This window comes from Phoenix dactylifera, unplaced genomic scaffold (genome assembly GCF_009389715.1).
Source record: "Phoenix dactylifera cultivar Barhee BC4 unplaced genomic scaffold, palm_55x_up_171113_PBpolish2nd_filt_p 001166F, whole genome shotgun sequence".
In the NCBI taxonomy this organism is placed as follows: Eukaryota; Viridiplantae; Streptophyta; class Magnoliopsida; order Arecales; family Arecaceae; genus Phoenix; species Phoenix dactylifera.
Genome location: NW_024068505.1, coordinates 22,988 through 94,848, shown reverse-complemented (window position 1 = coordinate 94,848; position 71,861 = coordinate 22,988). Strand labels below are relative to the sequence as shown.

Sequence of the window (71,861 nt, the reverse complement as noted above, 5' to 3'; positions counted from 1 at the left end):
CGATTTTCCTCTTCCATTGTTGGCTGTTTTGCCACCTTCGCTGGCTGCCACCACGGTCGTTGCCGCCACCTCCATCACTGGCTCCACCGTGCTGGATCCCCAGCACCCACCCCTAGCCTTCTTTTCCCTCTCTTCCTTTTTTTTCCTTCTCCTACCTTCTTCAACGGGATGAAGAATATCCATTGTGAGTTGTGTTGGGACGTGATCATTCATTTGGGCCTTGCCCATTGTGGACCTAGTTTGGGCCCTGGCCATCCTATTGGGTCGTATTCATTATGGGCCGAGTTCGGGCTCTATTTATCCTATTGGGCCATATCCATTATGGCCGAGTTCGGGCCTGTTCATCCTATTGGGCCGTTCGAGCCTTGTTCACTCTATTGGGCTATTACTTCCGGCCCAGTTAGATTTGAGCCTGGAGAATTTAATTTTATATCATGTTAGGTTATTCCTTATGTGATCTTCTGTTCAATTATCTTGCAATTGAAGGGATGGAAAGAATTTGCCACAATGATTCCTTGAGGGCAAGGAATAAGCCATCAGAATTCAGCATCCTGGAATGGAACCATAAATAACTAAATATTACTATTGTTACCAACGTTGTAACAAGTATTACATATCAGTTGCCATGCAACATGGTGGTTCAAGTACATGCTTTCATACTCTCACAGCAACCTTCCTTGCACTGGTTTGTGGCCACAGAATACATGAGAAACAATCCAATTGCTCTCATACAGAGCACATCAGAGAGGCGCCATGGCTGCGCCGGAAACAAAACCCGTCTCGGACTGCCCAGGGGCACAAGCTACCGCTGCCGACCCTGATGCAGGCCCTGCCGCTGCTGCACTGGAGCTCTTGATCTCTTCCATGCCTCGGCGAGCATTCGATGATGCCTGACATAACTTTGGAAGGAACACACCTGCAAAACAGCATCAACGAAGATAATATCTCAATTCGATATCAAAGATCACTTGCATGTGCGTAGCCAAGATAGAGTTCTTACCTTCACCAGCTGCGAGGTTGAAGTATAGATCAACAATGTTGGGGCACTCCTGGTAGCATGGAGGTGAGCACAGCTTCTGAGCAAAACGAGGATCTAACAGAGAGTCCGATGAGATCCCCACGGTGCTCCGGGTGAGTCCACAGGCTTTGATGCACTCGTCGGTCTCCACCCAGTCCTTGAGGTTCTCAGCCTCGATGTCTGATGTGCTGCAGGAGAACTCCTCCTGCCCTCCCCTCCGCACCCGGTTCTCGAGCACGCAACGCATGCCGGACGACGACACGGCAAAGGCACAGGTGTTTCTTGCCAGGCTCTCGCATGTGATGCCTCCTGCAATGGCCATCAAACCATGTCCATTTAGAAAGTTCAAAAAGATGGATGGGATTTAATATACGTTGTGCTTTCACTGAACATACCGAGGGTGCACTGAACACCGAAGAGAAGAACAAGAGTCAGGCACACCAGGGTGCTTGAGCTATAAAAGGAAGCCATTGGTGCAAAATGTTCGATAGATGGAGCAGCGAGGGCTTCAGGTTGCTGTTGTGATGTGTGGTGTGGGAAGGGGAAGGTGAGAGCTATTAATAGGCCCCAATGAGAGGAGATTCAACGGAAAGGAGTTTGCTAAGAAGGAGACTCCCTTGAACTTTTGTGACGCCTTTGGGAATGGGATTTGAGGCGGATCCGACGAGGCCAGTTCTTCGTTACCTCCGTTACGAAGGTTGCAGCCTTTTTAAATTTATATTTAGATCGGTCCCTGAGCAGTTCCATTTACTGCTGGCGTGCCGTTGGGGCATACAGCTCCATAGTGGAAACGACAAGGTCGGCTTTTATTTTATTAGTGAAAAAGCAAGCTACACCTTTCTGGGTGTGATCAAGCTAGAGGTGGCAATCGGATCGGGTCAGACATAAACAAGTTGGGTCAGATACAGATCGGATCAGAAAATCATAAATCTGAACCTGACCTGTTTATTAAACATGTCAGAAATTACAACCTGAACCCGACCCGTTTAACCTGTTTAATAAACAGGTAACCTGTTTGCCCAATCCGATCCGACCTGTTTAACCTGTTTGCCTAATCTGACCCATTTAACCTGCCCAACCCAACCTATTTAACCTGCCCAACCCAACATATTTAACCTGCCCAACCCGACCCATTTAACCTGTTTGGACCTATTTAACCTGCCCAACCAAACCTGTTTAATAAATAGGTAACCACTAACCACTTAGGCTCTTAGCCTTATACCTTAGTCCAACCCAATCCGACCCAACCTGTTTTATACATTAAGCAACACAAGAAAAAAAAGAAGGTAAATTTAGAAAACATTATAAAAATCTTGTCCCAACATCATTGACATTAAAAAAGCATTCAATCTTTACAAAAAGCTGAACATAAGGAATACAAGTTATTTATTCATTCATCTAATACCAGCAATATTCAAAAAATATTTAATCTTTACAAAGACAAGGAATACAAGTCAAATCATCCAAATTTATATATGGAATAGCCCGAAAAGAAAATCTGCTTCACATAGAACTAATGTCAATATACATGATCGCCTCTGATGCTAGGAAAGCATGGTACTTCTTAGCAAGCTTTTTGACCAGCTTCTTGTTTTTGTTCATTTTTTTAGTGCTTCAACATCCATATAGTCAAGCTCTATTTTCTCTGTCTGCAGAAGACATAATCAAGCATTAGTATAATATTTTGTCGCTGCCAATTGTAATTAATGAAAAATGAGCTACTAGATGTTTTCATCTTTCTTCATACATTGTTGATCAACAGATATAATGCAGATGTAGTTTAATGATCTTGTCCCCAAGTTTTTTAAATCAATAATATGTATTTCTAAGCTTACAAGCGATGAGCTTACCAGTATAGGGCCTATAGGCGAGTGATGAGTCGCAATTCCTCCGGTTCCAAGAATGCTTGTTGAATTTGAGCTCTCGCACACCTTTTTGTATTAAGAAAGGTCCAAGTTCCTCTGCCTCTCCATAGCCAATAGAAGAACAACCAGGCCCTGAATTTAAATGCATTGGGCAAGTTATTTGTATGATGTTTGCCATTAAAAATTATATTAGGTAAACATAAGATCTACTGAAATGCTTATCTTTTTGGGGGTCATAGTTTTTCAGACCAATTTGTAGCTCAATGGTTTCAGTAAAATTGCGCTTCTTCTTCCGAGAATCATTTGCAATCTGAGAGATTGCTTCCCTCAAAACATCACTCTGTAACTTACTGTAGAAATGGTGAAGAGAACAGATAGTCAGTTTTCAATCACAAGAATATAAACACTGACAAAAATTGCAGAAAAGAGCCTGTATCGCAAAAAAGTTGATTAATACAACTTGATTAATACAAATCAAAGAGCCCGCATCGCAGAAAAGTTGCGATAATAGATGGCAGAAAATTAATGAAAAGATAAGGAGAGAAAAGAGTTTGGTATCTCAATATAAGGGGACAAAAGTTACGTGATCGAATAGATCAAGTACCATTTGCCTGCACCAACTTCAAATCACAATTTAAGTTCATATCTGGCACGAGAGAGCAATAGCAAAGAGCTGAACATCATTGCATGCAACCAAGAATATCAAGTACCAGTTGCTTGCACCAACTCCATGCGTCCCTAACAAACGAAGCCAGGCCAATAGAACTACAACCAAGAATCACAGACCCAGATCATCAGACCAACTGAACACCTAATATCTTCACCTCTTGTCCCTCCGGTGATGGCTATTAGACTATTATTGAATAAAAATAAAAACAGCATTGCATACATCAAGATGATTTTTCTTTTGCTTGGCAATCTCCAGATGAATTTTCTTGCTTTGTCCCAAAGTTACAAACTTACACTAGCAACCTGTGCAAAAAAAGAATCTAGCAAAAGAAACTATCAAATAGCTATATTGAATAACATAAGATTATAAGAATGAACCTGTCTCATTATAACATAAGAATGATTTCAAGAAAACAGCAAGATTCATAGTTTCTATAAAGCATTCATATATTGAATAAGAAACTACCAAATAGCTATAAATAGCAACTTAATATTGAATAACGACCATCATAAGGTCCATAACTCCATAAGTCAAATGACACCATCCATAGTCAAAGCAAAACTAAAAAAAGAGACAAACAATAACAACATCCATATTTAAACCAAAACCAAAAAGGAGTATCCATGATCATGATTCATCTCACTATGAATTAGATTCAATATTGGCCGAGCATTGAGTTAATTGAGTTTCATTGTAGGAACTTGAGTTTATGACATCTTCTACAGTCTCATCTAACTCGGCCTCCTCAACATCTGCATTGAAATATTGCAAAATTAATAATAAATTCATTCAAAAAATAATAGAAATATAATTCATAAAACATATACCTTTCTTTTCAAACACCCAATCTCGAGTACAAATCAAGGCCTCGGCAATATCCGGTTTAAGAGCACTACGATACTTATCAAGTACTCGCCCACCGATACTAAAAGCAGATTCAGAGGCAACCGTAGATATTGGAATAGCTAGTGAGGATGATAGTGTTATTTTGATGATTAACAAGCAATAATCAAGAGTATGTTACAAGTTAATTCGATACTTCATTTATAAGTCTGTTACTCTCAGTATATTTGTATAAATGCATTTCATTGTTTATTTGGATGAATCTAACCTTGAGTTGCAGCAAAGTGTGGATTGAGTCGACCCCAAGGTTGATTGGGTCGACCTCGGCACATCAAGAAAGCATTTGGCACACTTCTGCAAAAATGGCACAGATGAACAGTAAGTTGGGTCGACCCAAGGAAAGCATGAGTCGACCCAAACCTCAAGCCTCTCAAAGACTCAGAAAAATGGTTCTCTGGAAATACTGAGAGGGTCGACCCAAGATGAAGTTGAGTCGACCCAAGCTTGAGTCGACCCAAACACTGAGAGGGTCGACCCAAAGACAATGACAGAATACATGACAGAAAAGGTTCTTTGGAAACCCTGAGAGGGTCGACTCAAGAAGAAGTTGAGTCGACCCAACTGAACCTTGAGTCGACCCAAAGAAATGTTGAGTCAACCCAAGTGAAGGAAGGCTGAATTGCAAGTTTCTGTGGTTCTGAGAGGGTCGACCCAAGAAAAGGTTGAGTCGACCCAAGTGAAAGTTGGGTCGACCCAAGGACAGGTTGAGCCGACCCAAACACGGGCAGAAGCATAACGGCTAGTTCTGCAGAAGTACTTTTTGTCCTTCCAACAGTGAGTAACGGCTAGTTTTTGAATTCTAACCATTGGGGCTTGTCCAATGGATGAAGAAAACTATTTAAAGTGGCACTATTCATTAGAGAGAACATCCTTTCACAAAATATCAAAGAGTAAACAAGAAAGAAAAAGTGCCCTAATCTTCTTCATCCAAGTGCTTCATTCAAGAGTCAAAAGAAAGTGGTTGAGCAGATTCCAAGAGTCATTAAAAGCTCCATCCACCCTTGAAGAGTGAAGCATCCTTGACAAAGAAGAGAGAAGTCACATCAAGCGATAACTATTCTCTAAACTCTTCTTTGTAGATTATATTGTTATATTTGCTCATCTAGGAGCTTAAATCTTCTTACTTTGTTTATTAAACTCATTGTAAAGGTTAGTTGGTTAGTCCGCAAAACCAACGGTATAGGTTGATTGGTGAACCCGTAAAACCAATTGTAAAGGTTCGTTGGTGAGCTCGAAAAACCAACATAGGTTCGTTGGTGAGCCCGTAAAACCAACATAGGTTTTTGGTGAACCCGAAAAACCAAAGTATAAAGATTTTTGGATTGTGAGCCCAGAAAACAATCCAACTGTAATCCGCGGGATTATAGTGAATTCCCAAGGGGTCGCTTGGGGAGTGGACGTAGGTGCTAAGGAGAGCACCGAACCACTATACTTCTTGTTGTTTGTATTGTGATTTGTTTAATTCCACTAACTCATCATTTAACATAAGCAAGATAGTTAAAATTAAGAGAAACCAATTCACCCCCCCCCCCCTCTTGGCTTTGTCACCTTGGGCAACAGTTAGTATATCACGTGCCATAAGAGAAAGTTGAGGATAATTAGACTGCTTGGTTTTCCAAAAATCAAGGATATCCAAATTGGACATCCTATCAACTCTAGGCTCATCCAAATATAATTCCAATTGAGACTTCTGTGCAGTAGTAACAAAATCAAAGCTTTCAAATGTATCAAAATCCTACATTATTGAAAAAATGGAATAAGTTATTTATAAGAAACAATACCATATACAAGCACAATATATTTATTTTAGATAAAAAAAAGTTTTATATTACCTTAAAAGCATCTGCTTTTCTAAATGCCTTAGAAGTTTCAGAAGAAGTACCGGTCTCTATATCTCTATGAGTTGATGTGATAGCAGTTGGAGTTTTAAGATAAAGCAAGCATATACTGATTAAAGAGAGAAAACATACAATCACGGATGTGCATGCTCTCAGTAGAACCATACCCATTCAAATTCTTATAACAATACTCCACAAACTGAAATTTGTACCGAGGATCCAAAATAACTGCCATGGATAAGATTAAGCTATGATCCGACCAATACTTTTCAAATTTATGATACATCTGCCGTGTCATTCTTTGTATGAAAGCATCTGCACTCTGCATCTCTTGCCTTAAAGTAAGCTCAATCAAGAAAACTTGAGGAAAATATAGGTTTGATGTAGGATATTTAGCTCCGGAGAATACTAAAGTAGCATCATAGAATCCACTCAACAACATGCTAATCTTCTCAACTTTACCCCACTCCTCTTCAGATGGACATTGCTTGTAATTAGAGTCACTTAATTTCAAATGAAGAAAGGCACGACGGTAAAAGAGAGCACTATCTAGCATCAAAAAAGTTGAATTCCATCTTGTAGGAACATCTTGCCTTAAGCCTTTTTTACTTTCTAAAGAAACTTATCTAACACATTCCAAAAATTTTTGTTTCCGAACTTGTGAACCTCTCACATATTTAATACTTTCATGAATTTTAGAGATGGGTTCATCTATCTCCTTTAATCCCTCTTGTACAATTAAGTTAAGAATATGAGCACAACATCGGACATGAAAGAACTCACCATCTGAGTAAAGTGCATTGTTCAAATTAAGTTGGATCTTTAGCATGTCAACAAAAACATCATTTACCGATACATTATCTAAAGTCATGCAATACAATTTATTTTCAATCCCCCAATCAATCAACAAATTGTAAATTATTTCACATAAAGATATGCCATTATGTGGAGGAGGCATGAAGCGAAAGTTAAGAACTTTCTTTTGTAACACCCATTCATCATCAATAAAATGGGCAGTTAAACATAAATAGCCATCGGTAGTAACAGAGGTCCACAAATCCGAAGTTAAACTTATCCTATAAGGAATTAAATGTAGCCACAATACTAATTTTCCTTCTTTTTTTTATATAATTTCAACAAATCAGCCTTTACAGTATTCCTTGATACTAACTTGGCCTCCTCACGAACATAAGCAAATAAAGATCTAATGCCTTCATACTCAACAAATTGAAATGATAGATCATGCTTAATAATTGCAAGTGTTAGCAATTCATGAAATTTGTCAGGATTAAACTTAGTAGAACACATTGATATGGACCCTTGAGCTTGTGATAAGATCATCTATCCTATGTCACGGTTCTTTCTGCAATTCTCTAAATGATGTTTCAAATTTTCGGTCTCAACCTTACCACCAAATGAATATTCTGCACCACACTTTATGCACTTGCATTTTTCAGTTGCTTCATTTATATGATAATATTGATAAATAGGGGAAGTCAATTTTCTTTTACGTTTTCCATGTGTGGAGTCGCATGCAACTGCATTAGAACCTAAGGGCGTCGATTCATTTGCCCTATCACCATCACTCTCTAACTCTATATTCACGAATTGTTTATCCATCTATATCATATAATTTAAAATTATATCAAAAATCAGAATGCCAATTTAGAAAGAAAATAATATGAAAAGAGAGCAGAAACATAAAGCATTGAGGTTGAAACCATTAGGTTATAAAGCATTTACTTTTGTTGAGTCAGATTTATCAAAATAATCTCTAATACTTAGATGTTCAACTGCTTCTACTTTCCAACAACTGTAAATGCACTGCAAAAAAACAAAATAATAATGTTAAAAACAGTTAGAAAGTCACTGTAAATGCACTGCAAAAAAAAAGTGATAAAAGAACATGAATCTTCGGAAACTCTTATCAAAGTTAAGCAATAACAGTTACTAAGAGGATCAAAGCTTTAAGCATAAATCTTACTATTATTTCCCCAAAAAGAGTGAATAACAGTTACTAACAGTTAAGCAATAACAGTTAAGCATAAATCTTACTATTATTTTCCCAAGAAAAGTGAATAACAGTTACTAACAGTTAAGCAATAACAGTTACTAAGAGGATCAAAGCTCATAAATCTTCAGAAACTCTTACCTAAGGGGTTTTACCAGCATTCAAAAAGAAAGAGAAGAAGAGAGGAAAGACTGAAACATCAAAGGAAGAAAGAAGAAAAGATAGATCTTTCTTACCTCGGTAGAGCAGAGGATCCGATCTCTTTATGAGCTCTTCCGTTCAACCTTGGTTCCCAGGACCCGTCGAGCCACCACGGTCGCCGTCGACGGGGAGGCTGAAGTTGTCGGCACAGGGGAGGAGAGGGCAGAGGCGGAGGTCTGGAGGAGAGGGCTCGAGAGGCGAAGAATCCGAAGGAGAGGAGAGGGGAGAGACTCGAGAGAGACTGAGGGAGGGAATAGAGCTCGAGCGGCACACAAACCCTAACCCTAAGTCCCTAACTAAGGAGAAGTCGCGGATGGTGGAGTGTGGTCCTCAAGCCGCCACGGTCGCCGTCGACGGGGAGGCCAAAGTTGTCGGCACGGAGGAGGAGAGGGCGGAGGCGGAGGTCCGGAGGAGAGGGGAGAGACTCGAGAGAGGCTGAGGCCTGACCTGAGGGAGGGAATAGCCGAATGGAGCTCGGGCGGCGCAGTACAAACCCTAAATCCTAACCCTAAGGAGAAGAGTAGATGACGGGAACTCGGGCAGTCGGCAAGTCGGGGACTGTGACTTGGAGACTGTGCGGAAGCAATAAATTGGGCCGACGCGGTGTGTTGGGCCGAGGCAACAAAAACGGGCTGAGGCAGGAAGTTGGGCCGGCCCTAGGCTTTGTGGGTTGTGGCCCTTGTCTATCAGCCCAAAAATTAAACGGGTTAAACGGGTTACACAGGTCAGATATATAAAACCCGTATCCGAACCAATTAATAAACAGGTTAAACGGGTCAACCTGTTTACGACCCGAACCCGTTTAGGCCAAACCCAAACCTATTTATGGCGGGTCGAACACGGGTCGGGTTGGCGGGTCGGGTCACATTTTGCCACCCCTAGATCAAGCCCTTTTTTCTTGGGTACCTCCACCCCCTCGTTATCTCAAAGTGAACTTCGATGGTGGTATGTTGACGGATAGTGCCTTAGAAGGAATGAGGTTTGTGATCAAGGACCATTTTGGCAGGTTGATTGCAGCCAGAGGTCGGCGTACCCCAGGCCTGACTGTTATTGGAGCAGAGCTACGGACAGCCTGGGAGAGCATCTACTATGCGAGGTGTGTGCTAGGTGTTGACAGAGTGTGCTGGGGATTCTTCTACGGTGATTGACTAGATTCGGGAAGAGGATAGGTTTGGGGGTGACCACCCTTTGATTTGTGAGATTCGCGGACTGGTTTGGGAGTTTACCTCTGTCTAGGCAGCGTATGTTTCGGGAGGCGAATAGAATAGCTGACTGAGTCACCTCATTTGTAGCCCGATCTCCGGAGATTTCATTTGGACGTCGATAGTTTTATCCCCTCCCCTGTATCTTTTACTTTCTTTTGACTTGGCTGGATGTACTCACGTTAGAGATATATGAAATGCAGTTTTTAACCAAAAAAAATAAAGGAGTTTGCCCTCGGAAAGCCAAAAGCGGAGATATATGGCTTCCAGACCTTGGAATAGCATCATTGGTTGCAGCAGAATCCCAAACCATAGTCGAAGTGCAAGTTGGATGACTCTAGGTTGGTATGAACCTGAACTATTTGGCCAGGGTTTGAAAAAACTAGTTTCCTCTCTGGGTGACCTGCAACAAGTCCTCTTGTCGAAGGATTTTCAACGGAAGATCCTGCGATGCCTAAGTTAGAATAGTGAGGCAATAGTATAAAAAAAAAATTTATAGTGTATCCTAGTAGATTGCCCACGTCGTATCCTGAGTTGACACATGGTAAAATCTGCTCGAGTAGTTGAACCGTTGCTTTGATCAGGGCTATCAATGCTTCTATATAAGGGTAACCCCTTCCTCATTTTGCACTCTTGCTTTTCATTTGTAAATCTTCCCAAGTGCTCAAGTGCTCAAGCTCCCAGGTGGTGCTTCGATGAAGCTCCTTCTCTTTGGCTCTGGCATCCTCCGCATTTCTTTCATTTTTTGGTAGGATCTTGCCCTTGACTGATCGAATTCCTTTCCTTGTTTTCTTCTTCACCTCTTTTCTTGATTTTTCTACCCCCATGAGTGATGTCGAGGTCAACGCCTCAACAGAGACTTGGTCGTTCGACCATTCTCCTCAAGTTTGGCAGTCTTCACTTCTAGGTTGGGTTGAGCCTGAGGTCCGTTCTGGCCTGGACTATAAAGTGTCCATCCTCACTTAAGAGGAGATGAAACTCATCCGAGCTCGAGACATCATTACTTCCGAGTTCACTTTTGAGCTCGCCGGTCTCGATGACCTTATAACAAACCCTCCTCCAACTTTGCCCGGCCTGTACAAGGACACTCTCAGGGCCGAGTTGAGATTACCTCTTCATCCTTTCTTTGTTCAGTCGTGGTGGGTTTACAGCCTCATCTCGACTCAGCTGGTTCTTTTGAACATTCGGGCATCAGTTTTTCTTTTTTGGAAATGCTTCGATCTAAAAAGGCATCCTTGGAAAAGCAACTGGTGGTACTTTTCTCCTCGGAAAGGTTGCCAGTTGATCTGAGATACTTTCTCTTCCATTCATGGATGGAAAGGGAGATTCTTTTTCATTTCCACTGAGCAACCATGGTGGTTTGAAACCTTATGGAGGAGACCTCATAGATCTTTGAACCAGCCTCCAAGGCTATCTAGCAATGATCAAAGATCCATGGACACTCTTCTTAAATCCAAGATTCCTGCTTTACAAGAGTTGTTGTCCGAGAAGACATTGATTAATGTCATTCTGAGCCCAGCCGATCCTCAGGGTAAACTTCTTTAAATTTTTTTATATTTTCTCCTCGTCATCATGTTCTTTTTTAACCTAGTGTTTGGCTTTGCAACTGTTGCAACTATGAAGACCAACTTGGTGCTAATCTGAATGACGATGTGCAAGAGGTCAGCCGCGGTGTCCAAAGGTGAACCTCCCAGAAGAAGAAATCGAGGGGAGAGTCCTTCTCAGCCCCCCTATGGCCGAAGCTGCCGCCGAGGCCTCGATTTCTAGAGTCTCCCCCGAGGTGCCAGTACCTCGGGCAGAGGATGTGGAGCTCGACCTTGAGTTCGAGATTGTATCACCAATTAGGTCAGCCCCTCTGGAGGGGGTCGTCCTCGCTCAGCTGCCCGCCGGTACCGCGTCTTCATATCCATCATCACCCAAGGCTCGTACCTCGACTTGGACTGGTCCGAGGAGAGGGTAAAGATGGTCGAGGACAAAGTCGAGTCCGCGGAAGCTCAAGCCTCCACCGCACGGACTCAGGCAGAAAATTTTGCCTTCACTTGGTATCGATATAGCTAGGACCTTTTTTGTAGCGCTAATCTGTTGTCGTAGAATTGTGAACCGAAGTCGGAGCATAGGTCAGATGATTCTGAGGTCGGTGTGAACCGAACTGAACTAGTTGGCCAAGATGTGGAAGAACTAGTTTTCTCCAGGGTCGACTTGCAACAAGTCCTCTTTCCAGAAGGTTTCCGACAGGAGACCTCCCAATGCCTAAGTTAAAACAGTGAGACAATAATATGGAAGGGAGAAATCTTTGTAGTGTGGAGTTCTCTGAATTAATGAGCTTACCTAAAGACCCCCGGACTACCCCTTATATAGGGTAGTCAATTGTATGGTTACCTGATTTGATGTAACGTGTGTTAATAGCCAAGTAATAGCAATTGTATTTTTACGATATGAAAAACATTTGTATGAGCAGCATATGACAGTGAGTATACTAAACGTGCACTGACAACAGTGTTGTCATAACTGCTGCAGCTTACTGGCACATGTAGATTAGCTCCTCAGATTTTGCCGACGTTGTTCACCTCGGTTTATACCGAGAACAAGAAGGTCAGTCTAATCCGAAATCGAGATATCCAATATTTTCCTAATCAGCATCCATCCCCTAAATGTTGCAAACTGGCATGTCTTTGTTCATAGGTTTCTGAGCCAACTACCAGTAAATGCAATTCTATATTATTCTTTTGGCAACTATATTTCACTCCATTAATTTTTATTAAATGGATAGACGAGAGTATATAAACTATTATTTATTTAAATCTATTATACATGTTTCCGATCAGTTGTGTGCGTGTGAGAGAGAGAGAGAGAGAGAGAGAGAGAGAGAGATAGAGGGAGAGAGAGAGGGATGAAATTTGGGCCTACCCTGGCCTAAGTGGTCTGGCCTGGAGCCACCGGGCCACCCAAAGATTAAGCCAGGTGGGTTGGGTCTAAACTACCCAGAACTTTTCCTTCCTCGTTTTGACCATCGTCTATTTATTATAGACAAAAGTTTCTCAAGGTCAATTGTGGAAAAATTTGTTTCCTGGACTTGTTTTGATGGCCATTACCTTTGAATTCTTGGCCTATGTTCTGAACAAATAGTAAGCGTGTATTACATAGTTGTCAATGTATCTAAAACAAGTCACCAGTGTGTATCATCATATTCCAACGAGTAAAACGTAAACAAAATAGACTGTAGTCAAATCAAGGCTGGACAGTAATTAGCCTTAGCCATTAGGTTTTAGTTTCACCTTGCTTGCAGAGTATCTTTAGAGTACACATACTTCAAGAAGCCACACAAATGAAAACATTACCATGATCTGTTCTTAAAAACTTGCCTGTAAGATGCCCTTGGACAGGGAAGGTCAAGATGGATCATCTCTTGTCGTAACGAAAATGAGAATAGCTATGATTTCATACAACACCAAACGCTCTTGATGGGTATTGATAGACTTCTAAGGTTGGACCATAAGAGATGCTAGGCCTTCAAGATGTCTATATTAACTTTCAAAAGACATTGAAACCCTTTGTCCGGCTTAAGCATTTTATTAAAGAGGTAAAGAAACGAAGATCTAAAGCTTTTTCCGCTGCTTATTTTGTTGTCAAGAATGAGATTGAGGTCCAGCATACACGCACAAGATTCTAGGAGGAAATCAACTTTGTGCAAAGAGCTTGATCAAAGTTGGGAAGATTTTACCGAATGTACTAAACACATCTTAACTTGCTCAAAGTTTATTGCTTAAACTTGCACAATGCAGACATTATCATTGAGAAATATGATTTGGACTCGGCTTGTTTGACTCTGAAATCACTAGTTAAGACAGGCTTGACCAAGTTTTTAAATGGTGTTTATTTTTCAATAGAAAGTTTAAAATTATTAACATGACTGACCAAGTTGTGCCATGAGCTGCACAGATGTTGCTAGAATAAAAAGTTCCTAAGGGGCACGGTATAGAAAATCTCGAGCACTACTAGAATAAAGAAGATTTATAATGGAAGGCAAATAATTTTATCTTTGCCGCATAGAATAAGGGTTTGGGTTGTATCTATCATATAAAACAATGATTGATGTTCTTTCGCAACAATGACCATTGGATCATACCTTGCACAGATCTTGAAGCACTCCGAACTTTTCATTCATTAGCATGCACATATCTTAAAGCGATTGTTCGATTATCCAATGGTGGACTCATGCAACGGAAGCTAAATTCTTCTTTCGCATGAAAAATACTTACCCTGTCCATAGAATAAGCAAAGAATCATATTACTTTAGGTCATCGTTCTCTTGAATATAAGAATTTTGATTCCCTTCTCGTGTGAGGGGATTCTTGAATGGGAGGAATTTTCATTCCCCTAGAGCGATGAGAATGTATGAAGTTTTATAGTGTAAACTAAGTTGCAATACTTATAATATAAAATAATAATTGATCTAAGTCAACTATTTTTATGACATAAATAAAATTAAATAATTTACATAATATTTAATTAAAATATTAATTTTCTTAAAAAATAAAATATAAAGTAGCAAATATTCATAATAGTTTTGCTCAAAAATTTGTTATATACAGTAATAAACAAGCATCATCAGTGCACACTCAAGAAAAACTTGATAAAAATGAACAAGTATTATTAAATTATACAAAAATAAAAATTAAATTTTATAAATATTAAAATAGGAATTAATGTATACAAAAACAAAATATAAAATAAATGTAGAATAAAAATTTATAAATTATGTAAAATAAAATAAAAAGTAAATAATAAAAAATAAAATAAATAAAATTAAGAATATAGTAAATAACACATCATAATATCAAAATAATAGAAAATAAAATATAAAAAAGAAATATATTATTATTTACAATAAAATAACAAGAATATGGAAATGCTATGAAAATGTTAAATGACCTATCTATTTTAACATTATGGTGGCCAAGTCCGTAATATCTAAAGAATTACAATGATCATTTTTACAAGATTTATTTCTAATTATTAGTCCATGATAATATTCAAAAATTAGTATAAAATTTATTTCACTCAAATATATAACAAGTTAAATTAACTTTTAGAATGTCCCTTTTTGAAATGAATGATGATTCCAATTTCTTATCTTCCATTTTGATTCCATTCCATTTCTCATTCCGATTCTTTTACGTTTCTATGAGTCAAACATAATGTAAAAGTTTAAAATAAGTAGAATATGTACTGAGAGTCCTAAGATTTCTACTAACAATAGTCCTGAGTGAATAATCGCAGTGCTACAAGCTTATTTTACCTATCCATCCAATCAATATAGTATTTTGGCAGATTTTGGCATCAACTCTAGAATTTTACTTTATTAATGAAGGTCATGGTCTTGCAAAATGTAGATGATTAGGATAAATTAAAGAAGTAATACAACGATTTTTGCAACTTGTTATTCCAATCTTTGGAGGAGCAAATTAAGGCACCTAATGCTAGGTAGAAACTTAATTTCATCACATGGATAGACTTGTGATGCTGTATACCTCATGAAATCAGCCTTATATGAGCCCGATCCATTGTTCAGCTCATTGTTCTTACATTCAATTAACTATCACACAAAGTTTTAAGCCGATAGGTTCACAAATAAGAAAAGAAATTAATGATTAACTCCAACTAAGTTATACTAGTATGCCACATCTAAAAAGAGTAAACGATATGTAAGTAAAATGCGTAATTTGCAATAGATTCAAAATAATTTTAAATAGATAAAGGAGTTTGAATATAATATTCAAATTCTCACTATATCTATGAACAAAAAATTCATTGACTTCCAGATTTGAACATAAATAAAATGATGGGTTTTAGGCAAAATAAATTAGTTAACCATCAATCAGGTGCCATGAATTGCTCCATGACAAACATCAATAAGTTGTCATGATTTGCTCTATGAAATTGGCTTAGAATTCCAACCCATCAAATCTCATTGTCAAATTCTTATAGAAGTTTTAGTTTCAATTCCTTTTATATACAATAACTCTTATGCTATGTGACACACATTTGTTAATATATCCGTTACATGAATTCCGCAAATTCACAAATTATATTACACGGGATTCATACAAGATTAGTTTTGTAAAAAAATCTTGTTTCAAAATTTTAAGAATAGTAGACTATGAGGAGAGAACTCATCTCACATGTGATAGCACACAATAAAAAAACTAGATATTCCAGCATTTCAAAACATATCTAAGCAAAAAAATGGAAAATATATATTATTCTTTTATTAAGTATTGGTTAGAATACATTATTCTCACTTATGCATATTGGAGCACATAATTACAACTCTCTCCATAGACAAGGCTTTCAACATAGTACTATCGTCTTATAGGTACTAACTCACAAGAACTTGATGACTAATTAGGCTTTAACTAAAACTAGTGATACCAAAATGGATATGTATGTCTCAAATTATAACTCCAGAACTGCAGTTGATCGAAAGTTCTGAAAATAGGCAAAAATCCTAATTACTCCTTATTTTCATCAAAATTGCTCCAAAACATGTTACAATACAAAAGAATCTGAACAATAAAACTCATTTCTTGGTATAGTTAGCTGTCTAACAAAACTCAAAAGAAAAAAAAAAAAAAGAGGATCCTATACCCTAAAATGCTCGATAGCACAAACTTGGTGAGTACAAGAAAAACTTACGTTAAATGGTTTTATTTCCTACTTTTGATAGTAGATATCATCTAAGAGTGGCTTGTCTCTGCCTATTCTAAAATATGAATTCCTAATTCTTTATTTTGGTGTGAGCAAAGAACATAGGAGGAAAGAGAGGAGATAGAGGTTAGATGCACAAGAGAAGAAAGAAAAACTAACAGGTGAGAAGGTGTGCAAGAGAGAGGAAACATGGGAGAAAGGAGACTATCTAGCTTGGTTTGGAGAGCACTTGTTGGGTTAAAGATTTTTTTTTTGCTAAATGTTACGGCCTAAATGCTGAACTATTGACCCTACTTGTTCCGATGGGTGTTCACCCCAAAGTGTTCTCGGATTGCATGCATACATCTGATAAAGAGGCAAGTTTTTGCCATTCTACTGGCCCATCAAAAGACTCTATCGAGCTTTCTGAAGAAATTTCAGGTGAGATAGAATAGATTGCAATAGTAGAAGATGGGCAATGGACCTTAAACTTTGATGGATCATCCACAGCCAAGGAACACTACAGGAAAAAGGACCTTACCCGACGCTTTTTGTGGAGCTTTGCCGACGCTAATTAGCGTCGGCTTAAAACACCCCCGACGCAAGCCAAGCGTTGGCAAAGCGTCGGATATACCAGAGTGGCAAAAGTTTTGCCGACGCTTGAGTAAAGTGTCGGCAAAACATGGCTTTACCGACGCCTACATAGCGTCGACGATAAACCGACAGAGCGGTTTCCCCGACGCTTTTTTGCGTCGGCAATTCCTGATTTACCGACGCTTGTATAGCATCGTCGGCATTAACCTTTCCACGACGCTTTTAAGCGTCGGAAATTGCTCAATTGCTGGTGGTGCCACGACCTTTTTTACCGACGCTTTTTTGCGTCGGCAATTCCTGATTTTCCCCGAGCATTTCCCCGACGCTTTTTTGCGTCGGCACAAGCATCAGGGACCTCTTTACTCATGGACCTCTTTATTCCGTGTACAGAGAGCAAGATGATATGATCCATAGGAGATATCCATCAGAATTCATCCCCAAAACACTGTTTTTCTTTGTTTGTTTCTTTTGGTGAGCAACGTTCTTAAAACACATTCATTATACTGCCAAATTAGAAAACTAACAGAGTATAGAGAAGTAATAATTAACCACATTTTCTGGACATGACAATCCTTCCTTTCTACACACCGCTTGATTACAATTCAGAAGTGAACAAGACTAAAAAAGTCCTATAGTTTAATCTATCTGACATCACCCAAGATACAAAGCCCCTTACAAAAGATAGTTTCAAAGACTTCACAGAAGACCTCACAGATAGAAATTATTCTCGAACTCCCGCGAGTTGACTTATATAACACTGCATGTCCATGTGGATATTTAGAATTCACACTTCTTCATTGGCATTGAGAGCTCTTTCTAATCGGAATCAGTCCAAGGCCTACACGAAAAATGAACCAAAAACCCACTCCAACAGCACTTGGTTTAGATCAGCTCGGTAGTATCACCTAATGGCATGTCAATTAGTTCTACCTTCACTGAACCAAAAAATTCATCCAAGAGCCAGGTCTCAAGCGAGGAGAGTGGCATGTGTGAATCTGAGATTGTACTGCTTTCACCTTGGAAGAAGCTTGTTTCAGACATCTCTGGTGTCGACGAGTCCACATTGAGCAATGATTCAAGCATAGTTGGCGCTGCAGTGAGATCATGGTTGGCTGCACTGGCTGATTCCTCGCTGGAGGATGAGTAAGTCCCAACCATATTGTTGATCGAATGTTGCGTAGACTCCGAATTGGTCTGAGCTGCTCTCGACTTGGGTGGATTCTTCATCCACCCTTCGAGCAGTCGTGATATGTTCTCAGTATTTGATGCATAGGGTGTCATCGATGACGATGTTGCCGGTTGGCTTAGTTTTGTAAAAGAGTAGCTGCCATTGGAGGGCTTCAATTCTGCTAGGCAATTGGGCTTGTCTAGCAGACAGTGCCTCTCTTAAAGCTTGCTTTGCCATATGGATGTCAGTTTGGAGCCTCCTCTCCCACTGGCCTTTGGGACAGATTGATCACAAGAAAGCCCACCACTCATTGAGCTGCCATCACCAGCTTGGAGCTTCTTTAGTTTCTTCTTCAGATGGGTGTTCCAATAGTTCTTGATGTCATTATCAGTTCTCTCTGGGAGATAAGAAGCTATGGCTGCCCATCTAACACACCAATATAGGCATAAACCACAGTGAGCCTAGGACCAAAGTACTTCATATTATATGATAAGAACATATATTAATTTATAAGTTGACTCAAATTGTGCAAAGAAAGCTCATATATTCTAAAGTTTTTTTTTTCGGGATCTAAGGCATGTTTGCTGATATTTTACCTATTGCCAAGAAGAGCTTGGAGATGGATTATGAGCTTCTCCTCTTGTTCTGTGAAGTTGCCTCGCTTGATCCCTGGCCTCAGGTAATTAGTCCATCTTAGCCTACAGCTCTTGTTGCATCTCATCAGCCCTACCAAACACAAGAGAGGATTTAATAAACGAATAACTACACAGCGTAAACAAAATTGGACACTAAAGACCACCTTTTTAGATCTAGAGTTGTAGACCCTCTGCATCCAAACTAAATTAGGGGTCTCAATTAGTAACAAGCTCACCATGTGGAAGGAGAGATTGAAGAAGAAGTCAAGAGGATATCTAATCAACACACTAACACATCACGACAGAATCAAGAAAACTAACCAAGAAGAACTCAAAAGGATATCTAAATCAACACACCAACACATCACAATAGAATCAAGAAACTAACCAGTTCACGGAAGGCCACCCTTTTTGGTGATCCAAAACTACATAAAGCCTCAGCAAATAGCTAACTCATTTTGGATATGATGAGAGGCCATCCTGTCAAAAGGGGACGCAGAAGGGCGTGATAGAGAGGTTAGAGGAGCTTAATTACCAGTACTAGTAGGCAACATCCCTCCAGTTCCAGGGAATTCCTGATTTAAAAAAAATAAAACAATAATCAGTATTATAAAATACAAATTACAAAACATATATTATAACAATATGAACCTGTATTACATTGATACATTGACACAAATGCTCAGATCATTCAAAATATGAATATTGATATATCTGATTAAAACTCCATGTTTTTAACTCATGTATCAGAAAAGCTGCCATACAAATTACAATGTACTCTGAAAAAGCAAATTACAATGTACTCTGAAAAAACAGAAACATATACATATCAAACTCATAAAAGAAAATCTAGAATGCATCAGGGACGGGATTCAGCTCCATCATCATCATGTCTACAAGCGTTTGAAGAATCAGGAATCTACAAAAAAAAAAAAGAGAAAACATAAAAGTAAGGAATAATGTGATACATTAACTCATATCATAATTGATAATATGTAAAGTATTGAAATATAATAAAGTTAATTACCTGAGAAGGTAGAAATCGTTGTAACATGGATGTAATATTCGTAAGCTGAGACTGCAAATTTGCTTAGTTTTGCTTCAGCTCTTCAATAGTTGCTTGAAGATGACGAACTTCTGCAGTGTTTACTACCTTCTCTGGCATTTCTTATATATGTGCCCACTGAAGACAACTGAGTGGGGTAACTCCAACGCCGTAACCCCGCACTCGACCATAACGCTCTGGCCCATCAATTCAGTAAGCACTTGAGCTTCAATATGATTGTTTGCGTCGGATGATGATGACCCCCCGACGCGCTCTGAAATAAGATTTGTTGCCCTATCCTATATCTCTAAAAAAAAAAAATCAAATTAATGTATGCGAATAATAGAACCAAAAAAAAATACAGCACAAGTCAAAGATGAATACATACAACTAAATCTCTTGACTCCTCCCGGACAAAGCTTCCATCTCGGTGGGTGTGAGTCATCCTATAAAACTACCACCCTACCAGGCTCCCTCCCATTATCATCCACCTACAACAAAAAGTATATTTCACGAGTATACATGCTATATGATAGAATAATTTAAGATAAATTTAAAGAGTTTCAAAAAAACTTACGAATTCAGCTCTACGCCTCGCATAACTCATGGAGCCTGAAGTGTGAGGAACAGTCTGCGATGCTCGAGCAGCCTCTACCAATATTGGAATATGGTCTTCCCCGAAAAACAATAAACAATGTAATTGTATATAATGTATAAATTTCTAATCTATAATAATATTAAATACAATCTAAGGTATTGAAAAAATATACACAACCTGAGCTTCTCTCGGAAAACCAGTAGTGACAAGCTCCCTCCACTGATGAGAGATTACATCTGGAGGACAAACACGGGCCACCTCCTCTTCCAGTCATGCCTTCGTGCTTCCCAATCCGCCTTTAGCTTTGCCTTATATTCTTTCCATTTGCGGTTGACAGGACTTCAGCACCCAATCATGGCTATTTGCAGGAAGGGACAAACTTTGGTCTACATCAAAGTCAAAAATGTTATATCAATGTTAAATCAAAAAAATAATTTGAAAATAGTAAAGCAACTTCAATTCTTTACCTCAACAATTCTAAGAAGCTCAATCTTATACGAAGAAAGCATTTCATTCCATTTCGTATAGTTGAGCGGACACAATTGTCCCTTCCGCGCAACTGATCCTAAAAAAGTGGATAAAATGCTTGCAGCATTCTTGATGGGTTGCCCTAGTTCGTTGCAATGGACGACAATCTTCTCATCCTCAGGTAGGCTCCATACGTCCCGTGCTCGAGTGGGCCCTCGTGTTCTCCTCACTCTCCCCAGTCCATCTATAAAATAAGAAGTCCATTAAAGGCAAATGATTTAAAATAGTTAGAACTGGAATGAACATCTAGCCATTAAAAGCAAATGATTTAAAGCAAAATAGTTAGAACTGGAATGAACTCATAAGTCAAGGAGCAATTGATCAGAGCGAATGAAACATCCTTGACTTATAATTATAGCATTCAAAAAATCAACAAGCCAGAATAAAAATATGAACATATTCCTTTGAGCTTAAACTTACTTTTCTTGAAAATATAATCAGTGCCAGCAAACCACATCCCAATTCTCTTTAGTTCATAATCAGTGGCAGGTTTGCTCTTTAGTTCACCATTGCTGTAGTCTCTGCAATCTACCTATCCATCTTCTTTCTTTATGCCAATAACAAGTTTGCTGATGCTATCTTCTGCGTGTGTTTTCTTATTCCCTGCTCTTAAATGAGATGGTGCATCCTGTTTCCTGATTCTTAAAGTGGTTACAGTTTACTAATTAACAAGCGCAACCATTTGAATGCTACAAAACCTAGAAGATTGGCGTCGATCTACCTTTTTTTTTTTCTGCTGATATTTCAGTGTCTTGGTGGCCAAAGAACCAATACGAGCGAGCTAAAAAATCAGAGGAAAGGACTGAGATATGCCATCTTTAGTTGCAGCGAAAGATCCAAAAGTGCATTCATTACGCACGGATGAGACTAGAATAGCAGAAAGTCCAAATAATTGAAGGCAAAACAGGATAGGGAAAAAGTTGGTAAAGCAAAAGCAGAAAAGTTGCCGTAGGCACATCTCTTTTCTTGTACCACATGTTGGTTATTTCCACAATAACAACTCTGGATGAAGTTTTATACCTTAATATACTGTAATATATATATATATATATATATATATATCCCATTATTTATTCTATACTTTTGATTAGTATGTGAGCTACCTATACACCAAGAAAAACATCAGTATGGGCTAACGATTTTCATAACAATTTGAAATCAAACCTTCTAGTTTGATAAAGAATTAATTTGTCCCAGGTTTTCTCATTCTGATTCTGAAAAGATCCACTGTAGATGTCATCTCATTGTGTGGAAGAAAGTTGGGTCAATTTTATACCAGGAATGATTATGATCACCTACATAGTAACAGAATTCTTCATAGTGGGAGAGAGGGTCAAAAAATTTTCACCTAGATATTACAGTGGATCATCAGTCAACAAATTTTTAGTCATAGCTTCAATCTTATATAAAAACAACCTCCTAAAATGACAGAATTAAATTGCTAAATGTTTATTGCCCATTTCAGGTGATTAGGGGAAGGAAAAACGGAAAGAAAAGTTTTAAGACTTCTCTAAAAAATATGCCATATGTAAGGATGAATCATACACGTCTAATGTGAATACATCCAAAAAAGTCAAAATACTTCCAATATCCAAAATCATCAAATATGCCATATGTAATGTACTTTTTTAAAGGCAAATGATTTAAAGGCAAAGGATTGTAAATCAAATTACCCAGGACGTCCACGTCATCCGTGTCTGGACGATCTGCAGGTGGAGCGTGCTCCGACTGGGACCCGGACTGAGTATGGGGCTCATTGGGCTGCTGGGAACGATCAGAAGTAGATCCCACGGATGTGTGCTGAAACTCAATATCTCTGAAACGTTTTCCTCGCGGCATATTGTAATCTAGTATGCACAAAAAAGAATCAATATTAGTTAAATATTAAAAGTATAGAAATAATTTATAAATTGCAAAATAATTTAATGCATAAAACTAATGTTTTACTTACTATTAAGAAACTAGCCAGCTCTCATTCAACATCCATCCTAACCAAACTAGTAGAATTCAGTTCATCAATTGGCGGAACATTAAAAGGCATACACTGAGTATAAGTCTCATCATCCTCCTCTGCTAACCCTTTTCCCATATCATACAAGTCCCTAGGTTTAGTCTTAATAACAACAGACCAATCTTTATCTTTAGAGTCTTGCACGAAGAACACTTGTTGAGCTTGAGATGAAAAACAAATGGGTCATCTTTCAATAGCACACCAGTATGTATCAACCTTGAAAAATTTACTAGTGTGAAGCCATTTATATCTTGCCTCAAACCTCTAGATGAGTTTATATCCACCCAATCACATCGAAATAATACTACCTTAAAGTTTCCGTAATAATCCAACTCATAAACATCTGTTAGGGCACCATAATAAATTTTTCCGTCCGCCTCAACCATAACTCCACTATTTTGTGTTTTTCTAAATTTTTCACATTTTTTTGTATGAAATTTAAAACCATTTATAATGAACCCATCATATCTGTTGACAATATTGTTCGGACCTCGAGGAAGGACTATTAATTCATTGGAACAATGTCTCTCCATCATGGTCGGTACCTAAAAAAATTTAAGTCAGATAATAATTAATTTTACAAAGTTTCGATCGTAGAATATAATAAAAGACCTAATAGGATTCAACGTCTAACCTGTTTTAATAACCATTCAGGAAATAACTCAACCAACCATCTTTGCTCAATCCTTGGAGTAGGATGAATGTTATTGTTGGCGCTTCGCTGAGCCACTAAAAAATCTCTGCATGAGAAAAAAATTATTTGTTTTGAATATTATATCTGATATGACAGTAAATTGTGATTTCTTATAACCATACTAACCTGCGATACTCGGATATTAAGTCACTGTGAAGTAAGACATAACGATGTGCCTGTGCCAATAATTTATGATGAACTACAGTACTTTCAGCTTTCCCCACAAATCTTCCACCAGATGAGAACTTGTACTCCTCTGCATTATGTATAATATCGTAATTCCTTTGTGGTCGATTAAAAGCAATTTCAACTCCTTCAAGGTATCTCGAGCAGAATGTCAAACACTCATCAGCAATATATCCCTCCGCAATCGATCCCTCGGGATAGGCTCGATTGCGTACATATTCCTTTAAGCGCACAAGATACCTTCAACAGTAAATTTTAATGCTCAACATCAACATCGAGGAAGATAATAGGATATATATTCATATTAATAATAAATATGGACATTAGAGTTTAGAATATCACCTCTCAATAGGATACATCCATCGGTAGTGAACCGGTCCACCAAGTTTAGCTTCCGCCGCTAAGTGAATGAGCAGATGAACCATAATAGTAAAAAACCCAGGAGGAAAGATCTTCTCCATATGGCACAGTGTTAGTGCAACATTAGACTCCAATTGATCAAGCTCCTTGGGATCTAGAACTTTGGAACATAATGCCTTAAAGAAGGATGATAACTGAGTCACAATTGCAAGAACTTGTTTCTGTGTTGATGATCTTAAAGCCAATGGGAAGATATCTTGCATCAAAATATGGCCATCGTGACTTTTAAGATTCGTAAGTTTTCGCTCTTTAAGATTAACGCATCTTGAAATATTCGATGCATACCCATCTGGAACTTTCATATTTTTCAAAACCGTTAGAAAAAGATCTTTCTCTGGAGTAGACATTGTATAACATGCAGGAGGTATAAAATATTTATCATTGGGTTGTTCTTTCGGATGAAGCTCTTGTCTTATGCCCATGTCTTTCAAATCAAGACGCGCTTTCAAGTTGTCTTTAGTCTTTCCTTCAAGATTTAACATTGTTCCAATCAAATTATCACAAACATTCTTTTCTATATGCATGACATCAAGATTATGTCGAAGAAGATTATACTCCCAATAAGGTAATTCAAAGAAAATGCTCCTTTTTTTCCATAACTGCTTCTGTGTAGATACCGAGTTTGTGCCATCGTCATTTTCCTGTTCATAAATACTGTCATCATTCTCGAAGTTGTCAGCGTCCTCAAAAACCTGTGTCACTGAGCTGCCAACATCCCCCCTTCCCCGTTTCTTTGAACTGTTGGATGCCTTACCAGGTATATAGTTAATTCCATGAGTTTGTTTAAGAACTTCAGTTCCAGTTGGTGGAATAGGTGCAGATCGCAACTCTATGGTGCCATCAAACTGATAATTCTGATGTCGAAATGGATGATTTGCTTCTAACCATCTTCGATGACCCATATAATAGAATTTTCCTCCATATTTTAACCAATATGAATGAGTTGAATCTCCACAAGAAGGGCATGCAATACGCCCCTTAGTGCTCCAACCGGATACATTAGCATATGCAGGAAAATCATTGATTGTCCAGATAAGAGCTGCACGCAATTTGAATGTTCGGCCAGTGAAAGCATCAAATGCATCAACACCCTGCCATAACTTTTTCAATTCATCTATTAAAGGCTGCAGAAAAATATCTATATCATTACCTGGGCTCTTATCACCGGGAATAACCATTGACAGAATGAGTGAAGACTGTTTCATACACATCCATGGTGGCAAATTATATGAAACCAAAACAACTGGCCAAGTGCTGTATGTAGAACTCATCGTTCAAAATGGATTAAATCCATCAGTTGCCAAACCCAGCCTTACACTGCGAACATCAGAAGCAAATTCGTAATGCCTATCATCAAATGCTTTCCATGCTAAACTATCCGCTGGATGTCTTAACATTCCATCCCTTGTACGTCCTTCATCATGCCATCTCATTAAGGAAGCTGTCTTTGATGATGCATACATCCTTTTCAATCTAGGTATGAGAGGAAAATATCTCAAAACTTTAGCCGAAATCTTTTTAGACTGTGCAGCATCCATTTCATTCGACAAATCATGCTCGTCTTCATTTTGTTTTTTCCATCGTGAAGACCCACATGTTCGGCACGAATCTTCATTAATATTATCACCACGATACAAAATACAGTCATTTGGACAACTATGTATCTTCTCATATCCAAGATTCAAGTCTTTTACTAATTTTTTGGCTTCATAAGAAGTTGACGGCAAAATAACACCTTCTGGAAATGCATCTTTTAATAATTGAAGAAGCCTAGTAAAAGACTTTCCAGACCATCCATTCAAATATTTCAAATGGAATAAATGCACCATAAAAGAAATCTTCGTAAAATTCTTACAACCCGGATATAGTTCTTTATCACAATCTTTCAGCAAGTTATGATACCGAGTTGTGTTATCTTCAGAGTCTATAGGTTTCTCAACATGTATAGATTCAGTATCGGTATGCTCATCACCTATTGGAGCTCCTTCTTGCTCTCCACTAAAATCTGTTAAATTTCTAATATTATGTTCAAGAGCATCTCTGAGTAAGCCCCTCATATCATCTTCTACAACAGGATTTCTGTCTGTGTTACTAGATCCAATACTAGCAGTGTGTTCTATAACTAAGGGTTGGTTAGATGAAGACGACAATTTAGACTCTCCATAAAATATCCATTCTGTATAACCCTTCAGAAAACCATTCCATACCAAATGTTCTTCAACAATTTGTGGAGCGATAGCATAACAATTTACACATTTTTGACATGGACAAAAAATATTCCCATTCATTTCAGATTTCTCCAAAGTAAATTTAACGAAATTCTGAACTCCATTCAAATATTCGGCACTGGATCTCGACTTATTTATCCAACTTTTGTCCATTCTATTAAAAAACTACCCACCAACTTATTTATCCAACTTTTGGCATGGACAAATATTTTAACAAGTCATTTTAATATTTGTAACCTTAAAGAAACGACGACTACCCACCAACTCTTAATATCACAAATTAGAGAATCAAATTCATTATTTAAAGAGGCGACCATCATTTATAGAATAGCAATCATAAAACAAGATGAAACTTAAATGCAAATAACATAAAGTAGCCCTTCAAGAGCATAACAGGTTAAAATCCCCATCAAAAGAATGACCCATGACATATAGGAGCCACGGATAGCCATAGAAAGTGCTCTGGTCTAGAAATACTACTAGTCTACCATCCAAAATCCCTTTGCTTTCTCATCTACTGCTCAGCGCTCTCTCTTCCATTGTTCATTGTTTTGCCTAACCCCAATAACAGGAAAATATGTATGAGGATCAAGACGGAGAGTATGAGGATCACTTACCTCAGACGACGGCGATGTCGACGACGACGGAGTAGCTAGGGCTCGCTCGGGATGGAGATGAGCTGTCGGCGCACAGCTAGGGCATCGACCGGCAGAGGATGAGGAGACGGGGCCGGAAGAGAGTTAAAGACAAGAAGAAAACAAAGAGGAGGAGGAGGAGGAGAAGGAAGAGAAGGAGGAGTAGGAGGCTTACCTCAGACGACGGCAAGGTCGACGGCGGCGGAGTAGCGGAGTCTTCGATCGCCGATCGGGGCTAGGGGTGGAGGTGAGATTAGTTTGAGGTGGAGGAGGAGGAGGAGGAGGAGAAGGAGGTGGCTTACCTCAGAAGGAGAGGTCGACGGCAGCGGGGAAGTCGGCGCGCTCGCAGATAGGAAATGAGGAGAGGGGGCCGATCTAGGGCTCGCAGATACGAAATGAGGAGAGGGGGCCGATCGAGCGAGGGGGTGGGTTTTAAGTTTTCTAACGACGCTTATAAGCGTCGTTGTTTCTCAAACTTATAACGACGCTTTAGAGCGTCGTTGTTTGTTTCGCTTTTCCAACGCTAACCCAAAGCGTCGGAAAAGGTTGGCGCTGAGCCAACCTTTACCGACGCTTTCCCCTAGCGTCGGGAAAAGTCAGTCGGCAAAACTTTCATTTGCTGTAGTGGAAGAAGGTGGTGTAGGAATAGTTTTGAAATCACCAAAAGGAGAGTCAACATCTTTATCGTTTAAATTTTAGTTTCCATGCTCTAATAACAGTTCAAAATATGAGGCCTTAGCGATAGAGTTGTCTACCGCTAAAGAAATGAAGATCAAGAAGTTAAAAGTGGTTGGTGACTAAAATTTGGGGGTTCGACAGACAAATGGGACATTCGCACTGAAGGAGATTTTCCTTGCACCTTATCAGTCCCTTCTATAACTCATTACTCAGTATGCTCAACCTAACAAAAGGTTATAACTATATTATATATGTTTACATCACAACTAGATCAATGTCTGTGATTTGAATACCAATCAATAACAAGTCTCAACAATGTCCAATATAGACCGAGTAATAGCAAGTCTCCAAAAAGGACATCTTAGGTAGGCCAAATAAGTTAAAAGGATGTAAACCTTCAAGTACCAAGATGCTTAGTGAGAATCAATCAGTAGGATGAAGCACTCGATCAATAGGTCAAAATTTCAATGGGTTCAAGCTGAGTGACTATAAATCAAGGAGGTGAGTGTTATCGACCTACGACAAGAATTTAGTGGAGCAGAGTCCAAGGATGGTGGTTGGCTAGTAGTTGCCACTACCTATGCATGAGAGAAATGGTTATACTATCTACTATGCATGGCAATAGTAGCCTATGAGGTATACAATAGTAAGCTTGTATCCACAGTAAATAGTGGTACCTATCTTCCTACTACCCATGATATATAAAATAGAGGTGACTGTTGCCCAAGGTGACAACCCAAGAGGGGGGGTGAATTGGGTTTTTCTAACTTTTTAGTGCTTTATAAACATCCTTAGTTGAGTGCGGTGAATGCTTTCTTAAATTACTTCAATGAATTAAACAATAGCAAAGATGAAAGATAATGCAAGAATAATCACAAGTGAATCCACAACACAAACACCACGATGTATAGTGGTTCGGTGCACCCCAAGGCACCTACGTCCACTCCCCAAGCGTCTCCTTAGAAATTTTACTATAATCCCTCAGATTACAGTAGGATTGTTTTTTGGGCTCACAATTCAAAACCTTTATAATTTGGTTTTCCGGGATCACCAAAAACCTATGTTGGTTTTACGGGCTCACCAACGAACCTTCACAATTGGTTTTACGGGTTCACCAACAACCTACGTTGGTTTTACGGGCTTACCAACAACCTACGTTGGTTTTACGGGTTTACCAACAACCTATGTTGGTTTTACGGGCTTACCAACAACCTACGTTGGTTTTACGGGCTTACCAACAACCTACGTTGGTTTTACGGGCTTACCAACAACCTACAATGTTGGTTTTACGGGCTTACCAACAAACCTTACAACAAGGAGTTTAATAAACAAAGTAAGAAGATTTAAGCTCCTAGATGAGCAAATATAACAATATAATCTACAAAGAAGAGTTTAGAGAATAGTTATCGCTTGATGTGACTTCTCTCTTCTTTGTCAAGGATGCTTCACTCTTCAAGGGTGGATGGAGCTCTTAATGTCTCTTAGAATCTGCTCAACTACTTTCTTTTGGCTCTTGGAATGAAGCAATTGAATGAAGCTTGCCTTGCTAGGGTTTTCTCTTGAATGCACTTGATGTATTTTCCAAAGCTTACTTCCTCTGATGAATACTCCCTCTTAAATACTTCTCCAACCTCCAAATAGTCCTTTCTAACCGTTGGATTGAAGAAACTAGCCGTTTATAGCCGTTGGGAGTCCAAAAAGCACTTCTGCACAACTAGCCGTTATGCTTCTGCCCGTGCTTGGGTCGGCTCAACCTGTCCTTGGGTCGACCCAACTTTCACTTGGGTCGACTCAAACATTCCTTGGGTCGACCCTCTCAGAAAACACAGAAACTTGAAATTCAGCCTTCCTTCCCTTGGGTCGACCCAACCATTCTTTGGGTTGACTCAAAGTTCACTTGGGTCGACTCAACTTCTTCTTGGGTCGACCCTAACAGGGTTTCCAGAGAACCTTTTCTGTCTTCTTTTCTGTCTTGCCTTTGGGTCGACCCTCTCAGGGTTTGGGTCGACTCAAGCTTGGGTCGACTCAACTACTTCTTGGGTCGACCCTCTCAGTAAATCCAGAGAATCATTTTTCTGTCTTGTTTTGAGGATCTTGATCCTTGGGTCGACTCATGCTTTCCTTGGGTCGACCCAACTCACTGTTCATCTTTGCCATTTTTGCAGAAGTGTGCCAAATGTTTTCTTGATGTGCCGGGGTCGACCCAATCATCCTTTGGGTCGACTCAATCCATACTTTGCTGCATCTCAAGGTTAGATTCATTCAAATAAACAATGAAATGTATCTATATCAATTTATACAAATATACTGAGAGTAACAGACTTATAAATGAAGTATCGTTTTAACTTATAACATACTCTTGTTAAATGCTTGTTAATCATCAAAATAACACTATCATTCTCAATCTCCCCCTTTTTGATGATTACAAAATAAAGAGTATGAGCCTATTGATACTTATTTTAAAATCAGTTTTTGAAAGGGCTTAACTTGCTGAATTTCAGCTTTTCATATATAAGAGTGAAGTCTCCCCCTATATCATTCAAATGTTGCCAATTTGACTTTTTGAATTGCTCCCCCTTTCATTTATAATTCATTAAAGATGAAACTCCAAAAATTTGAGATAAAACATGAGTTTCAGGTTATGTATCGAGGTGTGAAAGGTGCGTGCCAAATTCTGAAATTCTATGTGCCAAATTCTGAAATTTGATAGAAATTTTTGACTTGATCATTTTCATTGTTGCAAATTGCTCCCCCTTGGATGCATATGCTTTCCTATATGATTTTCAAGTTGTTTTACAAATTATTTCTCTTTCTTTCTTTACTTCTTCTCTTATTTCTCTTTCTTTACTTTTTCTCCTTTTTGTTACTCTTTTTGTTACTCTATTTACTTTATCTTTACTTCTCCCCTATTACTCTTTCTTTACTTCTCCCCCTTTTTGTTATCATCAAATAGGTGCATGGGAAAAGACACAATAAATAACAAACATTCAAACTTCATTGATCAAAATAGAAACATTTTAGTACATTCATGCCAAAAACAAAAGCAAATACAATGTTCCTTAATCAAAGTTTAAGATACATGATAAACACAAAATACATATGAGAACTAGATACATATCCTAGGCTCTAAACAAGATCGTGAGACTCTTCCGGATCGCTTGGCTACGGCTCTCTTGGGTTCCATTTCTCCAAGATCTTGAAGTAATCTACTGTTTGGAGATGATTGGAGAAGATTTGAGAGTGGGGAATAGGATTTTCGGAAGAGGACAAAGGGTAAACAGTGCCCTAGATAGCTCACGGGTCCCCCTTTTAACAGTGGGGTCCCGACGTTGGGTCGACTCAACGTTGGGTCGACCCTATTCTGGGTTGGGTCGACCCAAGTTCAGAAATTTTTCCTTTCTCTTTCTTTTCGCTTCTAAAAATTTTTCTTGCTTCCAATCCTTACAAATTCTTTCTGGGACAATGATACATGAGTAAGGAATCTATAGATTACAAGTTTGACTCATGTTTCATAGGTTTTTAGAAATGGGAGGAATGTATCATGAGACTGCTTGCTCCCTTTTATATCTCTTCAATAAAAAGGATCACATATGCCTAATTCCCTCCTTAGCATGCAGAATCTATCTTCACTCAAGGGTTTTGTGAATATGTCGGCTAATTGTTTTTCAGTCCATATATGCTCAATATATATGTTTCCATTTTGCACACGATCCCTGATAAAATGATATCTTATTTCTATGTGTTTGGCTTTAGGAATGAGATATTAAGGATGTAAGCCAGAAGTGATCTCTAAATGTAGATTTCAAAGATAGTTTTCAAATCAAGTGTAGATGGAATCTTTTTCAAGTTATTTTAAGGAGTATCAAGAATAATATTCAAAGAAGGCACGAATGAAAATCCAACACCTTTTTTTTTTTTATATATTAAGTATATAGCAATGTGAGAGCAATCTAATTAATTTTCAGAGTATAGTATAAGAGCAGATAAAGATCAAAACTTATATACTCGAAAAACATAAGATTATGTTGAATCCTTAATTCTTAATGACTTCAAAGTTCTTTCATGATATAAAAGTATTGGGGCATAGATACCAAAATATGAATTTATGCAATGTAGGATACATAAAACTCGGGACATTGAAAGTTCTTTTAAAGCTCTCTTAAAGACTTTCTTTTACTCCTTTAAAGATCATAGCATCAAAATCAATTAAAATAAATTGGCTCAGGATTGAAACACTAAAGTGCAAGCCAATAAGAGCTCATTTGTAGATTCCAAAGTAAATTTCCAATACTAAGACAAATGGAATCCTTTTCACTTAGTTTTCAAAACAAGTGATTTACCAATTAAGTACAGATGAAAATCCAACTTTCAAAAGATATTCAATGAAGCACAAAGTCTAATACCAAAATATGCTTAAATTGATATCAGTTTGAAACCAATTTGACATTAAAAGCATGCTAAAAGTCCTTTGCCAAATTTACATAGAGTAATCATTAATATGAATTTACACGATTAAGTTCTATATGATCTCTTCCTCTAAAATTTTATTTCTCCTCCTCAATTAATTATCCCATTTGAGAGTTTAGAGTTTGAAGATAATTTTCAATAAAGAGATTGAGTATTTAAAGCTCCCCCTCAAAAGATGCATTTTCTTTCAAACTTTCTTTTCTTCTATAATATCAAGAATGTAGAGTGATCCAGAATTATTTAAAATTTATAGCAATCACTCTTTTTAATCTTTTAAGAACAAGTTATGCTTCCTCTTAATCTTTGAGAAAATGTACTGAAATATTAATCAGAAAATGATTCATTTGAAGCTCAAATTCTTTCAAAAGCATTTACATTTTCTTTCTTTTAAGAATCATTTGAGTGAGCTGAAATATTTCTAGACTTAAGATCATTCACTCTTTTAATAATATATATATACATATATATTTTGATGGAAGTCGATATATTTATAGATGATCATTGAAGTATATATATTTATAGAACTCAATTTCTTAATCAAAGTTTTTCAGCAATGTATATATGAAGCACAATAAATCTTTTCAATATCAAAATAAAATCATATATTTAAAAATATTTATTTGCAATCAAGATCATCGAAAGACACATCATTTAGTCCAATTTCAGTACACTTATAAGATAAAAAAAATGATATGTTTCAGATGCGTATCGGAGCAAACAACCAAGGTATCCAAAGTAATTCTATTTTTCTTAAACCGTAGTTTTCATCTAGAAATCATATTGAGTTATTCCCCAAAATGATGCAATCATTGAAGCATATAATGAAAGTTACAAAAATACGACAGTAGAAATATTTTAAATTAAGTTTAAGCCTTCATTACAAAATCAGATTCTGAATTTCATAAAAATTTTCAAAGAAGCTTTCAAGATTATAATTTGAGATATGCATCTTCTACGTTGTAGCTCATCTTAAATTAATAAGATTGAAAACATATAATTCAAAGTATGCAAAACATAACAAGCATGTCATGGATCAAAATCAATTCTTTTCAAATAAAATTTCCTTTATTTAAATACAATTTAGCACTGATTTTATCCTTAAGGTGTGTTTTCAAGTGATTGAAACTTCATTTGATTTTTCACAACCTTCTTATATATTTTCATTTATTTATCATTCATTCTCCAAATTTTTAATTTCTTTCTTTAACCATTCAATGAACATTTTGATTATCTTCATTTATTTTTCGGTTTTACTTTTCTATGCTCTATATTCTATTTGCTCCCTATCCGGTGGAGTTGGAAGGGGCACGAGGTACTACCACTAGCCTCCCTCTTGTGCCGTCCCTAATATGCCCTACACCGAATAGTTGGGTCAAATAGTGCCGGATACTATCACTAGCCTCCCCATTGGCACCATCCCTATAATGAGCAATGTAGAAATGTTAAACTGTTCTCTTCAGCAACAAGATATTCACTCCAAACTCTCCCTATTTAAATATAATTAATTACGGATTTTATCCCTTCCAAAAGAATGCTCACACAAGTCTCACAAATATGCTGAATATATTATGCTTGCGCTGCTTTTACTTAAGAATGGAGTATTTACTTAGCTTTTACTTCTTCTGAGCAATGTTCCTTTTCTTTTTCTTTATCTCTCTCTCTTTTTGTTATTTTCAAGTAGTTATATGAAAGAGCAGAATAAAGAATTAATCTAATATGCTGCATATAAATATATATCATGCAAACAGCATTTTTATTTTGCCCAATGATTCATAGCTTATCACAAGTTATTTTGAATTAGAAACTTGAGGCATAAACTTGTGTATTTCATGGTTATGCATTATACAGGCAAAAGTGAACTTCAATTTAATCATACCATGAAACAATTATCATTAGCATGAGAATGAAGCATGATATCAAGAAGATTAGCAATTAAATGTTTAATCATGCTGCCATATAATTTCAGACTATTAATTTTGCTCAACTAACTCACAAGAGAAGGGTTTAGATTACCAATGCATTTAGCATTCTTCAAGCCAAATATCTTTTAGATTCTTTACACCTTTGGCTGAAGAAAATCTCTCTTCTTCTTTTTTTTTTTGCAAGGGAATGTTTATTGTATCTTTCATCGAGGTGTCCTTCAAGTTGAAATTTCTTGCTCATAAATCCTGTATCATTAGCTAAATCTTTTTCTTTTCTTGAAGGCAATTCATTAGGTTCTCTAGGATACAAAAACATTCATACAACATATTTCTTAACTAGATGACTCAACATGAGACATGATAATAATTGAATTTGAGTCACTTTACTCAAGAGATTGCCTAAATATAAGCAAGCACAAGTCACTTGAACTAAAGAGATAACTTCATTAAGTAAAATGGTTCAAGGACAAGCATGTGAGGCAATAGAAGGATTCATCAAGGTCAAATCATTTTTTTTTATTTTCAGAATTAATTTAGCTTAGATTCTATTTGCTTAAGATAATTATCAATAAGATATACAAGTTGAGTTTTAATCAAATTATCTTAAACAGTTGTTTCTATCAAAAATTTTGATTATGATTTAGTTTTCAACACTAATAATCATGTTTCAGGGAGTTGAGCAATCTTCTTTTAGAGCAAATAGGATTTTATTTTGACTTATGAGTGATAGTTTAAAAGAATTAATATTCATGCTTTAAAAGATTTTTATGATCAAGTTAAGCATGACATGTTACAATTAATCAGTAGAATTTGAGATAATTTTAGAGAAAGATATTAATCATGGATACAATGATTATGCTCAATGAAGTTTTAACATGAAGGCATGAAATCAGCATCAATCATTTATACTAGAGAGGAAATTTAGATTTTGAAAACTTGAAGGAGAAAGTTATACATATTCATTCATTGTTTTCTTATCATCATGCAAGCACTAGAAAATTTCATGCTAAGATCGTGTAGATAAGATTTATCATACATACAAGGCATTTAATAAATATTCAATAGCCTAACTGAATTTATAAAGTTAAGCATATCAAGACATAAAATGACAATTACATTCACAAATGATGAAATAAAATTTATTTATAAATCACGTGCCATGGCACCCAATTAAGAGTTTCACATGAGTTTCAAGGGCTGCTTTGACACATTTGCAAGATAATCTCAGTTTTTCATTTTAGGTACCCAAGCTTGCTTGGGTCTTTGGGAGTTAGTGCATATGGTTCCTTTTGGAATCCAAATCTGTTTAATTGTAATAATTTTATCATTTGATTTGCTTGTATTGAAACTATAGGTAAAGTTTTTATGCCTATTCTTTTCATATTTGAAACAAGTTATCTTATTTGATGGTTTGCTTGGTGAATTAATTACCTTTTTATTTAGGGGTTTATTGTTAAGTAAAGAAGTCCAGTCAAGTTTTGATTTATCAAAATTAGCATGTTGGCTTTCAAACATTGTTTTTAATTTTTCTGAACTTACAGTGAATTTGTTAATAAAAGATTTCAGTTGGTTAACTTTTTTACTTAAGTTTTGATTTTCTTTAATTAAATTCTGATTTTTTTGAATTAATTCTTCTGAATTTAACCTTAAATGTTCATCCTCAAAATTTAATTTGTCTTTCATTTCAGCGGTAGAATTTCTTTCTTCTGACATTTTCAGATTTAGCTTTTCATTCTTTAGACTAAGCTTCTTATTCTTTAAATTAAGCTTCTTGTATTCTAAGTATAAATCAGAAAAAGTATCATGAAGTTCATCAAATATAAAATCAGATTGAGCTTCAGTATGTACTTGATTTTTGAATGAGAAATCACTTTGTGTTCGAGTACATACCTCATCTTCATGTGCTACAAAGCATAGATTTTCAGTTTCAGTTTGATGCTCTTCTTCTTCGGAGCTAGTTTCAAATTCACTAAAAATGTTAGTGCATTCATATTTAACTTCAAGCATATTCTATATTTCCTTAGCAGTTATGCAAAAAGATATGCTATTAAGTTCACTATCATCCAATGCACAATATAGAATATTCATGGCTTTTGCATTTTGCTGAGCCCTTTCTTTATCATGATTAGTGTTTGTGTGTAGCCCATTGACTATGATACTCCATAAATCGTAGTCATGTGCTTGAATGAAAATGTGCATGCGTGCTTTCCAATATATGTAGTTTATACCATTAAATAGTGGAGGTCTATCAATTAATTGTCCCTCTCCTAGAAAACTATCTATTTGAGTTGTCATGATCTTTGGCTCTTGATCTTGAGATCAATAATTAATATTAGAGAACCTGGCTCTGATACCACTTGTTGCCCAAGGTGACAACCCAAGAGGGGGGGGGGGGGGGGGGTGAATTGGGTTTTTCTAACTTTTTAGTGCTTTATAAACATCCTTAGTTGAGTGCGGTGAATGCTTTCTTAAATTACTTCAATGAATTAAACTATAGCAAAGATGAAAGATAATGCAAGAATAATCACAAGTGAATCCACAACACAAACACCACGATGTATAGTGGTTCGGTGCACCCCAAGGCACCTACGTCCACTCCCCAAGCGTCCCCTTGGGAATTTTACTATAATCCCTCAGATTACAGTAGGATTGTTTTTCGGGCTCACAATCCAAAACCTTTACAATTTGGTTTTTCGGGATCACCAAAAACCTATGTTGGTTTTACGGGCTCACCAACGAACCTTCACAATTGGTTTTACGGGTTCACCAACAACCTACGTTGGTTTTACGGGCTTACCAACAACCTACGTTGGTTTTACGGATTTACCAACAACCTATGTTGGTTTTACGGGCTTACCAACAACCTACGTTGGTTTTACGGGCTTACCAACAACCTACAATGTTGGTTTTACGGGCTTACCAACAAACCTTACAACAAGGAGTTTAATAAATAAAGTAAGAAGATTTAAGCTCCTAGATGAGCAAATATAACAATATAATCTATAAAGAAGAGTTTAGAGAATAGTTATTGCTTGATGTGACTTCTCTCTTCTTTGTCAAGGATGCTTCACTCTTCAAGGGTGGATGGAGCTCTTAATGTCTCTTGGAATCTGCTCAACCACTTTCTTTTGGCTCTTGGAATGAAGCAATTGAATGAAGCTTGTCTTGCTAGGGTTTTCTCTTGAATGCACTTGATGTATTTTCCAAAGCTTACTTTTTCTGATGAATACTCCCTCTTAAATACTTCTCCAACCTCCAAATAGTCCTTTCTAACCGTTGGATTGAAGAAACTAGCCGTTTATAGCCGTTGGGAGTCCAAAAAGCATTTCTGCACAACTAGCCGTTATGCTTCTGCCCGTGCTTGGGTCGGCTCAATCTGTCCTTGGGTCGACCCAACTTTCACTTGGGTCGACTCAAACATTCCTTGGGTCGACCCTCTCAGAAAATACAGAAACTTGAAATTCAGCCTTCCTTCCCTTGGGTCGACCCAACCATTCTTTGGGTCGACTCAAAGTTCACTTGGGTCGACTCAACTTCTTCTTGGGTCGACCCTAACAGGGTTTCCAGAGAACCTTTTCTGTCTTCTTTTCTGTCTTGCCTTTGGGTCGACCCTCTCAGGGTTTGGGTCGACTCAAGCTTGGGTCGACTCAACTACTTCTTGGGTCGACCCTCTCAGTAAATCCAGAGAACCATTTTTCTGTCTTGTTTTGAGGATCTTGATCCTTGGGTCGACTCATGCTTTTCTTGGGTCGACCCAACTCACTGTTCATCTTTGCCATTTTTGCAGAAGTGTGCCAAATGTTTTCTTGATGTGCCGGGGTCGACCCAATCATCCTTTGGGTCGACTCAATCCACACTTTGCTACATCTCAAGGTTAGATTCATTCAAATAAACAATGAAATGTATCTATATCAATTATACAAATATACTGAGAGTAACAGACTTATAAATGAAGTATCGTTTTAACTTATAACATACTCTTGTTAAATGCTTGTTAATCATCAAAATAACACTATCATTCTCAGTGACACTACCTATCATGTATAACAAAAGCAGGCCATGTGGCACATAATAATAAGGACAAGTATCTAAAAGGAATAGTGGCACCCATCATACCAGTTAAGAGGAGCTACTTATAAATATCAAATTATAATTGAGGATCTTTTCGACCTCTGACATATCAATCAATTATATTTTCTCACTTATCTTTATATTAGATTTACTTTACCATATATTTTATTTATCAGTAGGACTCTATCTTAAGAGCAGTGTTAACTCTCCCACCGTAGCCCATGCTATAGTCTATCCCAATCTAAATCCTTCTTCTTTGAACAACAGTATGACAATGGCAAAAGTCTTGAGAGATCAAGGCACTTGGACCCACGCTGCTCTCTTATCCATCCTTCGATCATATTCTTTCTGGTTGGTATAATGTCGGGGGCACATCTGTGAACCTATCTACTCCTTCCTATCAAACTTGTCAGCCCTCTCCGTCAGCAAGCAACTCTAGCAAGCCAGCAGGAAAACAAGTTTTTATGGCATACCTAGAGAGCCTCACCCGGTGCAAACAAGTTTTTTGACATACTTGGTTGGACATTATGGTGTAGCTATTAACATGTCGCTACAAATGAGATCAAAATTTTTTTTGCAAGTGAAGTGACAGTTGTGCTAAGGCCAATCATGGAGCGATATATAGCATCTTTGATTTTGATGCTAGAACAGACTTATTTCTATCATCGAGAGCCGATATTGTAAACTATAGCATGTTGTTGTGCATACCCTGGCAAACTTTGTTGACTTATCTTTGTGGTAGGCGAATCAGCCATTCAATCTTTGCATAGAAATGTCGGAAGTTTCAAAGAACCCAACATTGAGATTTTAGCCCAAAACTATCCTATAGAGTCCTTGGAATATACAGATCAAGGTAATAAGGAAGAGATTTTATAGGGATGCAAGAATACATCTTACCTCCACCAGATGTTCCATAAATTCAAACTATTACTTAAGTCTCACCACTACTAGATCCTTCATGGCCTTTACATCGGCTAAGTTAAATGATATCCAAATCCAAATATTAGGACGATAGGCATAGTGTCAAATACACCCCATCACTCTTCTAACCATCAACTAATGGGATGTAGGAGGCATTGCTTACATCACATCTAGTCCAATGTCTGCGAGTTGAAGATCGTTGCAATAACAAGTTTTAAAATGCCATCCATTATAGATTAAGTAATAGCAAGTCGTCAAAGGGATACCTTAAGCAGGCCGAATAAGGTGAAAAGATGTAAGCTTTCAAGTTACAAAGTGCAGACTGAGAATCAATCAGTGGGATGAAGCACTCAACTAGTATGCCAAAATTGAACTTACTCATCAGGCTAAGTTGCATGTTGGCCTCGTACTAAGTGTCAAACTAGGCATAAATACTAAGGTTTCAGGTTGAAACACCAAAGGTATAGGCTGAAATACCTAAGGTTGAAGCTGAGTGACTGTACATCAAGTAGGCAAGAGTTATCAACCTAGAACAAGACCTTAATGAAGTGGAGTCCAAGGATGGTAGTTGGTTGCCGGTTACCACCATCCATGCATGGGAGAAATGGTCGAACTATATACAATGTATGGTAATAGTGACTCATGTAGCATAGTTAAGGATAAGCATCCACAATGAATAGTAGTACCTATTTTTCTACTACCCATGACATGAGAGGAGAGGTAACACTACCTATCATGTATAGCAATAGTATGATATATGGCACTAATAAGAAGGACAAATGTTCAAAAGGAGTAGTGGCATCCATCTTACTAGTTAAGAGGAGCCACTTATAAATATCATACTGTAATAGAAAACCTTTTCGGCTTCTGACATACCCATCAATTTTAATTTATCTTTACTTATCTTTGCATTAGCTTTACTTTATTATGCACATTATTTACCAATATAACTCTACCTTAGAAGTAGTGTTAACTTAGATCTCTCCTACCTTAATATAAACATACATTTATTAAACCTACTATAAATATTAAATTATTTTGTTAAACAATTGTTTTTCTATCAATGTTAATCTTTTTTTGTGGTCTTGGAATTAAAATAGTCAATCAAAATGATTAAATACTTTTCTATCACAATTTATTTGTCATTAATTTTTCCTAGAAATTACTTACAATATATTTCACTTTTTTTCTTTTCTTTCTTAGAATTTTCCCTCACATAAACATGATGGTGATAATTTGTTACTAATTTATAAATTTCTAAATCTATGGAACATTTTCAGGAAGTTATTAAAAACTATTGATCTCCATATGGATATGGGTTTCTTCGATTCAAGTACTCTTTTTGAGTGGAGCACTATATGTCCTGAAAGTCGGCTGTTTAAGCTAATTTGTGTTCAATATCAGAAAACTTAAAAACCAAATAACATAATATAATATAAAAAATATTCAATTCACATAAGATAAACTTGTTAAAATACTAGCCCTACATGATGCACAGCATAGGATGTTTTTCTTCTTTTTTCAACTGTTCTTAAAATATAATTTACTAATTTAAAAATATAAGAAATAGAAGGCTTCAAAAGCTGAATTTTTGTTGTATCTTAAGTAATAAACTTTAATGATGGCAAAAAAGAAACTCCCATCACATACCTAAACTAAAATAGTGATATCAGTTTAGGTAAGTATAGTACTTACCTAACTTAGATAGTATTTGTACGTATCAATTATACTTAAAACAATTATATAAATATAATTGGTACCTATATATAATTGATACTTATTTTTGATAATTGTAAGATACACTATTATCTATTATTATACTATTATCATTAAGAGAATAGATAATATAATACCCATATGTAATATATATTTGTTTACAAGCGATCATCATAAGCCTGTCTTTCTCTTCTATGAGTTATAAGAGTAAATAACATTCGGTATTTGCTACAAGATATATTATTTTATCAAATTTTATTTAAAATTATTATTATGATACTTATTATGATATTAAATACAATAACAAAAATAATGATAGTATGTTTTAAATCACCTTTCACTTGATATAAATATCATTTCTCAAACAACATAATTTCTTTCTAGGAAAGTTAATGCAAAAAAATTGAACTTTGCAAAAATATTTAGCTAAAAATTATGGCATTAAATAATGTGTTATAAGAGATTCATTAATCAAAAATAAGAAAGTTATTTGTCAGGAGGGAAGGTATGAAGATTTTATGAAGTTATTAAGAGAAAAAAAATTGATGAATATAATCTGTTTTCTTTAAAGGTACAAAGTTTGATGAATGACTATAGTCATTTTAGAGATACATAATAGACTATCTAAAGCAAAGAATCATATTAAATAACAGTCCTACTAGTTGTCCAAGATAAAAAATCACATTAATAATATTACTAATATGGTCTAAAATAAAAATATATTAAATAAGAGCGATACCTATTACCCAAAATAAGAAATTGTACTAATAATAATATTAATGTGGGCCTCCACATAGCCGATAGAGACCTCGCACAAAGTTGAGCCTCCATTTTAGTTATATATTAGTATATCATCTACATGTCTATGATATAGTTTTTTCTCCTTTTTAACTATTGTTGAAATGCAATATAACAATGTAACAAAGTATAATAAATCGAAGGGTTCAATAATGCTTACACCACATCCTTCACTACAACAAATGTGAGTTTTGCCGACTCAGTTTTTCCGACGCTAGGGAAAAGCGTCGGAAAAGTTTGGCTCAGCGCCAACCTTTGCCGACGCTTTAAATAAGCGTCGGTAAAGCTAAAGAATCGACGACGCGTTAAAGCATCGGTAAAAGACTTAGAAATGACGACGCTTAAAAGCGTCGTTAGAAAACATAAAACCCTCCAACTGTTCGTCCGGCCCCCTCTCCTCCATTTCTATCGATCGATGCCCTACCTGTGCGCGCGCCGACTTCTCGATCACCTCCATCGCAAGCCATAGCTACCCCGCTGCCGTCTTCCTCCTCCTCCTCTGAGGTAAGCCTCCTCCTTCTCCTCCTCCTCCTCCTCCTCCTCCTCTTCTTTGTTTTGTTCTTGTTTTTAACGCTCGCCCGGCCCCCTCTCCTCATACTCTCTCGGTCGATGCCCTAGCTGTGCGCCGACATCAAACTGATCTCACCTCCATCCCTATCCCCGATCGGCGATCGAAGATTCCGCTTCTCCGCCGACGTCGACCTCGCCGTCGTCTGAGGTAAGCCTCCTCCTCCTCCTTCTCTTCCTCCTCCTCCTCCTCCTCCTCCTGTTTGTTTTCTTCTTGTCTTTAACGCTCGCCCGGCCCCCTCTCCTCATCCTCTCTCAGTCGATGCCCTAGCTGCGCGCCGACATCAAACCTCCATCGCGAGCCCTAGCTACTTGGCCGCCGTCGAGCTCGCCTCGCCGTCGTCTGAGGTAAGTGATCCTCATACTCTCTTTTAACATTTATTAATTGCATATTGATTGTTTAGTCCGAGCCTGGTACACCGAATGCTTCTCCTGTTCTTTCCATGTTTATTTTAGTTTCAGGGTTGTTCGCAATACCATGCTGAAACCCAAGTTATTTGAGAGGGAGAACCTTAAAGTAACCCTGCAACCATTTACTCTCTTGTTCTAAGTCATGGGTTCAACAGTTTAAGCAACTAATATTAGATTTTGTAGTAGTTTCTTCTCCGATCATCTCAAGGAGAGCATTTAGGACTATTATCATGAGGAATAATTCAGATGTTGTATCTCCTAATGAACTTGCGAGAAGAAACTTTGATAAAAATAAATGATCTTTATGATGCCATCTAAATCTAACGTTTGAATTTTATATGGTGAAAGTTACATTGCGATAATCTCAACTAATTGACATCTAGCCAAATTACATTTTCTAAAATATATTAATCTCAAATGCCTATAATAAACAACAAAGAGTATGTACCTTCATACTGATTAGATGGAGTCACTTGGTATAATTATATTGTAGCATTTAATGTTGGAAAATTATACAACAAAGGTATTTTCCATTCTGTTTTTTTTAAAAAACATTTTGCTAGATTCAGAAATGAAAGTAACTTTTATAATAATTTATAAAGAACTATCTCCTAATTTGCACATTTTGGAATTAGAAGTGCTACCCTGGTTGACCATCATTTTTCTTGTCCTAGTTATTTCTTTTTACTGCTAATGTTAAAGATGTCAGTCTGTATGGTATTTTCAAGTTGAGAAAATTGGTATGTTATATATGGGTGTATTGGGTATTTGCTTGTAATACAATATACAATACGATATGATTTCCATTGACTAATTTTGTTTACGCTAACTCTTGATGTAATTGAATCTACCCCATTGGAGTATTTCTTTGTGTAGATTTGACATAGCTTGCTTATTTCTTTTATATTCTTCTAAAAACACTGTCAGCAGATGAGGAGTAAATTGGCAAAACTAGAAGTGAATAAAACTTTGAATTGAGGATCATTAAGAGGTGAGACCATTGGTTTGGGAAAGATTACCGTGAAAGAAATAATTAAATGGTGAATGCCCTTCTATGAAGTGTGCAACTTGATAGTTACTTTAGATTGAAGATGTCATGTCCATGAACAATAAAACTAATACTTCCAGTCTTCTGCACTTTTTTACGCAAGATATTATGGTGCCCTAACAGATGTTTATGAGTTAGATTATTACGGAAACTTTAAGGTAGTATTATTTCGATGCGATTGGGTGGATATAAACTCATCTAGAGGTTTGAAGCAAGATATAAATGGCTTCATACTAGTAAATTTTTCAAGGTTGATACATACTGGTGTGTTATTGAAAGATGACCCATTTGTTTTTTCATCTCAAGCTCAACAAGTGTTCTTCATGCAAGACTCGAAGGATAAAGATTGGTCTGTTGTTATTAAGACTAAACCTAGGGACTTGTATGATATGGGAAAAGGGTTAGCAGAGGAGGATGATGAGACTTATACTCAGTGTATGCCTTTTAATGTTCCACCAATTGATGAACTGAATTTTACTAGTTTGGTTAGGATGGATGTTGAATGAGAGCTGGCTAGTTTCTTAATGGTAAGAAAAACATTACTTTTATGCATTAAATTATTTTGCAATTAATAAATTATTTCTATAGATTTAATTTTTAATTAATATTGATTCTTTTTTGTGTATACTAGATTACAACATGCCGCGAGGAAAACGTTTCAGAAATATTGAGTTTCAGCACACATCCGTGGGATCTACTTCTGATCGTTCCCAGCAGCCCGATGTGCCCTATACTCAGTCCGGGTCCCAGTCTGAGCACGCCCCACCTGCAGATCGTCCAGACACGGATGACGTGGACGTCCTGGGTATTTCTAATTTCTGTTGCTGAATATCTAAGATCGTAGTCTGATACATGTCAGTGTTTTATATCCTTTTGATATGATACCAGTCATAAAACTTTGTTTAGTTCTTTAATGGAGCCTAACTGTTAGTACTCATAAGAGTACTCAGAAGACTCCTCTATGATATTTATTCTGGTGATCCTGACCCTTCTTATTCTGGTGATATTTATTCTGTGAGTCATAAACTAACTCATGATATTTATTCTGGTGATCCTGACCCTTCTTAACCATCAGCGCAAGACTCCTCTATGTTTTGCTGGCTGATGCTCTTTACAAACCCTTTGAGACCACCCCAACTGACTGTTCCACCGGGACCTCTATATGCTCTTTGAGATTCCATATTTCTTTCATGAACTCTGGTTGCTAAAATTCCCACATGACGAGCCTAAATCATCTACAGAAGGGTAAACGGAAAGAATGACAGAATATTACATTCCAGACATGTAAATCACCACTGACAGCATAGGAGGGTTTCCTAGCAGCCTAACTGTTATTACTCAGAAGAGTGCTGTTTCTACTTTCAAGATGTCATTTTGTCTTGAATTTCAAATATTACTCATCATATAGTTGATATGAATTGCTTTAACCTGAATGAGTAATTCCTTGTCCTGTTCCTTGGTTAACGCCACTAATTTTCATCAGCAGATGAAGTTTCCATGTGTCTGTGAGAACTTACAGTGCAGGTCATTTTAGTTAAAACTGTTTCCAGTCTTAAATGTTTGCAGTCAAAATTTCAGATCACCTGGAGATCTTTAGTACAGTTCCATGGTCAATGTTAGTTGATGAAGGTTTTTTTTGTTTGCCCCTCTGAGCTGTCTAAAGTTGGTTATTGTGTTGTTTGAAGTTGTTGCAAATGTTTCTTCTGAGTCTGTGTTTCTTGGGGAAATCCTTATCAATCACAATGTCAATCCTAATGGACTTCTTATTTTATAGATGGACTAGGGAGAGTGAGGAGAACACGAGGGCCCACTCGAGCACGAGACGTATGGACCCTACCTGAGGATGAGAAGATTGTCGTCCATTGCAACGAACTGGGGCAGCCCATTAAGAATGCAGCAAGCATTTTATCCACTTTTTTTAGGATCGGTTGCGCGGAAGGGACAATTGTGTCCGCTCAACTATACGAAATGGAATGAAATGCTTCCTTCGTATAAGGTTGAGCTTCTTAGAGTTGTTGAGGTAAAGAATTGAATTTGCTTACTATCTTCAATTATTTTTTGATTTAACATTGATATAACATTTTTGACTTTGATGTAGACAAAGTTTGTCCTTCCTGCAAATAGCCATGATTGGGTGCTGAAGTCCGTCAACCGCAAATGGAAAGAATATAAGGCGAAGCTAAAGGCGGATTGGAAGCACGAGGGCATGACTGAAGAGGAGGTGGCCCGTGTTTGTCCTCCAGATGTAATCTCTCATCAGTGGAGGGAGCTTGTCCACTACTGGTTTTCCGAGAGAGCTCAGGTTGTGTATATTTTTTCAATACCTTAGATTGTATTTACTATTATTATAGATTAGAAATTTATACATTTTATGCATTACATTGTTTATTGTTTTTCGGGGAAGACATATTCCAATATTGGTAGAGCTGCTCGAGCATCACAGACTGTTCATCACACTTCAGGCTCCATGAGTTATGCGAGGCGTAGAGCTGAATTCGTAAGCTTTCTTGAAATAATTTAAATTTATCTTAAATTATTCTATCATATAGCATGTATACTCTTGAAATATACTTTTTGTTGTAGATGGATGATAATGGAAGGGAGCCTGGTAGGGTGGAGTTTTATAAGATGACTCACACCCACCGAGATGGCAGCTTTGTCCGAGAGGAGTCAAGAGATATAGTTGTATGTATTCATCTTTGGCTTGTGCTGTATTTTTTTTGGTTTTATTATTGGTATACATTAATTTGAATTTTTTTTTGAGAGATATAGGATAGGGCAACAAATCTTATTTCGGAGCGCGTCGGGGAGTCATCATCATCCAACGCGACCCATAATATTGAAGCTCAAGTGCTCGCTGAATTGATGGGCCCAGAGCGTTATGGTCGAGTGAGGGGTTACGGCGTTGGAGTTACCCCCACTCAGTTGTCTTCAGTGGGCACATATACAAGAAATGCCAGAGAATCTAGTAACACTGCAGAAGTTCGTCATCTTCAAGCAACTATTGAAGAGCTGAAGCAAAACCAAGCAAATTTGCAGTCTCAACTTACGAATATTTCATCCATGTTACAACGATTTCTCCCTTCTCAGGTAAATAACTATATATATTTGAATACTTTACATATTATCAATTATGATATATGAGTTAATGTATCACATTATTCCTAACTTCTACGGTTTTTTTTTTGTAGATTCCTGATACTTCAAACGCTTGTAGAGATGATGATGGAGCTGAATCCCGTCCCTGATGCATTCTAGATTATCTTTTATGAGTTTGATATGTATATCTTTCTTATTTTTCAGAGTACATTGTAATTTGAAACTTATTAAGCAAATTTTTAATCAGATATGACAATATTCATATTTCGAATGATCTGAGTGTTTGTGTCAATGTATCAACGTAATACAGGTTCATATTGTAATAATATATGTTTTGTAATGTGCGTTTTTTTAATATGGAATGGTGTTTTATTTTTTTTTAAATAAAATATTTTTCGATGCTTTTAAGCGTCGGTAAAAGCCGTCGTGGCACCGCACCGGCACGCTTATGCCGACGCTTCAAACGCTTAAAGCGTCGTGGCAAATGAGGATATACCGACGCTTTAAAGCGTCGGGCATTTGCGACGCTATAAAGCATCGGGGAAAACCAACAGCACACCCACGACGAAAAGGTCCGTCGGGTAAGCGCCGACGCTATAAAAGCGTCGGTAAAGCCGGGTTTTGGCCGATGCTTTCCACCTGCGTCGGCAAAAACTTTTGCCACTCTGGTATCTCCAACGCTTTGGCGACGCTTGTCTTGGCGTGGGCTGTACTTTAGCCGATGCTAAAAAGCGTCGCTAAAGGTCCAAAAAAGCGCCGCAAAAGGTTTGTTTTCCTATAGTGCTTACTCTAGATGACACATGGAAAGTGCCTGCTTGATCGGCCATATGGCAAGTTAAAAACATGTCAGGTTGTAATAGGGTCTCAGGAGAATATCCCAAGATGTGGACCAAAGTAAAGAACATTATATTGAAGCTAACCGAGTTGATTGGAGGGTATCACATTAGAGGCTGAATATGCAAAAATAAAAGATAGACTAAATGGAGATTTAATAAAGGTTTGTTTTGATTAAGCATGACTATTGGTTTAAGAGGGAAATATAAGGTTAGATCGTCCTGATAGATGTGAAGTAGTAGAAGGGCAGCTAGCATCAATTGCCAAAACCATTAGTAGTGGGAGAGGGACATAAGCCACCATCATAGAGAATAGTCACAATGTGTTGTTTGTCTTTTAGTATAAATAAGTAGAATTGTACTCTAAACAGAAACCTTCAACACATCAATCAATCCTATTATATCTTTATTAATTTTGTATTAGCTTACTTTATCCTATACTTTCTTTACCAATAGGACTCTACACTAGGAGTGTGGTTAACTTTGATTTTTCAACCAATAGGACTCTACACTAGGAGTGTGATTAACTTTGATTTTTCAACCGTAGCTCAAGCTACATCCCGTCCCAACCTATCTTCTTTCGAACGATGATATGATAGTAGTGAAAGTTCTTGAAGGTCAATGCACTTGGACCCACACTATCCTTGTTATCTTTTCTTTGATTTTATTTTATATTAGTAAGTATTTTGCACTAATAATATTAATACTAATATTATTAATATTGTTGTACATCAAGCTTCCATCTTGTTTCATGTTATTTATAATAAATTTTTGGTTTTAATATTTTGATATACTATTACTATACAAAACTCTAATAGTATATGTATATCTATCATTACAGTAAATTAGTATATTATTAAAATAATAAGAACATGATCCAACCTGCATATAAAAAGAAACAGAAAAATATTTCATCCAGGAGATATTTAATTGCGATATAACAAGAGCATTTGTGGTTGTACTTTCACTTTTAAGTATTTAAGTAAATTGATCATGATAAAAAAAGATGCAAAAAAAATAAGTAAAAATCAGCATAGCCTAATGATTAGCAGAATATGGCAAGGTGTAGTACTAATATAAAATGTTTTCTCATTAGCAGCGGCATACATTGAGTAAATATGGTTATTAATAATATCATTAATTTATGTATTAATTTAGTAGTACTAATGAAAAGCCCTTCATTTGATATGGTTAATAAGCCAAAAAACTTCTTATGAATGATATTATATTGTTATATTTTGATAAAGAACTGTATTACATAAGAGCTCTATTTATTATTCCAAATACATAATTCTATTAATAAAGTTACTAATACAGGCATCCATATGGCGAATGGAGGGTTGAGCATAAGTCGAGCCTCCATTTTAGTTATATAAAATAGATAATAGATAATAAAATAGCATAGATATAAGGGTCTTATTTATTATCTAAAATTAAAAATCGTATCAATAATATCATTAAAATGGAGGTTCACGTTAATGGAGAGATCAACATAAGCCGAGCATCCATTTTAGGGTGTGCGTATGCATATGTGCGTGTGTGTGTGTGTGTGTGTGTGTGTGTGTGTGTGTGTGTGTGTGTGTGAGAGAGAGAGAGAGAGAGAGAGATCATCAAATAAAGTAGGGGATTGAGTTGGATATAGGATGTGTGTGTGTGTGTGTGTGTGTGTGTGTGTGTGAGAGAGAGAGAGAGAGAGAGAGATCATCAAATAAAGTAGGGGATTGAGTTGGATATAGGAGATCAGATGAAGGTAGAATCATCTTTTCAACTATAGGAAGAAATGACCTTCCTCACCATTAAGACATGGGTCTAGCCAAAGAAAAAGGATACTTAGGACTGCAAAAGACCTGGTCTCGGGTAACATGAGGGATCTTATAAGCCTTATTAAATTGTTTGGCAACTTACCCCACAAAAGTTGGGATAAAATGGCCGAAAATCCAAACCAAAAGAAGCCTTCAAAAAAATGTGACACCTGCAAAAAAATGAAAGTTCTTATAGCCTTCTCTTCATAAAGCTCTCACATGTAGAACACTAGTAAAAATATTAAAAAAAAACAGATCATTGCAATGGCTCTATTTGCAATATTTTAATGAGTTAGGTTCATAAGAATAAGAAAGTCCTAGTTTTTTAATAAAAAATTTCTTTAACTTAAGATAGGCTCATTCAACCTGATGATGGTTATATGTGAGGCAAACATGTTTCGCGTCGCCCTATGGCACTAACCTTAGCGTCCGTATGCTTTTGTGGGAAAAAAGTGCTCGAATTTGTTTATAGTCTTACACTATGTCTTTCAGCGCCACTTTCCCATTGCTGGCTTTTATTGCCTTCCTTCTGCCCATGGAGCCCTTAGATCTGGATTTTTTTTCTAAATATATATGGAGAAGACTTTTTAAATTGTTGGCTTTTAGATAGGTTTGTGAGGCAATGCTCGAGAAAATTAATTTTTATAGATTATCAATATGCTGATCAAATAAATCACAATAAAATGGTGCAAACTGAAAGATAATTAAGCAATGCTTGATTTAGCTTGCTTTAACGTATGATCATTCTTTGAGTGAGAGGAAGTCACCATTTTTAGCTTTATTTTGATCAAAATTAGGAAGGCTCAACAAATTTATTGAGGTAACGAAAGAGGTAAGAAGTACAGAGGAACATTACTTAGATTCAACTAATAGTACACTTAGACTATGAAACAGCTCAAACCATGCCAAATTAGTATGCACCAACTCACAATCCAATTGGGTGAAGTAACAATAATGCACTACTTATAAGTCTCCAGTGGAAGCCTTACAATACCACCAATAACAAATTCAAATGCACACCTTTTGTAGTCTATACTCTTTACCTTCTAACTATTTATGGTGGTCTACAAGCGACCTTATTACAAAGCCATCTATAGAACACTACATTGGATATATAATCCTTCATTGAGGTAAATTACACCATAGAAGGCGCCTTTGCAGAGCTGGAGAGAAGAATATCAGAGGATTGAGTTGGAGCATATGCTAGAAGCTTGTTAGATGTTGCAGCCTCTGGTCCGTACGTTGGCATCACCTCACCAGAGCTTCTAATCTCAGCCATGGTCCTTCGGTTGCTTGTTCGGTGCGTTTCGCATAATTTGGGAAGGAAGACACCTAAGACACGGAAGATGATATTTTTAACGTCATTAACAGATTTTAAAGGATACCATACACTTCAAATTAATATAAAATTTGGAGTGCTCGCATGATAATTTTTTTTTGAAAATAAACATCTTCCAGGCCATATATGAGAACCTGTGTAGGCGTGCGTTTAGTCTCACATTGGTTATTCAATGGATAGATCTTAGACATTTATACAGAATCAAATAATCCAAATAATATTTTCTGACTTGCCTTTTTGAGTGAAGTCCTGAGTTACCAAATACTATCAGAACGGACCTAGGCATGCGTTTAGTTTGTCCCTGTAACACAAAATCTATGCCCATGCTAATACCTTCTGGTAAATGGGCCCACATATACCTCATGCTTGTCACGTGATTACAGTACCTTACGGCCACACAAGCGCACTTGTTGTAGGGCTAGAACTGAATCTAATACTTATCAAAAACTTATATATCCATACCTATATTTATTTTATTAACATACGCAAATAGAGATGTTAGTTAGATACAAACATTCGCAACCATTTTTGTTTTAAACAAATACGGATACAAATCAGATAATAAAAGTATGGATAAAAATACAGACATAAGTCGAATAATTAAATTTTTTAACAATAGAATCAAAAATATCACTTAATACATAATAAATCAAGTTAATAGTATATTAATACAGTCATTTATTTTTATAAAAAAATTATGAGTTGTACATAAAATTAAATAAGATTACAATTAGAATTGAATATTCAGATACGGATCCGGCAACTCTCTATCATTATACATATCTTCTTTTCTTCTTTTTTTTTGATGGATTGGATACTTAAATTTTTGTCCATATCTTGATAGATTTGGGTATAAAAATGAATATAGGTAGATATTAGCCGATCCACTTTCACCCTTAACTTACTGGGTAAAATATTAGTTGATTTCTAGGAGATCATCAATGGAGTTATTCTTGGAATTTCTTGACAAGCTGCTCAAAATTTTTGATAGGGATAGGACAGGTTCAATCTTTGAAATCATATCCAATTTCTGCATAAACTGCTTGTGATGAAGCAGTCCAAAAATTTACAGTTGCTAGTTTCTATTGGCGTATTGGCCCGATTTCAAAGATGGGACATGTCTGTTCTCCAGATTGGCTAGAAAAGATCCCAATACCGGTGAAAAATCAACTGTCAGATGATATTAAAAAGTTTTCAGGTTTTTGATCTACCTTCTCCAGCGGCAAGATTGAAGTAGAGATTGACGATGTTGGGGCAGCCATTAAAACACCTGGCCGAGCACAGCTTCTGGGTGAAGCGAGAATCCAACAAAGAATCTGAAGAGATCCCGAGGGTATCACGGCCGAGTCCGCAAGCCTCGAGGCACTCGTCCGTCTCGACGTGGTCCTTCAATCCGTCCGCCTCGATTCTGGATGCGCGACACGTGTACTCCTCCTGTCCTCCCCTCCTCACACGCTTCTCCAAAACGCACCGTGTGCCGGCGGACGACACGGCGAATGCACACGTGCTTCGGTCCAGCCTCTCGCACGTGACAGCTCCTGTCAGACAAACAAAGGAATAGTTGATCGAACTGGTGAGGTTCAATGAGTCTTTAGGCCCCGCAAGTTTGGGTCTGGAATAGAGCAGGAATAGAAACGGGAATAACAATTCCAGTCAAAGCTGCATATTTATGGAATAACTATTCTAAGAGATATGGAATAACTTTATTCCTCAAATGCAGCCCTCTTAGTTTTCGATCCTTCTTTATTTGTATGTCACAGAAATGACCTCAGCCCGGTGGTCATTCCAGACAGAAAGAAAAACATGCAGCCAAACTGTGAAAAGAATAAGTACTGCAAGAGGAATAAGTATTCATATTCCACTTCTCTTTTCTATTCTTTTCTCATTCCAAATCAAATACAACGCAAAATGAATACCTTGTTCCCCGCGGGAGAAGATTATGCTGACCTGATGACTTTCATAAAGTAAATAAATGTAAGTAAATGTACAGAAGAGAGAAAGAAAGAAGGCCTCAAAGTGAACGATGCCAAGCGTTAGTACATACCGAGCACCTGTGGTACTAATAAGTTGAGAGCAAGGATTATGGCAATGAAGGCTTTGGAAGTGTAGGAGAACGCCATTGGCCTCAGCGGTTTGGAGGGATGAAGAAGATGGGAATTGGTGTGCAAAGAGTTTCGAGTTGGTCTCTTGGAATGGTGGTTTGGAGTATGGAAGGGCGTTAGGAGGTATATATAGAGAGAGCTGGCTCATGAGGTTCTTGGTAGGCAGGTCGGAGGAATTCTTTGTTTGAAAGGGATATTTGAACCTAATTTTATTATTTAGTGAAGTGGTCTAGGGTGTTGGCCCCATAAGACCTTGGCTCCTTGGGCTTCGAAAGCAGGTCTCCAACGGAAAGGCTAGCTTCCAATTAACCATGACCATTGTTTGCCTTAACAAAGAAGGGTAAATAACAATTCCTCCATATTTTTTCCATTTTTTTTAATAGATATCCTCATTAGACTGGGAGCAATAATTACAAATAGATCATTCACAGCCAGGAAAAGTTGCCTTCTTTCATGCTAAAAAGTCACATTGCCATCTCCCTCACCCCCTCCAAATAAGGAACGCATGTTGAGTGTATTTGTATCGTCTAAAAGGTAAGGCTTGGCATCGTTATCACTTTTATTTTTTTAAAAAAAATAAATAAAAAATTTGTTTCTTTTTTTTCTAAATATTTGACAATAGAAACCTTCACTATTATTTTTTTTTATTTTTCACAAGAAGAATAAAAAAATAAGTTTGCCAAAATCAAAAATAGAAAATATCTCAATATCCTGTAGTAGATGCCAGGCATGCAACTGATATATGAGATACACTATGAATTTGAATACCTAAGGGTGGGAGGTGTTGCTGGAAATTGGACTCGGGGGGCGACCGCGGGCTGAGGAGGAGGAGCTCTGGCAGGTGGTGCGTCGGATGACAGCATTCTCCGGGGGACCTACAAGAAACCAGTGGCCGGGGTGTCCGGCGCCGACCCTCCGATGCTTAAGTCAGAGGGAGGTTTTTTTGAGGCAAGTAGAGAAATTGCACGGAAAGAGGAGAGCCTGCTTTCAGAAGAAAAGGTCCCCTTTTTATAAGAGGGGTGTAGGAGTTACCTGTGACTGGATGTGACTGTACGAATTAATGAGTTACCGTAGTGATTGGACAGGATTGTGTAAGTCAATGAGTTACCGTAGTGATTGGACAGGATTGTGTAAGTCAATGAGTTACCGTAGTGATTCGACAGGATTGCGTAAGTCAATGAGTTACCGTAGTGATTCGACAGGATTGTGTAAGTCAATGAGTTACCGTAGACGGCTTGAGATTTTGGGCTGGCTGGCGATCCGTTGAAATCATGTGTATTTAAATGTTGACAGTCATTAAGGCGGAGATCGCGGGATTTGATCCTGGATATGGAGGATCTGGTGATTCCTTCTTTAGGCGGAGCGGCTTGACTGTTGGTCATGCTTGCCAAGCTCATACTTGCCGAGGTCATGCATGCCGAGCTCATACCTGTCGAGGTCATGCATACCGAGCTCATACCTGCTGAGCTCATGCAAACCGAGGTCATGCATGCCGAGTGTGGAGTGATTGAGTATTCCCCTAATTAATTTTGATGAGTTCAAAGCACTTGAGTATGTTTTATGTTGTTCTAATGAATTTAATCTAGTGTTTCAGGTGAATCTTTATTAATTTCTGTCTAAGTGCCTTGAGCTTTGGTTTATAGTCTTTTTGTTAAGTATTGAAATCTGTCTGAACCAAAGTCTGCATCACGAGCCGACCTCTGGACTCTGCAAGTCGACTCCGGGACACTTGAAGTTTCTGGCACAAGCTCGAGTCGACTCCGGGACACTCCGAGTCGACTCCGACTAAGAACAGACAGAAAGACAGAACGATGGATTTTAGACCCTGTTAGCGAGTCGACTCCAAAAGGTTGCGAGTCGACTCCGGTGCTTGGCAAGTCGACTCCAGATGATCCCGAGTCGACTCCAAAGAGAAGCTGATAAAAAGACAGAACGTCAGTTTTTGAGACCCTGTCAGCGAGCCAACTTGCGAAGACTACGAGTCGTCTCCCATATCAGCCGAGTTGACTCCCAGTTTGTCCGAGTCGACTCCCAGAGGAAAGCAGTTTAAAAGGCAGAAAGTCAGTTTCGGAGACCTTGTGAACGAGTCGACTCTAGGTGTTCCAGAGTCGACTCCCAAGTGAGCTGAGTCGACTCCAGCAAAGCCTGAGTCGACTCCGAGGCAGATCAGTTCAAAAAGACAGAAAATCAATTTTTCGGTCTCTGAGAGCGAGACGTCTTCCGAAGATCTCGAGTCGTCTCTCAAGTCAGCCGAGTCGACTCCAAGTTAACCTAAGTCGACTTAAGGAAGAAAATCAGAAATTGAGTTCTCTGGATTCCTGAGAACGAGCCGTCTCCTAAGTGCCCAAGTCGTCTCCAGCTGTTGGCAAGTCGACTCCAATTTGGTCCGAGTCGACCCCAGGACAAGGCATGTACTTTAATTCAAATTTGGAACAGTGGCCGAGTCTTCTCCAGTATAGCGCGAGTCGACTCCAGTAACAGTCGAGTCGACTCCAGATCACGCGAGTCGACTCCGATCCTAACGGATATATTGTCAGAATGTGCAGACGGGTCAGAACGGCTTTAATCTCCTCTCTAACGGCTATTTTTCGAATGGAATCACTTAAATAGCTAGAGTGAACAATAGTAGACAAGAAGAGAGTCATTCCACTTGAGCATTAAAGATTTTCAACCACCAAAAGCATCTGGAGAGTAAATCCAAGCAAAAGAAGGGAGAAGTGCATTCAACTCAAATCAAAAAGCTTTCTTCCATTCAAAGCTCTACCTACTGTTCCTCATCCTCCGGCTCATTCAAGAGGAGACTCAGAAATTGAGAAGCCCCAATTCAACAACTCAAATCTATTTGAGGGCTTCTAACTCCTCTTTGTTTATATTGCCCTAAATCTGCTTTTTAGAAGCTTTATTGTTGTAAACTTTAAACTCTTGCTTTTTGTACTTGATTCAATCAGGGGATTGAATCAAGAGTTATAAGGTTTGTTGGTGAGCCAAAGATAAAACCAACGGTGTAAGGTTGTGGTTGGTGAACCCGAAAAAACCAACTGAATTTGATTGTCACCCCGGAAAAATAATCGTTTGGTTCTAGTTGGTGAGCCTGTCAAAACCGACCGAGTTCGTTGTGATCTCGTAAAAACAACAAATTTGGTTGTGAGCTTGCAAAACAACTGGCTGTAATTCTAGGGATTATAGTGAACTCCCAAGTACGGCTTGGAGAGTGGACGTAGGAGCAAGTATTGGCTCCGAACCACTATAAATCTCTCTGTGTTTGTATTGGTATTTGTCTCTTTCTCTCTCTTCACTCATTGCATCTAGTGGTCTAACTAATCCACTTGCAATAGATTTAGTTAATCACTCACCTAATCTTTAATTGGTCAATATTTAATCAAAAACCCAATTCACCCCACCTTGGGTTGTCTCCTTGGGCAACACCAAGCTCATACCTGCCGAGGTCATGCATACCGGGCTCATACCTGCCGAGGTCATGCAAACCGAGGTCGCCGAGCTTATACATGCCGAGGTCATGCATGCCGAGCTCATACCTGCCGAGGTCATCAAACCAAGGTCATGCATGCCAAGCTCATACCTGCCGAGATCATGCAAACCGAGGTCATGCATGCCGAGGTCGTGCACGCAGAGGTCGTGCACACCGAGATCGTGCTTGCCGGGGTCACGCCTGTCGTCGGATTCGGATGCTCTGATTGTATTTGTGGGGTGGTCCATTTTTCCTCCCAATAGGAGGTGAGTCAACAGAGGTAGCGGAGGAAGAAAGGGTATAAGAGGAGGCGAGGGATCGGAGGACAAGATGAACATAGGTGGGTGAAAAAGATGGAAAGGAGGGGATAGGGATGACCTTCTTGGTGATGAAGCGAGTGGGCGTGGAAACAATGAAGTAGCAGTCGCTGAGCTGAGACTCAATTTGATTTTATAGCTCAAAAGTTATTTTTAAATATAATTAAAGTAAAATATTCTCACTTTCATTTTTTCCATAATTTATAAAAGTTATCTAAAATTAAAAAAGGAAATAGAGGAAACAGACATCTTTTTTGCATTCGATTTCATATTTCACTTTTAAAAAATAATAAACAGCAAAAAAAAAGTGACACCAAATAATGATTCTCTCTTTTATCCAAGAAAAATAACGATTGTCCATCTACATGTGAATGACAATAATTTGGATCTTTATATACCAGAGCTAGTGAATGAACTGTAATGTTTACCCTTCGTTATATCCAATTCTATTAGTTTATTTTTTGTAAATTTGTATTTTATCATGGGCGGTGTAGAATTGTGCCCGTAACGTTATTTTTTGAACTGGTTTCATAACTTCCTTGTCACCTTCCAAGGAATTGACTAATGGTCAACAATTAATACTTGCTTGTAACGTTTCACCACGAATGGGGAACTTAGGATGTTCCACTACGTCACTAATGACTAAAGAAAATTACAATATATCTCATCTCTTTCCACGTGAAATAATGAAATAAATTCGTAATTTATGTTATTATTATTATTATTGTTCTTATCCTTATTATTATTTGAGCAACCAAATGTAGACTTCTACCCTACTTCATATAAAATCACCAAAAAATGCCAATCAATTTAATTGAAAAAATGAACACACAAATAATGAAGTAGAAAGATTTTTTTTTAAAAAAAATGAAGCTTTTCTTCATGTTTTTATATTTTTCCATAAAGAAGTGTTTCGGTCACGTTCTTTCAATTGGTAAAACCTTCTTGACTATTAATTTCCAGGGTCTGCATAAAGTTTACCTGACCACCCTCCCTCTTATTTTGGTTGAAACAAGGTGACTCTTGACGATAGATGGCGTGTGAAGTGCTAATTCTTGACAACCTCGGTTCCTGTCATTGACTTCGATTCATGACTTCCACGAGTGCCGCCTTTGTCTCCTATCAAAAGAGAATTAGTCCCCCAAGGCTCCTATGCCTAACCAACATTTGTCAGACTTCCATATTTAGGCAGTAGACTTCTTTGCACGAAAGGACTTGAGAGAAATCTATGCAAGCTTTTCCTCCGTCGATGCTGGCGCTAACAGCCCTGAATTCGGAGGTAATCAAAATGAGCAAATTTGAACTGAAAAGACACTGACATTAGGCAACGTCTGAAAATGGGCAGAGATGGGAGGCCAACAATCACGGAAAGACTAATGGATTGGAATGGTAGGTGCCAAGGCTCCAATAACCCTAATTTTCTCCCATAATGGGATCCTTGTTTAATGTTATTAATTTCTTATTCGACTTCCATATGATCCAACCTATATACGATCCAGCTCGGCATGATTGCCATCTCTAGCAGCCACTTTCTTTCTCAACATACATAAAGCTTGTTGAATGGTAATACTATTTTTTTAAAAAAAATTAAACTTTTTTCTTCATACGTGCTCTAGATTTTGCAAATCACATGCAAAAGCTTAAATTTCATTTAACAACCGTTATATTTGAATTTGGTAGTGCGCAAAAACTATAAAGTTTACACACACTACCAAATTTAAAGCAAGAGTTGCCAAATAAAAATCTAAACCTTTAAATATGATTTAGAATGAGAAGTCCGGTGGACCCCTACCAATATCCTAACTAGATCTTTGCATGTGCATTTTATATGATTAAAAAATTGATGCTTGCTCTGGTTTTGTCTAATTACAGGTGGCGTATCGGCCATGGGCAGAACATGGATGCGATGGAAGATGTCTGGGTAGACTTGCTCCCGGTGAGGCGTTGGTCGACCATGGCCAACATCGACGCCCCGGGAGGACTGCGGGTTTGCGACCTCCTTCATCCCGGAGGGGCAAGTTAAGATACTACCCACTTAGCTCAGTTGTTTGGAGACCAGCTCACTGAGAGGATCCGATCAGTGCCAGTTCTAGGATATGCCAACCCTGATGTGAGGGTGTGGAGCTCATCCTGCAAATCCACAGTTAGGGTAGGCGATGTCTACGGCCTTCTCCGGTGTGTGCAGCACCTGGAGGTTGATTGTGCCTGAGTCTGGCACTTTGGTTTACATCCTAGGATGGCCCTGTTTCTTTAGAAGGTTGTCTGGGGCCGGCTCCTGACAAGGCTTGTCTTGAGTGTAAGGTGCCTAGATATCCATTCCTAGTGTCCCTTGTGCCAGTTGGCTAAGTCTGTGGACTATGCCTTATTCCAGTGCTAGCATACGAGGACCTGTGGTGAATACAGTCAACCAGAACCGTGTACTCGTGGGCTCGGGTGACGATCGGGGCGCGGTTGCAGCCGATGGACTCTCGAAACGACTCCAATTGGATCTGATCACATCAACTTGGTTGGGCTTGCGGAAGAAAGTACCTGCTGAAATTGGGCCCAAAAGGCCTACGCGTCAGGGGCCCGCAGCAGAGAAAACAGGGTGGACGGGCCAGAGTGAGGGTGGGCCCTGAGAGGGGTGTGCGGGTGGTTTGGGCCCGATGAGAAAGGGAGGGGTGGTAGGGCGCGTGAAGGAAGAGGAGAGGGTGGGGAGGCGGCGGTGTGAAGAGGGTTCAATGTTGAAACCCTCGATGAAATGAAGGGGGGGAGGAAGGGGGGAAGGCGGTGAAGTGGTGGTGGAGGCGGTGGTTTTGCGGCATGCGAGCAGAGGAGGGAGGGGGCGGCGGCGAAGCAAGGAGGGGCAGGAGGCGGCAGTGGTGGCAATCGAGCGGTCGCGGGAGCGGCGGGGACGGCGACGGCAAGAAGGCGACGGGCGCTGCAGGCAGAGGATGGAGGAGGCAGCGCGGCTCGGCGGTGGAGCTCGTCAGGGCTCGGCGGCTATCGGCTTTGGTCGTCTGTGGTCGGCTGCAAGAAGGAAACGGTCGAAGGCGGTGGCACACGGCGGGGAGGCCACGGAAAAAGATCGGCGCTCGGCAGCGGCGGCGGTGGCGAAGCAGAGACGGTGCGATGCGGAGGGGGGGAAAGCTCGGCGGCATGACAGAGGCGGCGGTGGCGGCGACAGTGGCGGAAACCCCCTAGGGTTTTCCTTCGGCAGAAACAGAGGTAAGCAGTATTTTTTTTTTTGCGGGACACGTGCAGTTCACGTGATCCTACAGAATTTTTTTTTTTGAACCTTTACGGGTTCGAGTTATCGGGTTCGGATTTTCGGTTGCAACCCGCTCCGATAACCGTTAAGTCTAGCACGTGCAGATCACGTGCAAATTTTTTTTTTCTTTGACTCGTTGGACCCGGGTTATCGGGTTGTAGGTAACGGGTTTAGGACTTACCCGTTACCTGGCTTCTTCTTCAACCTCCCGACCGATTCGGGAGGGCGATCCGGTTGCTTCAGCGGCAGCCGCGGAACGGCAACGGAGTTCACTGCCGCGGCTCCGTGGTCGGCGGCGACAGGCGGAGGCCGAATGTGGCGGCGGGTGGATTTTCCCTGTGCGCAGTGGTCGGCGGGTGCTTCGACGGGTCCGAGGGACAGGGCCGAAAGTAGGGCGGCGATGCTCCTCTTCTTTGTGGCAGCAGGATTCACTCGTGGCCCGTCGACACGCTCTGGTGTCCGTGGTCGGGGTACCGCATAGAGCTCGTGCGCCAACCGAAATCCGGGGATCCGACGCTACTCCGCCATGCACCGGCGGGGTTTTTCTATGGAAGGAGAAGCGGCTGCCGGCGGTGAAACAGGGGAGGTGGAACACGGCGAGGGTACCGCAGGTGATGGTGATGTCGGGCGCGATGACGGGTGGACGGGGAAGACCAGCCGGGAGGGATTTCTTCTTTTCCTTCTTTTTTCTTTTTTTTTTTGCTGTTTGCCTGTGACGCTTGATCCCGGACAGCTACGGCTTAACTTCTGGGAGACCGCAGAAGAACCACCGGTGGTCTGGCGGGTGGTAGAGGTGTTCACGGGGGTGACGGCTGGTGGGAAGGGCCCGCAGACAGGGTTTCCCTTTGCCTCTAGTGAGAATCGGGAGAGAGAAATGGCTGGCTCGTGGCTTTGGCAGCAGGGGCAAAGCCGACGGCTCTGATACCAAGTTGATGCAGCCTCAAATCGTGCAATGTAATCGGCAACGGTTGAAGTCCCTTAAGTTAGTTTCTGCCACCTATCCATAAGGCATTGTCGGTAAGAGAATGGCAGATACTTCTCATTCAGTTTTTCTTTCATATCCTCCCAGGTGGTGATACGAGGAAGCCTTTAGGTCTCATGCATATGTTCAACGTTATGCCAGTACCAGTGAGCTTGTCCAATAAGTTTCATTTTAGCGAACCGTATTTTTCTATCATCAGTCATGTCGTACCACTCAAAATAATTATCCATGGCTGCTCTCCAATCAAGGTACACGCTCGGCTCTAATTGACCAGCAAATATAGGGGCATCTACTCGAACGGTACGAAGTAGTCGCTCGTCAAGATCGCGCCGGTGATCAGGAGGAATTTGGTTCCTAGGGGGATGGGGAAAAGCTACAGGTGGTGTGGCCAAACCAAGCTCGGGATAAGCTGCGATTGGGGTTGATGATTCAGGAGTCCTAGGATGTTGCACTAGAGCACGAATCTCTTGTTTGAATTCGTCTTGATCAGCTCGTAATGCAGTGATTTGTTCCACAAGATCTTGCAGAACTCTGGGGTCCATGGTGGTTAAAAGGGGTCTAGGAGTCAGTGAGGAGGTACTCTCTACCATTACGGATTGGCATAAAGGGACTACCCTAATTGGTGATATGATATTCAATGCTACTAATGAACCCTAACTTACCAAATGCAATGCAGGACAACCTACTAATGCAACCTACTATGGATTCGAAAATTAGCAAATTTTCACAAAAATAACTTAAAATTAAATATTACTAATTTGTACTTTGGTTATTTCAGAATTAAGATAGAAAATTAGTCACTATAAGAAATTAGGTTGCAAACACGTATTACGGTCGTTCTAATCCTAAAGTAATCTGATCTATGGATGTTGAGAAATATCCTGTCGCTAGGGTGTGCTAATTTAATATCTAGATTTAGAGGGTGAATAGGACGGGTGTGGTAATATATGTTCTAGGTTTCAAAATATGACAGGAAAGTAAGTTCTCAAAATATGGCTATCATGCAAGAGAACTGAACACAATTAGATAAACAAGCCCAAAAAAAAGAAGAACCTGTCACCTGAGGTGAATGCAGTCAACCAGAATCATGTACTCGTGGGCTGGGGCGACGATCGGGGCGCGGTTGCAGCCAATGGACTCTCGAAATGGCTCCAATTGGATCTGATCACATCAGGAGGATTTGGGAGTTTGCCATGTTTTCATTCGGGGTCTGGTGCGAGACAGCGTCATTTCTGCAGGTGGTCATATGGTGGGCGATCACCCCACGATCTAGGCAGGTGGCTACTGTGGCAACCTATATGGCACATCAAATCTGGCTATTTAGGAATGCTTGGATGTTTTGTTAAAGCTTCCCCCATTGAGGTTTGTTGCCGAGAGAGCCTGGAGCCAAGCAGTTGAGATTATTCAATCACATATATTGGATGGACCCTTAACATCTCAGGACACTTGGAGCTACTCTCTTGCTCATGGAGCGTCTCGCATAGTATTCTTCACCTAGGAGCCCCCATCTCCGAGTTTGCTCAAGATCAATTTTGACATATGTGTACTAGACAGTGGAAACAGGGGAAGCGCTGGCTTCACCATCAAGGGTTCGGACTCTAGGGTGATTGCGGCTGGTGGTTTTCAGATCTTCTACATCTCTGTTCTAAGGGTGGAGTTGAGGACAGCTTGGACCAGCTTGAATTATACTTGGTGCGTGTTGCAAGCCAATGCTATAGTACTTGAGGGCGATTCGGCTACAGTTGTTGGCTGGATCTAGTAGAGTGTTGGAGGAGTGGGCGATTACCATCCGCTGCTTAGGGATATCTAAGCTATGGTGAGGGGTGCGATAGCCTTCCAGGCTAAGCATGTATATCGAAAAACCAATGGGGCAGCGAATTGGGTAGCCTCTTATGTGGCTAACCATTCTGAAGAGACCCTTTGGCTGGGAGAGAGGGAATTATCTGGTGCGCTCCGAGATTTGTTACTCTTTGACTTTTTTGGGTATGTTTGTACTTGCTATGTATGATACATATGTCTCAGGAAAAAAAAAATTGATGCTTGTGGTCTATCCATTTTGTATATGTGTTTTTGTGTGTGTGCAAGAGAGAGAGAGAAAGAGTTGCCTAAACATCTATTTTGTCTTAACACTAGGGATAATCATGTTCAACTATGTCTTTCTTTGAGAACTGCATGACGTTCCAACTAAACTGAAAAAAATGAAATAGTTCTTTTTTATGGGATCCATTCATCCAACTAGTCTCATAGATTCCTTAATTCAACTAGTCATGGATTACTTAGTTTTAGAGATTCTAAATATAGTTGCTTTTTCAGGTGTTTTAGATTTTATAAATCACATGCAGAAGTATGACTTTCTTTAACAACCATTATACTCCCATATGGTAGTAGGTGAAAAATACGAAGTTACACATACAACCAAATCAAAGCAAGATTTGCAAAACAAAAGTCTAAGCCATGATTTAGAATAGGAAGATTGGTGGACCCCTACTAATACCATGACTAGATCTTGCCATATGCAAAATATATGACTAAAAAAATATGCTCGTGATCTATCCATGTGATGAGAGAGAGAATTGCCTAAGATCTACTTTGTATCGACAACAAGGATAATTGTGCTCAACATTTTTATTCAGGAACTACCTAAGATTCCAACTAAACTGAAAAATATGAAATATTTTTTTATACGGTGGGCGATCACCCCACGATCTAGGTAGGTGGCTACTGTGGCGACCTATATGGCGCATCAGATCTTGCTATTAGGAATGCTTGGATGTTTTGTGAGAGCTTCCCCAACCGAGGTTTGTTGTCGAGAGAGCCTGGAGCTAGGCAGTTGAGATTATTCAATCACATATATTGGATGGACCCTTGACAGCTCGGGACACCTGGAGCTTCTCTCTTGCTCGTGGAGCATCTCGCATGGTATTCTTCACCTGGGAGCCCCCACCTCCAAGTTTACTCAAGGTCAATTTTGACATATGTGTACAAGACGGTGGAAGCAGGAGAGGCGCTGGCTTCACCATCAGGAGTTCGGACTCTAGGATGATTACGGCTAGTAGTTGCCAGATCTTTGACATCTCTATTTCAAGGGCGGAGTTGAGGGCAACTTGGACCAGCTTAAGCTATGCTTGATGCGTGGTGCAAGCCAATGCTATAGTGCTTGAGGGCAATTTGGCTACAGTTGTTCGTTGGATCCAACAGAGTGTAGGAGGGGTGGGCTATTACCATCCGCTGCTTAGAGATATCCAAGCTATGGTGAGAGGTGGGATAGCCTTGCAGGCTAAGCATGTGTATCAAAAAACCAACGAGGCAGCAAATTGGGTAGCCTCTTATGTGGCTAACCATTATGGGAAGACTCTTTGGCTGGGAGAAAGGGGATTATCTACTGCGTTCTGAAACTTGTTATTTTTTGACTTTTTTGGATATATTCGTACCTGCTATGTATAATACATTTGTCAGCAAAAAAACAAAAAACAAAAAACGAAAAACAAAATTGATGCTTGTGGTCTATCCATTTTGTGTATGTGTGTGTGTGTGTGTATGTGTGTGTGTGTGAGAGAGAGAAGAGAGTTGCCTAAACATCTATTTTGTCTTAACACTGGGGATAATCATGTTCAACCATGTCTTTCTTTGAGAACTGCATGACGTTCCAACTAAACTGAAAAAATGAAATAGTTCTTTTTTATGGGATCCATTCATTCAACTAGTCTCATAGATTCCTTAATTCAACTAGTCATCGATTACTTAGTTTTAGAGATTCTAAATATAGTTGCTTTTTCAGGTGTTTTAGATTTTATAAATCACATGCAGAAGTATGACTTTCTTTAACAACCATTATACTTCCATATTGTAGTAGGTGAAAAATATGAAGTTAGCCACCAAGGTGGTAGCACAGATGGAACGGGGCTTTGTTTCCACTTGGGTGGCCCAGGTTCGAAACGCGCAGGCATCGATTAAATTTAGGGACTGGATGCCCGACGCCTAGATGCTTTCGGTGGAAGCGCTACTGGTCCGCTGATACCGAGATAGCGCTGGGATGACGTACTCACACGTAAGTGAGAAAACTAGTGGGGGAAACCCACGGGTCGGAGAGGGTATGCGGAAACTTGCGGCCTGCATCGAACATTCTCTAGTGGAAGAGGGGCTTAGTGGAGGCTGCTACGCAGGTGAGGTCTTCTTCCCCCCTCCTATTATTGACAAAAAAAAAAGGAAGTTACACATACAACCAAATCAAAGCAAGATTTGCAAAACAAAAGTCTAAGCCATGATTTAGAATAGGAAGATTGGTGGACCCCTACTAATACAATCACTAGATCTTGCCATATGCAAACTATATGATTAAAACAATATGCTCGTGATCTATCCATGTGATGAGAGAGAGAATTGCCCAAGATCTACTTTGTATCGACAACAGGGATAATTGTGCTCAAAATTTTTATTCGGAAACTACCTAAGATTCCAACTAAACTGAAAAAGATGAAATATTTTTTTTATTGTCTCAATTGAAGAAATGACCTTTCAATATGGAGGGACTCATTCATTTAACTAGTGCTATAGATTACTAAATTTAATTAGCATCTGTGATTGACGTGGTGCACCACCATATGATGCACCACGCCAATCATTGATGCCAATTTTTAAAATCTAAAAATCAAAATATCCTAGTGATGCTGTGTAGGCTCAACTTTTGTCGCGCATGGGTTGGATCGTAGAGGGGAAACTTGCTTACATCTGTCTCTCCTTGCACTCTTGCTGACTATTGGGTTATGCTATTGGATGACATTATATGCTGCGGCCTAGCCTGCTAGATGGGCCTTGGACTACATGGCCCACTATTGGGATGCTTAATTTTTATATTTGCTAAACCTTGGGAGTTGTTTTATTTGCCAACTCAGATTTGGTTCTTTTATTTTAGGGCTTTCCTTCCATATATTTTTATTATATTTTATGTAAAGCAATTTTAAATCACAGCCATTCATTTACTGCAAGGTAAACTTGTCTTTTACTATGGGTAAGAAGCACAGTAACATTTCTATTTATTTTATTTCATGGACTGGTAGTTGTAGCCATTGGGCCTGTAGTAACCAACTTGACCGTGCTCTTGAAAGTTGCAACCAAAGCAGGCTTTATCATCCATTAGAGCACTAACATGCGTCAGCAATTTATTTTATATATTTTAAAGGTGCTATTATAGATTTTAAGTCCACCATGCGCTGAACTTTTATTTTTATTTTTACTTTTTTTTAAGATGCTCATGAGAGGCTCCAGAGTCTAATATGCAGAATTTTCCATTATATGAAGAGTAGATTTTTATTTTTTTTCCTAGGCTTAATGCTTTCATATTGCTTTAAGTATGAGCTCGGCCATGTTCATTAATCAGCCGACCTAACCTGGAGGCTCAGACTTTGGCCCAGCCTACAGCTGGAGTGAGGCTCAAAGGCCTATCCTATCTTTCTTTGAGCAAAACCCCTATTCGAGACGGAGATAGACTTGATCTCCAAGTCCGATGAGGATGCCAGCTATATAGCCTCCCCACTTGTCCACTAAGACCTCATTGAACCCATCGCCTCCTCTCCTTCTTTCTTCTTCATCTTCTTCTCTCCTCTTCATCGAGTATTGCTACTATCAGCCATCGTCACTATGCTTATGGTCGATCCTCATTGGAAACAAGGTATGAAACACCCTCAACCCATATATATCTTCTCTCCCGATCTACCCCTTTCTCCATTTATCTGCCGCCAACCGAATTTTGTTGAGGAATCCAAGGAAATTAAGTTAAGATCCTCTTCCTTGTTTCGCTAATCACTGAACTCGCCCTTGCTTTTATCAAATTTCAAGAAAGAATCTGATTAGAGCTTAGTCAACCATCAATGTCCTTCCTTCGGCCATCTCCTTTTACTGACAAGCAGGCTAGAGCCCGGATAGATCCCATCAATGTATCCCCTTTATTCTTTGATTTTCTCTATTTTCTCAATGCTTTAAATTTCTCTATTTTTCTAGCCTCCTACTGGCTATCTATTGCCATCAATTTTCTCTAGTCACTAGCCATGACAACTGGTGCCACCACCAACCACTGTCGGTCCTTCTTCCCTCTTCCATTAAAAGGTGGTGAAGCCCTTGTTTGCCCTCTCTTTCTTGTTCTCTCTCCCCTTTACTCTTTCTTCTTCTCTCTTTCTCTATCTTCTTCTCTCTCTCTTTGATATTGGGTGGATCTTAGAGGGTCTCTTCCTTGTAACCTTAATCAATACTGGGAAAGAGATCCTAAACCATCTTGGTAGCCGCACAATATATCGGTCTATACCTCATCCCTTATCGAGCACTACTGGACTCTATCATCATTAATCTAGTAGTGTTATCCGTACTCTGATCTGATTCTTGTTCTGTAATTTAGTTTGTTGGGTTACTAGATTGAAACAACCCGAGTCATTGGACACTATCACCTGTCGACCCTATCCTTTCTCCTTTTCTTCATGTTTATCCACCATTGCCCCATTTTCCATCATAATATTGTCTAATTAGTGGGCTTAATCTTGTAGGGGATGCAAAGACATAGAATTTTATTTTAATTATATTTTGATAAAAATATAATTTTGGATATTTGGTTTTCTAGAAAATTTTTAGAATTAGTTGGATTTGTCTGTTAGCTGTTCTCACAAGCTAAGTAATAATCCATGTTTTCTATGTTTTTCAATTAAATAATATTATGGTGATATTAAATAAATTGTAAATTAATTTACATGTGATTTATGAAATTAAATTTTGACTGAAAAATAAATGTTTAATTTGTGTGTAATATTTTGCGGAATATTACGATGTTGTTTGTTGGTGGAATATGCATACTTTGATTGAAATATAATATAAATGCTATTTTGTAAATAGAGCTTTGATGCATATCAAATTTGGAACAGATAGACTATATTTCGATACCCTATCAATAAGGACTGTATATTGGTACATTGACATCTTTCTAGTAGAGATTATATATTTGCATATCAATAACCTATTAGTAAGGCTATATCTTGGCACATTGTTATCCTACAAGTCGAAGCTATACCTTGACATATTGATACCTAGCCAATAAGGGCTATATCTTGGCACATCAACAACCTGCCAGTGGGACTATACCTTGGCACATCGATACCTTAGTTAGTCGGTGCTATACCTTGGCACATCAATACCCCCTAGCTAGTGGGTGCTATACCTTGGCATATAGATACCATGCCATTGGGGCTTATGTGAGGCCCGGTATTTTTGAATCTGCTTGCTCCAAAATAACCTAGCCCAAAGGTTGCGCAACATGTGCTCTATACGTGCTAGACAACAACAGACTCCCGATGGGTGTCTACTTCTGTCAACAACTTCTGGTGGGAGTCTGCTTTTGTCGACCACTTCTGGTGGAAGTTGGAGTTGTGGAAACCACCAGAGGCTAGGAAACCCTAGCTTCCACTCTATAAAGCCCTCCCCTTCCTTTAAAGTACAATCCACTGTAGCCCTCTGCCAACACCTTCTCTTTCTCTCCTTCTTCCTCTTGAGCATCATCTGCCACCACCACTGCGTTGGCCATGAAACTCACTAGACAAGGTAAAATTCTTGATTTCCCTTTTTCCTCACCTTTCACAGCCCTAAGACTGTTGTCATTGACTAATTAGAGCCAACAGGTCACCGAATTGTAGTCTCCATGGAGCATGGTGTAGATAAAATTAATTTGGATCTAGTGGAGTCACCACTCCCATTTCCATCCACCCCAAAAGATGTAGCAACAACTATTGCTCATCATATTGGACCATAGGATAGGGTTGCAGAGCATTCTAGAGAAGATGAGGATTTAATAAATGTGCATATAAGATGTTGGGGGGGGCGAAGTCCAGCCCCATGCTCGGCAAGTTTGCTTTGAGCTAAGACTCAAGGATCTAGGATGTCTTTTAGCACTCAAGGATGTCTCGGATACAAAGAGCATGATGTCAGGGATCCAATGGTGCAAACGACATTGAAATCGGAGCTACATACAAGCGGTTACGTGCTGCTGAAGAGGCTGAGGCTGCAGAAATTCGAGAACAGAAATCCGAGGCCGACCCGAGGAAGCAGAATTTGACTAGGAGAGTCTTTTCTGAGTATGTTTTTTGGTGAGGGTATTTTCCTTTGAAGTGAAAATGTATAAATAGGTCTTTTTGGGAGACCTAGGGTGATGTGAAGAGTGTGAGAGAGACTTGAAGTTTTTTTTGGGAGGCGGCGGCTCTTCAAAAGAAGATGAATAGATCTCTCCAGGAGTTAAGTCGGCGTTCTGGGGGTAATTGGCTGTTCTTCCAAGAAGACGAATAGATCTCTCTGGGCAGTGTTCCAGATTTGTGGACGTAGCCAAGTTTGGTGAACCACGTAAAATTCTTGTGTTCTCTCTGTGATTGTTTTTCCTTTGGTTTTTTTTTGTTTGGTCTGTGTTTGCATCTCGCGATCCACTCTCCAATGTTTTTTTTTGGGGTGGAATCTGTATTTTCTGTGTGTTCGGTCGTTGATCCGGACTCATCATTTTTTTTAGAGTGCTTGATACCCTTCAAGTGGTATCAAAGTTTTGGCAGATTCCCTTTCAATTGGCATCAGAGCCTAAGGTTCAAATGATTGGAGAACCAGTTATTGTCTTTTGCTGGATCTAGATCTCGAGATGGATGCTGGAAAAAATAACAAGGATATAGGGATGTTTTGTTTCACCGGCATGAACTCATGGCCGATTTGGAAGGAGAAGATGGAGGATATACTCTACTGCATGGATCTGTATCATCCTATCCTGAGAGATAGTGATGTTAAGGATAATATCGATTCTAAATAGTGGAGGGTGTTGAATCGGAAGACCTGCGGGATGATCCGAAAATGGCTCGATGTGGGCATATGTCCTCATGTTTCAGGAATCACTTCGGCATATGAGATGTGGCAGAAGCTGCACGAAAGGTACGAGCGGAAGACCGTGGAAAACAAGACTCTGTTGATTCGCAAGCTTGTGAACTTGAAGTACAGAGATGGATCTTCAATGGCAGAACACTTGAATGCCTTCCAGAGTATCGTAAACCAGTTGGCAATCATGAAAACAACGTTTGAGGAGGAAGTTCAAGCTAGCTTGTTGCTAAGTTCTCTCCCAAGTAGTTGAGATACCTTGGTGGTATCAATCAGCAACTCGACTCCAGATGGAAGTTTGACGGTACCAGTTGTACACAGTGTCTTGCTCAATGAAGAATCTCGAAGGATGGCTAACGGTGAGGAGCATCTGCAAGCCCTAGTGAACGAGGAATGTGGAAGAAGTCAGAGACGGAAGCCCCATAGTAGAGGGAAGTTTAAGGCTCGGTCCAAGTCGAAATGAAAGTCCAAGTATCAGTGCTGGTATTGTAATCAGGATGGCCATATGAAGAAGAACTGTTATGAATTCAAAAAGGACTTGAAGGAGGGGAAGGTGAAGCAGAAGGATGAAGGCACATCAGCAGCTGTTGCAGGGGATGACGGCATTGTAGTCTTTGTAGAAGAATCAGAGTGCCTTCATACCTCAGGCGACAAGGTCGAATGAGTGGTAGACACCGCAGCATCATATCATGTAACTCCGAGAAAGGATTTCTTCACAAGCTATAGAACCGGTGACTTCGGTAATGTCAGGATGGGAAATAGCAGTGTGGCGAAAATCTCTAGGATTGGTGATATATGCATGAAGACCGATGTTGGCTGCACCTTAGTTCTGAAGGATGTCAGACATGTCCCCGATCTCCATCTAAACTTGATTTCAGGGTTGGCTCTTGATAAAGATGGCTATGTGAGTATGTTTCGGCAGGGTGCATGGAAGCTAAGCAAAGGCTCTATGATAGTGGCTAGAGGCAAAGCATGTTGTACCTTGTACAAGACATATGTAGAGATAGTAGCTCAGGATGCGTCAGTAAATGCACTTGAAGCTACTCCTGAATTATGGCACCAGAGACTTGGCCACATGAGCGAGAAGGGGATGAAATTACTCTGTCAGAAGAACTCTATTCCTTTGAATGCTGGATCGATGGCGTTTCGCTCTTGTGAGGCATGCTTGGCAGGAAAGCAACATAGAGTGTTCTTCACAGAACACTCAGAGAGGAAGAAAGAGCTCTTGGAGCTTGTCCATACTGATGTATGCGGGCCACTCGATGTTCCTACACTCGGTGGGCGCCGCAACTTCCTCACTTTCATCGATGATTCATCACGAAAGGTATGGGTTTATATTTTGAAGAACAAGTTTGATGTATTTGAAGCCTTTTGCAAGTTTCATGTGAAAGTAGAGCGTGAAACTGAGAAGAAACTCAAGTGTCTCCGTAGTGATAATGGAGGGAAATATATTTCCCATGAGTTCGAGAGCTACTGTGCTCAGTATGGCATCAGGCATGAGAAGACTGTTCCCCGCACCCCTCAACACAACGGGTTGGAGGAGAGGATGAACCGCACATTGATGGAGAAAGCTCGGGCGATGCTATTCAGGTCAAAGCTTCTAAAGACTTTTTGGGAGGAGGCAGTGCTGACTGCTTCCTATATTGTCAACCGGTCTCCCTCAGTTGCTTTGAAGGGGGATATTCCATAGTGTATTTGGTTGAAGATGGAGGTTTCCTATGCCCATCTTAAAGACATTGGCTGCAAAGCATATGTGCATGTCCCAAAGGAGAACAGGTCAAAACTTGATGATCGAGGCACACCGTGCGTGTTTGTAGGCTATGGGGATGAAGAATTCGGCCACCGCTTGTACGACCCCAAAGCCAAGAAAATTGTGAGAAGTCGAGATGTAGTGTTCTTTGAAGACGAGACTATCGCCGACATCCAGAAGAATATGAAGCCAAATACTAGTAGAAGTTCACATGATGAAGATATCTCCGTCTCCTCCCCACAACTTCCAGAGGGGGGAGAAGGAGAGGCTAATGAAGAACCAGTGGTCGGGGATCCAGCTGG

The 71,861-nt window shown here is 38.9% G+C and overlaps 3 protein-coding genes, 4 long non-coding RNA genes and 1 pseudogene across 8 annotated transcripts; 2 read left to right on the top strand and 6 right to left on the bottom strand.

The window, feature by feature from the left end:
* Positions 1 to 633: 633 nt before the first annotated feature.
* On the bottom strand, positions 634 to 1,615 carry LOC120108090. Its single transcript, XM_039121632.1, has 3 exons — positions 1,414 to 1,615; positions 1,001 to 1,327; positions 634 to 916 (listed from the first exon to the last, which is right to left on the bottom strand). The coding sequence occupies exons 1-3, from the start codon at positions 1,487 to 1,489 to the stop codon at positions 741 to 743; spliced, it is 579 nt and encodes a 192-aa protein (XP_038977560.1). The 5' UTR covers positions 1,490 to 1,615; the 3' UTR covers positions 634 to 740.
* A 716-nt stretch (positions 1,616 to 2,331) lies between these two features.
* Positions 2,332 to 3,294, bottom strand: LOC120108084. The gene is made up of 2 exons (XR_005509589.1): positions 2,869 to 3,294; positions 2,332 to 2,667 (listed from the first exon to the last, which is right to left on the bottom strand). It is a non-coding gene; the product is annotated as an uncharacterized LOC120108084 (long non-coding RNA).
* A 14,227-nt stretch (positions 3,295 to 17,521) lies between these two features.
* Positions 17,522 to 19,655, bottom strand: LOC113463338 (annotated as a pseudogene).
* Positions 19,656 to 23,573: 3,918 nt separating this feature from the next.
* LOC120108086 lies at positions 23,574 to 25,176 on the bottom strand. Its single transcript, XM_039121629.1, has 4 exons — positions 24,892 to 25,176; positions 24,293 to 24,390; positions 23,795 to 24,094; positions 23,574 to 23,714 (listed from the first exon to the last, which is right to left on the bottom strand). Exons 1-4 carry the CDS (start codon positions 25,174 to 25,176, stop codon positions 23,597 to 23,599), a joined length of 801 nt encoding a protein of 266 aa, XP_038977557.1. The 3' UTR covers positions 23,574 to 23,596.
* A 1,903-nt stretch (positions 25,177 to 27,079) lies between these two features.
* LOC120108089 lies at positions 27,080 to 27,491 on the bottom strand. Its single transcript, XR_005509593.1, has 3 exons — positions 27,440 to 27,491; positions 27,313 to 27,372; positions 27,080 to 27,195 (listed from the first exon to the last, which is right to left on the bottom strand). It is a non-coding gene; the product is annotated as an uncharacterized LOC120108089 (long non-coding RNA).
* A 14,897-nt stretch (positions 27,492 to 42,388) lies between these two features.
* On the top strand, positions 42,389 to 45,726 carry LOC120108085. Of its 2 annotated transcripts, none has more exons than XR_005509591.1 (3): positions 42,389 to 42,428; positions 44,368 to 44,541; positions 45,511 to 45,726. It is a non-coding gene; the product is annotated as an uncharacterized LOC120108085 (long non-coding RNA). The 2 variants fall into 2 exon arrangements; XR_005509590.1 differs by lacking the exon at positions 42,389 to 42,428 and adding an exon at positions 43,920 to 44,263.
* A 254-nt stretch (positions 45,727 to 45,980) lies between these two features.
* LOC120108088 lies at positions 45,981 to 46,352 on the top strand. The gene is made up of 3 exons (XR_005509592.1): positions 45,981 to 46,038; positions 46,141 to 46,233; positions 46,320 to 46,352. It is a non-coding gene; the product is annotated as an uncharacterized LOC120108088 (long non-coding RNA).
* A 4,054-nt stretch (positions 46,353 to 50,406) lies between these two features.
* LOC103710316 lies at positions 50,407 to 53,020 on the bottom strand. The gene is made up of 3 exons (XM_008795987.4): positions 52,854 to 53,020; positions 52,021 to 52,347; positions 50,407 to 50,802 (listed from the first exon to the last, which is right to left on the bottom strand). Exons 1-3 carry the CDS (start codon positions 52,927 to 52,929, stop codon positions 50,606 to 50,608), a joined length of 600 nt encoding a protein of 199 aa, XP_008794209.1. The 5' UTR covers positions 52,930 to 53,020; the 3' UTR covers positions 50,407 to 50,605.
* Positions 53,021 to 71,861: the final 18,841 nt, after the last annotated feature.

Bases quoted from the DNA above. Each gene is read 5' to 3' on its own strand.
- LOC120108090 (XM_039121632.1), bottom strand. From the start codon at position 1,489: ATGGCTTCCTTTTATAGCTCAAGCACCCTGGTGTGCCTGACTCTTGTT. The intron at 1,328-1,413 runs GTATGTTCAGTG...TGGCCATTGCAG, and splicing joins CGGTGTTCAGTGCACCCTCG to GAGGCATCACATGCGAGAGC. The intron at 917-1,000 runs GTAAGAACTCTA...GCTGTTTTGCAG, and splicing joins CAACCTCGCAGCTGGTGAAG to GTGTGTTCCTTCCAAAGTTA.
- LOC120108086 (XM_039121629.1), bottom strand. From the start codon at position 25,176: ATGGGTCATCGAAGATGGTTAGAAGCAAATCATCCATTTCGACATCAG. The intron at 24,391-24,891 runs GTATCTACACAG...TCCTTCTTTAAG, and splicing joins ATGACGATGGCACAAACTCG to GCATTATGTTCCAAAGTTCT. The intron at 23,715-23,794 runs GTTAGTATGGTT...TTTCTCATGCAG, and splicing joins TTAATATCCGAGTATCGCAG to AGATTTTTTAGTGGCTCAGC.
- LOC103710316 (XM_008795987.4), bottom strand. From the start codon at position 52,929: ATGGCGTTCTCCTACACTTCCAAAGCCTTCATTGCCATAATCCTTGCT. The intron at 52,348-52,853 runs GTATGTACTAAC...TTTGTCTGACAG, and splicing joins ATTAGTACCACAGGTGCTCG to GAGCTGTCACGTGCGAGAGG. The intron at 50,803-52,020 runs GTAGATCAAAAA...TCCGTGTCTTAG, and splicing joins CAATCTTGCCGCTGGAGAAG to GTGTCTTCCTTCCCAAATTA.